Genomic DNA, 71,410 nt, shown 5'->3' with positions numbered 1-71,410 from the left:
TTAATTAAATTTTATTGAGTTTGAATTTGAACTTTCAATCATGCCCACTGATACGTCTCCGTCGTATCTACTTTTCCAAACACTTTGCCCTTGTTTTGGACTCTAACTTGTATGATTTGAATGGAACTAACCCGGACTGACGTTGTTTTCAGCAGAATTACCATGGTGTTGTTTTATGTGCAGAAAACAAATATTCTCGGAATGACCTGAAACTCCACGGAACATCTTAGAAAAAACAATAAAAAATCCTCACCAAAGATGAAGACCAGGGGGCCCACACCCTTCTCACAAGGGTGGGGGGCGCCCCCCCCCCTAGGGTGCTCCCCCCAACCTCGTGGGCCCCCTAGAAACCCTCCGACGCCAACTCCAACTCTATATATTAGCTTTCGGAGAGAAAAAAATCAGAGAGAAGAAATCATCGCATTTTACGATACGGGGCCGCCGCCAAGCCCTAAAACCTCTCGGGAGGGCTGATCTGGAGTCCGTTCGGGGCTCCAGAGAGGGGGATTCGTCGCCGTCATCATCATCAACCATCCTCCATCACCAATTTCATGATGCTCACCGCCGTGCGTGAGTAATTGCATCGTAGGCTTGCTGGACGGTGATGGGTTGGATGAGATTTATCATGTAATCGAGTTAGTTTTGTTAGGGTTTGATCCCTAGTATCCATTATGTTCTGAGATTAATGTTGCTATGACTTTGCTATGCTTAATGCTTGTCACTAGGGCCCGAGTGCCATGATTTCAGATCTGAACCTATTATGTTTTCATGAATATATGTGAGTTCTTGATCCTATATTGCAAGTCTATAGTCACCTACTATGTGTTATGATCCGGCAACCCCGAAGTGACAATAGTCGGGACCACTCCCGGTGATGACCATAGTTTGAGGAGTTCATGTATTCACTGTGTGCTAATGCTTTGTTCTAGTTCTCTATTAAAAGGAGGCATTAATATCCCTTAGTTTCCAATAGGACCCTGCTGCCACGGGAGGGTAGGACAAAAGATGTCATACAAGTTCTTTTCCATAAGCACGTATGACTATATATGGAATGCATGCCTACATTACATTGACGAATTGGAGCTAGTTCTGTGTCACCCTATGTTATGACCGTTACATGATGAACCGCATCCGGCATAATTATCCATCACTGATCCGGTGCCTACGAGTTTTCCATATATTGGTTCTCGCTTATTTACTTTCCCGCTGCTACTGTTACAATCACTACAAAATACCAAAAACATTACTTTTGCTGTCTTTACTTTTGTTGCCGCTACCACCACTATCATATTACTTTGCTACTAAACACTTTGCTGCAGATACTAAGTTTCCAGGTGTGGTTGAATTGACAACTCAGCTGCTAATACTTGAGAATATTCTTTGGCTCCCCTTGTGTCGAATCAATAAATTTGGGTTGAATACTCTACCCTCGAAAGCTGTTGCGATCCCCTATACTTGTGGGTTATCAAGACTAATTTCTGGCGCCGTTGCCGGGGAGCATAGCTCTATTCTTTGAGTCACTTGGGATTTATATCTGCTGGACACTATGAAGAATTTGAGAGATCCAAAAACCAAGATCTATCCCTCAACTACGAGGGGAGGTAAGGAACTGCCATCTAGCTCTGCACTTGATTCACCTTCTGTTATGAGTAAGTTTGCGACACCTACACCTGCTTCTGCTATTCGTTCTGATATGTCGCATGTTATTGATGATGCCACTTCTGCTATGCATGATACTTATGATGAAACTGCTTCTATGCCTAATACTACTGTGCCCCTTGGTGAATTTCTTGATGAACAAATTGCTGTTGGGGAACGTAGTAATTTCAAAAAAATTCCTACGCACATGCAAGATCATGGTGATGCATAGCAACGAGAGGGGAGAGTGTTGTCTATGTACCCTTGTAGACCGAAGCGGAAGCGCTGACGCAACGTAGAGGAAGTAGTCGTACGTCTTCCCGGTCCAACCGATCCAAGCACCGTTACTCCGGCACCTCCGAGTTCTTGGCACACTTTCAGCTCGATGACGCTCCCCGGGCTCTGATCCAGCAAAGCTTCGGGGAGGAGTTCCATCAGCACGACGGCGTGGTGACGATCTTGATGTTCAACTGTCGCAGGGCTTCGCCTAAGCACCGCTACAATATGACCGAGGTGTAATATCGTGGAGGGGGGCACCGCACACGGCTAAGGAATGATCATGAAGATCAACTTGTGTGTCCTAGGGTGCCCCCCTGCCCTCGTATATAAGGAGCAAGGGGGGAGGCCGGCCGGCCCTATGGGGCGCGCCAAAGGGAGGGGGGAGTCCTCCTCCTAGTGGGAGTAGGACTCCCCTTTCCTAGTCCAACTAGGAAGAAAGAGGGGGAAGGAAAGAGAGGGAGAGGGAGAGGGAAAGAGGGGCCGCGCCCCCCTCCCTAGTCCAATTCGGACTCCCCATGGGGGGGCGCGCCACCTCCTGGGCTGCTGCCCTCTCTCTCCCCTCAGGCCCACTAAGGCCCAATATTTCCCCGGGGGGTTCCGGTGACCCCTCCAGCACTCCGGTTTTCTTCGAAATCACCCGGAACACTTCCGGTGTCCGAATATAGTCGTCCAATATATCGATCTTTATGTATCGACCATTTTGAGACTCCTCGTCATGTCCGTGATCACATCCGGGACTCCGAACAACCTTCGGTACATCAAAATACATAAACTCATAATGAAACTGTCATCGTAACGTTAAGCGTGCGGACCCTACGATTCGAGAACAATGTAGACATGACCGAGACACGTCTCTGGTCAATAAGCAATAGCGGAACCTGGATGCTCATATTGGTTCCTACATATTCTACGAAGATCTTTATCGTTCAGACCGCATAACAACATACGTTGTTCCCTTTGTCATCGGTATGTTACTTGCCCGAGATTCGATCGTCGGTATCTCAATACCTAGTTCAATCTCGTCACCGGCAAGTATCTTTACTCGTTCCATAATACATCATCTCACAACTAACTCATTAGTTGCAATGCTTGCAAGGCTTATGTGATGTGCATTACCGAGAGGGCCCAGAGATACCTCTCCGACAATCGGAGTGACAAATCCTAATCTCGAAATACGCCAACCCAACATGTACCTTTGGAGACACCTGTAGAGCACCTTCTATAATCACCCGGTTACGTTGTGACGTTTGGTAGCACACAAAGTGTTCCTCCGGCAAACGGGAGTTGCATAATCTCATAGTCATAGGAACATGTATAAGTCATGAAGAAAGCAATAGCAACATACTAAACGATCGGGTGCTGAGCTAATGGAATGGGTCATGTCAATCAGATCATTCAACTAATGATGTGATCCTGTTAATCAAATAACAACTCTTTGTTCATGGTTAGGAAACATAACCATCTTTGATTAACGAGCTAGTCAAGTAGAGGCATACTAGTGACACTCTGTTTGTCTATGTATTCACACATGTATTATGTTTCTGGTTAATACAATTCTAGCATGAATAATAAACATTTATCATGATATAAGGAAATAAATAATAACTTCATCATTGCCTCTAGGGCATATTTCCTTCAATTGCTAGGGCTAGAGAAAAAGAAATTATTGAATCTGAATACGATGATGATAGTGATGATGAAAATATGCCTATTATTCCTGAGGGTTATCTTTTTGATATGGAATCTTCTGCCGCTATTTTAGCTTGTCGAGATAGATATGAGCTTAAGAGGTTATTAATTAAATGTAACAAATCACTTAGAGATAAAATGAAACCCGACCCTGCTTTTGCTACTTCACCTATTTGTGTCCCTGATAAGGAGTATGAATTCTCTGTTGATCCTGATATAATTACTTTGGTTGAATCTGATCCATTTTATGGCTATGAATCTGAAACTGTTGTGGCACATCTTACTAAGTTAAATGATATAACTGCCCTGTTCACTAATGATGAGAGATTGCGTTACTTTTATATACTGAAAATATTTCCGTTCTCATTAAAGGGTGATGCTAAGATATGGTTTAATTCTCTTGATCCTGGTTGTGTGTGTAGTCCCCAGGATATGATTTATTATTTCTCTGCTAAATATTTCCCTGCTCATAAGAAACAAGCTGCTTTGAGGGAAATATATAACTTTGTGCAAATTAAAGAAGAGAGTCTCCCACAAGCTTGGGGGAGGCTTCACAAGTTACTTAATGCTTTGCCTGATCATCCTTTTAAGAAACCAGAAATACTTGATATCTTTTATAATGTACTAACCGATGCTTCCATAGATTACCTGGATAGTTGTGCTGGTTCTCTTTTCAGGGAAAGAACATCGGATGAAGCTGAAATTCTATTGAATAATATGTTGACAAATGAAAATAATTGGGCACCTACTGAGCCAGCTCCTGAGCCATCTCCTGCTCCAATTACTGAGTCTATTCCTAAACCAACTCCGAAGAAGAGAGGTGTTTTATTTCTCAGTCCCGAACATATGCAAGAGGCAAAGAAATCTATGAAAGAAAAAGGTGTTAAAGCTGAAGACGTTAAGAATTTACCTCCTATTGAAGAAATACATGGTCTTAATTCATCGCCTATTGAAGAAACATATGATCTTTATTCTTTATTTACTGAAGAACCTCCTGATCCCGATATACCGACACAGGTAGTAAAGGTAAATTCTCTCTATAGATATGATAAAGCTGAAGTCCCTCCTACTAAAATTGCTAGTCAGTGCTTGGATGAGTTTGATAACTTTATGTTTAAGCAAGACGACTTCAATGCTTATTTTGGTAGACAATTAAAAGAAAATCCTTATATGATTAGACGCTTGGATGATTATATGGCTAAAGGTGAACTTAAACTTGTTAGCAAACATGCTTCTATGGTTACCACTCAAGTAGAACAAGTACTTAAGGCTCAAAAATAAATGCTTGATGAAATGAATAGTAAGAAAAATGATTATGCTGTTAGAGTGGCTACTAGAACTGGTAGAATGACTCAGGAACCTTTGTATCCTGAAGGCCACCCTAAGAGAATCGAGCAAGATTCTCAAAGAAATAATATTGATGTTCCTAGTTCTTCTAAAAAGAAGAAGAAGAAAAATGATAGAACTGTGCAAACTTCTAGTGAACCTATTGCTGAACCACCTGATAATCCAAATGATATATCTATGTCTGATGCTGAAACACAATCTGGTAATGAACATGAACCTAGTAAAAATATTAATGATGATGCTCAACCTAGGAATGACAATGATGTAGAAATTGAACCTGCTGTTGATCTTGATAACCCACAATCAAAGAATCAACGTTATGATAAAAGAGACTTTGTTGCTAGGAAACATGGTAAACAAAGGGAACCTTGGGTTCAGAAACCCATGCCTTTTCCTCCGAAACCATCCAAGAAAAAGGATGATGAGGATTTTGAGTGCTTTGCTGAAATGATTAGGCCTATCTTTTTGCGTATGAGATTAACTGATGTGCTCAAAACAAATCATTATGCTAAATATATGAAGGATATCATTACTAATAAAAGAAAGATACCGGAAGCTAAAATTTCCACCATGCTTGCTAATTATACTTTTAAGGGTGGAATACCAAAGAAACTTGGAGACCCCGGAGTACCTACTATACCTTGCTCCATTAAAAGAAATTATATTAAAACTGCTTTATGTGATCTTGGAGCCGGTGTTAGTGTTATGCCTCTCTCTTTATATCGTAGACTTGACTTGAATAAGTTGACACCTACTAAAATATCTTTGCAAATGGCTGATAAATCAACTGCTATACCTGTCGGTATTTGTGAGTATGTGCCTGTTATGGTTGCAAACATTACTATTTTAACGGACTTTGTTATACTTGATATTCCCGAGGATGACAGTATGTCTATTATTCTTGTAAGACCTTTTCTTAATACTGCAAGGGCTGTTATTGATTGCAAAAAAGGCAATGTCACTTTTCATGTTAATGGTAATGAGCATACGGTACACTTTTCGAGGAAACAACCTCAAGTTCATAGTATCAACTCTATTGGAAAAATTCCATCGATTATATTTGGAGGTTTTGAATTTCCTCTTCCTACTGTCAAAAGGAAATATGATATTCTTATTATCGGGGATGTGCATATCCCCGTAGAGGTAACTTAGTGTTATTCAAAATTTCTCCGGTTTCATGATTATCGGAACGAGTTTGTTAACAAGACTTGATCAACCTTGTTAGTGGATTCTTTTTGATGAGCATGAGATGGATGAAACTAGAAGCACAAACTTCTGTACCCTCTCTATACTTTCTGTTATTTATATTAAATAAAGTAAAAATAGTATTTTCTGTCTATTTGCTGACTTATCTGTGCAATATAAAAATATCCCGAAAATAAAAGTCCTCAGAATGCCATGCCAATTTAATATGATTTTTTCGGGAATATTTGAGGATTTACTATGCACAAATTACCGCGGGAGGAGCTGCCACCTGGCCACGAGGGTGGTGGGACCCCCCTCCCTATAAGGCGCGCCCCCCTGCCTCGTGGGCCCACGGTGGCCCTCCTCCACTTATCCCAGCACCCATCTTCTTCCTCTATCCCACACAAACCCGAAAAACCAACTCAAGCACGAGTTCCAGCCACTTTTGCCGTGATTTTCGATCTCCTTGCTCAAAGCACCTCTCGTAAAACTACTTGGGGAGATTGTTCCTTGGTATGTGACTCCTCCATTGGTCCAATTAGTTTTTGTTCTAGTGCTTTATTCTTTGCAAATTTGTGCTGCATAGGTGACCATGTTCTTGAGCTTGCATGTCAAATTTATATGGTTCCAAGTAGTTCTAATGCTTGATTTAGGCTCTAGGCACTTGTAGGAGTAGTTGCTATCAGTTTTATTGAGTTTGGTTTATTTTTATTTTGAAGTTACTAAAAATTTCAGAATTTTTCAGAATATAATGAGGAGATTTTTGAGGGGCTCATCGAGCCAAAGCTCAAAGGAGAAGGCACCGAAGCCTAAGTATAATTTGCCGCGCACCGCGGAGATTCGGGCGTGTGAATGGCCTTCTGAAGATTTCTTGAGAGCAGCCGGTATATATGAAGATTTTCATGAATTGGCACACAATGTAGGCCTCACCGCTTTCCTCCACGACCAATGCGATCAGTATCTCTTACTCACAAATACCTTTGTGCAAAACTTTCATTTTCATTCTAGGAACTCACCACCTACGGTGGAGTTTCATTTATATGATGAGCATAAGGAGATGTCACTTTATGATTTCTGTCGGATTTGTTTAGTCCCTTTTGAGGGCAAGACAGAAGAACCACATCATGATGATGTGGCTGGGTTTATTGATAATATCACTGTAGGAGAAACCAGGAAGGTTTCCGATGCACGAATCACTAGCATACATTTTCCTGTTTTGTGTTACTTTGCATTATTTGCTAGTCGTTGTTTAATTGGACGCGGAAATTTTGGAAACCTTAGTATCCCTGATTTAATTATTCTGCTCCAAGGTTTATACAGTGATAACACTTTTAGTTTGGGCGGTATTATTGCTAGACGGTTAAATATGAACCGTACTAAGGGCCCCATCTTTGGAGGCATCTATGCCACACGCCTAGCCGCATATTTTAACATACCTATTAGGCATGCTGAGAAGGAAGAAAAGGTGTTGCCCCATGTTTATCTAGATCATAAAAGTATGGTGGCACATGATTTTATTGTTAAAAATAGGGCAGGGGAGCTTAAATATCAATTGTTCTTTAATCAACATCATCCTGAGACTATTTCCTTGCCTGCTCCTTCTTTATTTGATTTGACTGCAGGCACGTACCTTGTTCCGTTGACGGCTATTCACGCCTACCGGAACCCTGCACCAGTCGAGGAGCCAGAACAGGAACCACAAGATGAGCCTCCACGATAATCTGTTTATTCTTTAGATCTAGAGATGACGGTCAGCCAGTGGCAGTCAGAGTCTTCTTCCTTGTCGCAGTACGACCCCAACAACTATTATTATGGATATCCGCTAGGCCAGCCGTGGCCATAGACCAACTTAGGCCAAAAGCCTAAGCTTGGGGGATTACGTATTTCTCACCGACATTACATTTATGTTCACACACACTCATTGCTAGATGTCGATGCTCATACTTTTTCACTGTAATATCCATGCTAGTTTATTTTCTTTTTCCTGTTTTCTTCTTGTGTGTTTGTTAAACCTTAAGAAAAACCAAAAAAAATTAGTAGTAGTTTATTTTTCTGCTGTAGTAGTAATAATTAAAAAGAAAACCCAAAAATATTTCCCGTTCTTCTTTTGCTTGTTGGGAGCTTTCCCGTGTAAATAGTTTTATTTCTTTTCTTTTCTTTGGGGGTCAGTAGGAGAAGACAATAATTAAATTGTTGAAGTAGCTCTTATATGCATTATTGTTGAATTAACCAAGAGCCCATATTGCCTTGTCTTCTCCTGTTTATTGAATGCTCGCAGATTCCAACTTAGTTCAATGCACGTGCACTCTTATTATTATTCACACCGTTCGGTCGTGCAAGTGAAAGGCAATTATGATGATATATGATGGACTGAGTGAGATGAGAAAAGCTGGTATGAACTCGACCTCTTTTGTTTTTGTAAATATGATGAGCCCGTCGTTCTTGATTCAGCTTATTATGAATAAACATGTTTTCAATGACAATTAGAGATCATAGTTGCTTGTGCCATGCTTGATTAGCTATGAGTTATAATGATTTACCTTGTATGCCAACATGCTATTGAGATGATTATGATGTGGTATGATGGGGTGGTATCCTCTGTTGAATGATTTAAGTGACTTGACTTGGCACATGTTCACGCATGTAGTTGAAACAAATCAACATAGCCTTCACGATATTTATGTTCATGGTGGATTATATCCTACTCATGCTTGCATCCAATGTTTATTAATTTTAATGCATGTACATGGCTGTTGTCGCTCTCTAGTTGGTCGCTTCCCAGTATTTTGCTAGCCTTCACCTGTACTAAGCGGGAATACTGCTTGTGCATCCAATCCCTTAAACCCCAAAGTTATTCCAGATGAGTCCATCATACCATCCTATATGCGGTATCTACCTGCCGTTCCAAGTAAATTTGTATGTGCCAAACTCTAAACCTTCAAATAAACATTCTATTTTGTATGCTCGAATAGCTCATGTATCAACCAAGGCTGTCCTTATCTTCCGTGTTAGGCGGGTTATTCTCAAGAGGAGTGGACTCCGCTCCTCACTCACGAGAAAATGGCTGGTCACCGGGATGCCCAATCCCATGCTTTATGCAAACTAAATCAAAATTAATTGCAAACAAAACTCCCCCTGGGACCTGATGTATGTTGGAGGCATTCGTTGTTTCGAGCAAGCCATGGATTGATGTTTGTTGGTGGAGGGGGAGTATAAACTTTACCATTCTATTTGGGAACCGCCTATAATGTGTTTAGCATGGAAGATATCGCCATCTCTTAGTTGTTGCGTTGACAATGAAAGTATACCGCTCAAAATACAATTTACCTCTATTGCAAAACCGAGCTCTGGCACCTCTACAAATCCCTGCTTCCCTCTGCGAAGGGCTTATCCATTTACTTTTATGTTGAGTCATCACCCTCTTATTAAAAAGCACTAGCTGGAGAGCGCAGCCGTCATTTGCATTCATCACTGTTAATTTATATTGGGTATGACTATGATTGGATCTCTTTTACCATGAATTACAATCTCTAGTCAGTTCTTGATCTTTAAAGGTGCTCTGCATTTATGTTTTGCGGTCTCAGAAAGGGCTAGCGAGATACCATCTTGTTATATCATATTATGATTGTTTTGAGAAAGTGTTGTCATCCGAGATTTATTATTATGACTTGCCAGTTGGTTATGCTATTGATATGAGTAATTGTGAGACCTGAGAATTATTGCAAATGTGGTTAGTTATGATCTATGCTGAAAACTTGAATGCTGGCTTGACATAGTTACAACAACAAGAGCAAACAGAGTTTGTAAAAGTTTTTCTTTCTTTCAGTTTGTCAACTGAATTGCTTAAGGACAAGCAAGGGTTTAAGCTTGGGGGAGTTGATACGTCTCCGTCGTATCTACTTTTCCAAACACTTTTGCCCTTGTTTTGGACTCTAACTTGTATGATTTGAATGGAACTAACCCGGACTGACGTTGTTTTCAGCAGAATTACCATGGTGTTGTTTTATGTGCAGAAAACAAATATTCTCGGAATGACCTGAAACTCCACGGAACATCTTAGAAAAACAATAAAAAATCCTTGCCAAAGATGAAGACCAGGGGGCCCACACCCTTCTCACGAGGGTGGGGGGCGCCCCCCCCCCCTAGGGCGCGCCCCTACCTCGTGGGCCCCCTGGAAACCCTCCGACGCCAACTCCAACTCTATATATTTGCTTTCGGAGAGAAAAAATCAAAGAGAAGAAATCATCACGTTTTACGATACGGAGCCGCCGCCAAGCCCTAAAACCTCTCGGGAGAGCTGATCTAGAGTCCGTTCGGGCTCCGGAGAGGGGGATTCGTCGCCGTTGTCATCATCAACCATCCTCCATCACCAATTTCATGATGCTCACCGCCGTGTGTGAGTAATTGCATCGTAGGCTTGCTGGACGGTGATGGGTTGGATGAGATTTATCATGTAATCGAGTTGGTTTTGTTAGGGTTTGATCCCTAGTATCCATTATGTTCTGAGATTGATGTTGTTATGACTTTGCTATGCTTAATGCTTGTCACTAGGGCCCGAGTGCCATGATTTCAGATCTGAACCTATTATGTTTTCATGAATATATGTGAGTTCTTGATCCTATCTTGCAAGTCTATAGTCACCTACTATGTGTTATGATCCGGCAACCCCGAAGTGACAATAATCGGGACCACTCCCGGTGATGACCATAGTTCGAGCAGTTCATGTATTCACTATGTGCTAATGCTTTGTTCCGGTTCTCTATTAAAAGGAGGCCTTAATATTCCTTAGTTTCCAATAGGACCCTGCTGCCATGGGAGGGTAGGACAAAAGATGTCATACAAGTTCTTTTCCATAAGCACGTATGACTATATACGGAATACATGCCTACATTACATTGACGAATTGGAGCTAGTTCTGTGTCACCCTATGTTATGACTGTTACATGATTAACCGCATCCGGCATAATTATCCATCACTGATCCGGTGCCTACGAGTTTTCCATATATTGGTTCTCGCTTATTTACTTTCCCGCTGCTACTGTTAAAATCACTATAAAATACCAAAAACATTACTTTTGTTGTCTTTACTTTTGTTGCCGCTACCACCACTATCATATTACTTTGCTACTAAACACTTTCCTGCAGATACTAAGTTTCCAGGTGTGGTTGAATTGACAACTCAGCTGCTAATACTTGAGAATATTCTTTGGCTCCCCTTGTGTCGAATCAATAAATTTGGGTTGAATACTCTACCCTCGAAAGTTGTTGCAATCCCCTATACTTGTGGGTTATCACCCACTCCTATTTTTCCTGGATCAAGCATTTGTCTTGGAGTACAAGAAAATATGCCACTTCCAAAAATTTACCAATCCTACCCCCTCCATTTTCCTTTCACATCCCTGTTTAAAACAAAAGGAGAAAGATGATCACCTAACCAGTGTGGCCCACCCGCCCCTTTTCACTCTACCCGGCATTCACCCAACTTTACCCCTGCGGACCCACTTGTCTTGCACTGACGGAGCCCAACCCATTTCCCACCGAGCTGGTATTTGTCTTCTTCACCAGTAAAAAGGCAGCGAGGAGGGGACCGAGTGCCCCAACACGGCCGTGCGCACGCCTCCCGCACCTGGCCTCCTCCATAAAGCCGCCCTGCTGTCGTGGCGACCCTATCCTCCCACCTCTCATTTCCCCTCTCGCAAGGAAAGTTTCACCTCAAGTCAACCCTCCATGCAAGAGATCAATGAGATCCCAAGTGGTGGCCAGAGCACCACCACTCGCCGACGCGTCTGTCGTCTTCCCCAGCGCTGAAGAGCATGTATAGGAGCATCTTCGCGTCGACTACGTCCTCTACGCCAACCTAATCTACTGAAGAGTGACTACGGGCTTTGCACGCGTCCACCTTTGTCGTGGCTTGATGCACAAGACCAGGGAGCTTAGGATGTCCCCCTAGTTTGGCTCACCAAGGGGCAAAGATATGAATGAATTCCAGCTAAGTGACATGATGCTTTTACCTAGGTTCGGGCCGTTGCGAAGCGTAAAACCCTACGTCCTGCTTGGTTGTCTTGATAGAGATGATGAGTAAAGGTTACAGGGCGTGATTTCCATTGTTGGGGATTGCCAGGGGGAGGAAATGCACTACCGTATGTGGGTGTTCTTCCTACTCTAGGGCCTCCTTTTATAGTAGTAAGGGGTTGCCACAATATCTATAATCAGTAGAAGTAAGTAATTGGTTGCATGGTAGAACTTCCATTGCAAGAAGTGACGGGATGTGGCGACGACGGTGCGTAGCTGGGAGCAAACACACGTTCCATCAAATGCCTTTGTTGACTTTGGGGCGTGCCACTGTTGCACGGGGTGGCAAGTGGCACGCATGCGAGAGAAAGCATGTAGGGCGCCAGTAGGAAGGCTACTTGGCCTCCAAGGAAGGTCGTGCATGCATGCCAGTTGAATCCTCACTGTAGTTGGAGGTCGCAGGCCTAGACTATCGCAGCCTCTGAGCAGTCCCATCATCACGCCTTCAAGTGACTAATCGTTGGCGGGGCTTAGGGAACATGTTAGGAGGCCGCCAGTGAGGCGAACATTCCCGGGAGGAAAACCGTGCCCGTGAAGATCTTGGCCTTGGCACTGCTGGTGATGATAGATTCCTCTCTCCAACGCGATAGTCTTGCCGATGAGTCTTCATAAAGATCTGCATCTTGTGGGTTCATGCTGACAAAGATCTGCATGCCACCCCAGGAAGGGCATGATCTTGAGCACACATGCTAGATGCCTATGCTTTGCCCGTTGACGGGGCTGTCGTGACCCACGTGAGATGGATTTGTGGGGCCCTGGTCTCCACATGGTCGACGGTAGCCCCTGGGCCTAGGGCCGGCGCGTGACCATTTTGTTGCCGGGGCTAGGGCCACTGCGTGTGGGTGAGCCGACACGTTGCAATCGAATCCTTGCATCGCCCGAGTCTGGTTGAGGGGAAACAGTCAATTCGGTCGTTCCTAGCAGGCCTGGCTAGGGACTACTTTAAGGTGTGTGTGTGTGTGTGTGTGCGTGCGTGCGTGCGTGCGTGCGTGTGTGCGTGTGTGTGTGATGCAGGCCAAACAATGAATTCACGCAACAAAATAGGTCATCTTTGCACCGCGCAAGCCTGATTAGGTTGTAATGTAGGCAATCAAAGATGCCCTATATGAAGCCCTTTGCTTTCATTTGTCGAGCAAACACACATAACTGGTGAGGCCAACGACTAAAGGGGCCGACCCGTTTAGTGTCGCAAAAATTCTGGTTTTAGGAACTCTCCAGAAGATTTATGACTAGTTCAGTTCTGGTCTTCTTCTTTTTCTTGTTCTTGTCGTTTCTTTTACTGATTTTTTAGTTCATTTTAATTTTAATTTCATTTATTTTTAAAATATCCTATTTTTATGAAAATGTTTGGAATTTGTAAAAAAATTGGATTTCAAAAAAATGTTTACATTTAAAAAAATTCTACGGAATTTTAAGAAAAATGCTCTTGTTTTCACAACCATTTCACCAATTCAAAAATTATTCATGTTTATGTTGTTCAGAATTTCAAAAAAAAATCTTGCTTTCAAAATTTGTTCAGAAAATAAAAAATTGTGTCCATTATCAAAATTTGTTCAGCAATTTTCAGAAAATGTTCATGTTTTTAAAATGTTTGGAATTTCAAAAACAAATCGCAGTCTCAAAAACATTCATACTTTCAAAAAAATGTTCAGAAAGTTCAAAACTTGTTCGTTTTTCAAAGATGTTCAAAATAAAAATAAAAAACCGGTTGCTACAGTGTCCTGTTTGCTACAGCGGGGCCGCTACAACGAATCGGTTTGCTCCAGTGTACCATGCGCTACAGGCATAGTAAATGAGTCGACCCATTCATGCCTCGTTGTGCTTCGGGGTCTCTATTGGATGCGGAGAGCGTCGCATGGGACTTCTCGTTGGCTACTGCATGTGTGGTTGCGTGCTACCGTGCGCCTACAGGCAGTAAAGGAATATTACGATGCTTGAATGTAGATTCAACGGCTAAAAAAATTGTCAACTTTCACACAGTTTTCGGCAACTTCAATTGCATTGCATGGCTCCATTCAAATAAGGCTATAATGAGAAGCTGGTGCTAGGATATTGATGTTCTAGCAACTAGCATGACTACAAAATCAGAGAGTTTTATATACCGTAAGCTATGCTAAGAAGGAAGTCTTATGCACAACAACACGGTCGTAAATGTTGTTTCCAGTTTCACCATAGACAAATGTTGCTCTGTTTAGTTCATAAAAAATGGATGACCTGTCTTTGAAAAGTATCCATGATGTAATGTTGCTCACACATATAGTACATGGGATCAAATAATAAAATGGGAAGGGTCTCATCCAACCTTTTCTCAATCAAGTTTTGTCCCTTTCCATTAAAATAAACAAGGAAAAACATCTCACGGATAGAAAATAAAAGACTAGCTTGATGCACTGATAGTAAACTTGCTACTCATACTCGGACTTGAGTACTAGTTGCGCAATAAAAAACTGCAAGTACCGGCCAAAATGCTTGCAACTAACACATTATATGCCGATCTCGGGCAACAGAGGGAATATCATAAGTGCTTAGGCATGCATTGAGGTGCATATAATTACCAGCTGGCAGCAGTGGGGAAGGCAGTATATGGGTACACAATCTCCATGTCCTTAACGACCTCATGCACCTTCTTGAACTCCATGGTTTTAGGACATAGAATGAATATACCGACCATGGTCCACAAAAATAGCGCGTCTCCCTCCTCGGTGCTTCCGATGATCTTCACCCGCGGCATCACCAGGAAGCTAGAGTCTACCTTAGGTAATGTGACCTTTGACAAGCATGCAATGGCCTCCCCCAGATCAACCGAGGTGCGTAGTACCCAACCACTGTAGGCTCCCCAAGCCCACATACGCAATGTGAGGTCCTCCACGGAGGCAAGGCCGAGTCGTCCACCACCATCAACCTTCATTAGACGGGCATTTCCTCCATTCGGCCGCTCGAACACAGTGAGAGTGCTCTTGTCCATGTTGTAGGCCAACACATGGTAGTCATTGAGAGGTTGGTACATAGTGTTAAAGATGATGACACATGGCTCCACACGGATGTCACACAACAACGGGAGATCCACCGGTGTGGGCGGCAGGCTCCACTGGCCAGTAAGTGAGGAGTAGACGCCGGCATGAACACGACCCTGAGAATCATTGTGGACAAGGGCCACACGAAATGGACTTGTGGGTTGTTGGCAGCAAACTTCGTGGCCATCGTTGTCATCAACCACACAGAGCAACGCAGCATTGCTATTCTTCTCGGTGTACTCCTCCCAGCGACTAGATTCGGCATTGATTAGGCGGTAGTGGCCAGTCATTGGGTGCCACACGAGGAACCAACGGCCGTTACGGAGGAGGACACGGCCGTGACGGCAATCCATAAACGTCCATGAGTAATTGCCATCATTAGGAAAACGAAAGGATAAGCTAGTGGTGTCGTTGATCTGTACGAACGGGCGGGGAAGTGTATTGGAGTTGTGGAAGAAGCCCATGACCACTGGTACAACATGGCGTGCATGGCACCGGTGGAGGAAACCAGGAGCATACACTATGCGGCGCCATGCTTTGCAAACGACGGAGGCGTGGGCGATTGTCTGCGGACTTGGCGGGATGTGCTCCAGGATCCCAGGGTGCAATTCATACGGTATGGTGGGGACCATAACTGCAAAATTATTGGATTAGCTTTGAGATTTAGATCTACAATGCATTGTAAGTAGCCAAAATTTACCTTTTAACTTCTAGTCGATTTTGCTAGTGCATGGAGATCCCACCTTCTTTTCTTCTTCGTCAACCAAATGAGTCAACTCGCTAGCGCCATCACTAAGAGGATGTGCCAAAGGTGTTACCTCCAACAAGAGAGAGACCGCCGACGAAGTGATTTTACGGCGGCGACAAATTCCCCTTGATGAAAAATTACGCGCCTCCTCATCCCCTCCTCCCGCTATTATCTTTTTGTGGGATGTGCCCTAGACATCACCACTCATTGTCTGGAGGCGACATCGACGACCACCGTGAAAGTGGATGAAGAGTGTCAACACATAGACCACTTGGAAGAGGGAGATGGGCAGCAAAAAAGATAGATGAGGGTGGATGGAGAGAACGATGTGAGGAATGCGGCGGCGGCGAGATTGGGGAGGGGGGGGGATGGTTTAGGGTTAGGTTCAAGTGGTATATTTATTGGCTCCCTGAGCGGATTGTGATGGTTGGATGTGGATCCAATGGCTACAAAATTTGTGTGTGCGTTCACACAATATTTTAGGCAACTTTTTCTTTTGGAAGGTACCATTGAGGCAGACTGTGCCAAAAAACATGTGCTAAACACTGGGCCGGTCCTGAGATTTTAGGGGCTAGGAGGAAACTAAAACTCAAGGCCCATAATATAAAAATCACAATAATATTCAATATAGATATTTTCTATCCACTTTGATATTGGAGATGCAAGTTTGGGGAATTAACCATCTAAATTCCTTCAAGATAATGCTTTTGCAGCACCATTACAGAACTAAAAAAATTGATCATTTGAGTTAAGCAAATAAGTTCACAAATAATTTGATGCAGCTTAGGGAGTAGACATCGTCTCATAATCAAGGAATGCAACTATGTACAGTATTCGTCTTCCTTCAGATTCGGTAGGTTTTGTACCACCCACCACATTTTCTTCATTTACTAATTTTTTTTAGTTTTTGATTGACAAAGTGTACATTCTAGTATAACTCAGAATCAAACATGTGCTCCGACCTACTTTGCGCTACTAACATCTCCTACACTACATAACTGCCGTGCCTTATGTAAATATATCCTATCGACAAGGGTACACACTTTGACTTGCCACTAGAGTCAACGATGCCGACAAATAACAATTCATAATCGAACAATAAGGTCGGGGCTCCTAATTTTGCAACGCTAAGTGAAAATCCTGCCAATTTTTATTAGTCGAGAGGAAGGAAGGGTACTAATCTCAAAATCCATGCAACCCCAGAAGATTCGATAAAAAAAGAGTGAAGCGATCCTTACCATAGCCTGGCGATGAGTCTACATGCATGCTCTTTCTCCATCGCCGCCGCCGCCGGCATCAGCAGCGATGATCTTGGCGTGGATAAAAGTTTGGCGTGGGAATTGGGTGTCGACGACGAAGAAAATGAGACGCGTGCATCGTGCGCTACTAGTACTCCCTTCATTCGAAATTAATTGTCTCGGATATGAATGTATTTAAAACTAAAATACATCTACATATATCAATTTCTGCGACAAGTAATTTGAACGGAGGAAGTATTTGCCAACGACGGTCATGCCGCTCGTGCACTGTGCCAAGCCCAACATCTTGGCGTGTTCTTTTAGTTTTGGCATGGTTGCTGTTTGCCACTGTGATCCCGAGGCAAAAAGTGATGGTGACTTTAGCTCCGGCGAATCCTATCGAAGCTCTCTGCTTCGATTTGTCGAGCAAACACACACACCAAGAGGCTAGTGACTAACTGGGCCGGCCTGTTTAGCACAAATCTTGGTGTTAGAAACTTTCTAGAAGGTTTCTCACCGGTTCACGTCTTATTTTTTCTTGTTGTTTCTTTTAGCATTTATTCTTTTTGTTTTCCATTTTATTTTTAAAAATGATTGCTTTCGAAAAAATGATCGATTTTTTAGAAAATTTAAGAATGACTATTTCTCAAAATTTGTGTCGAATCTTAAAAAATCTCAATTTCAAAACTTGTCCAGAAATTTTAAAGAATGGGTTTTAGAAAAATGTCCGCATTTACAAAAAATGTTATTCTCTTCATAATTTATTAAAATTTTCTAAAAATGTACCCATTTTTAAAATTTGTTTGGATTTTTTTAATGTTCTTGTTTTTAAAAATGGTTGGATTTAAAAAAAAACATAGTCTCAAATAATGTTCCATATTTCAAAAAATGACCGCAATCCCAAACCGTTCGTAAATTTCAAAATTTGTTCGCTTTTCAAAATGTTCAAAATAAGAAGTGACTAAAAACAGGTTGCTATAGTAACCCAAGGCTACCGTGTCTGGTTCGCTACATCGGGGCGCTAAAATGAACTGGATAGCTACGGACCTACAGTAGGAGTCGCTAGAACGAATCGGCCTGCTGTAGTGTACCATGCGCTAGAGGTGCAGTAAATGGGTTGGTCCAATCGTGACTTGCCGTGGATGGAGGTCCCTATTGGACGCTGAGTGCGTCACATAGGACCTCTCGTTAGCTACTTCGTGTGTGGGCTGCCTGCTGACTGAAACATAATGTTAGCCTACCTTTTCCATCCCTGATGAGCCATTGGCCCATGGACTACCTGTGAACCCTGGGTGGGGCATGTGGTTTTAGAAGCTTGGGATGGCCGCCACCTCGCGCCCTTCCCATGGGCCAGTTCTAATTCTAAACATTCACTACGCTTTCAGCGGCCTAGAAAACATAACTACTACTTTCTCTGTCCCATAATATAAAGATGTTTTTTAGATTAATGTAGTGTCAAAAAAGCTCCTGGTCCGGAGTCGGAGATGAGGAGAAAACCACCAGGTCCGGCGTTGGAACTGACACGAGGCAAGGCGTGAAGATGTACAAGGACGGAGAGGCGGCGAGTTTCAACAAAGATACCTTGCAAAAGTTAGTTTAGGGTCCGTTTATATATACAGGTTTATTTATTTAGTAAAGCAAAACCGATAATTTAGGCGTTGGGAAGGAAATAGGCTTGGATCCGCATCCCGCCCGTGCCCGTCCGTCCAAAGCTCCCGCCACCCTCCCTTGCCCACTGACAACCAGTCCTACAGGGCAGCAACCGGCCAGGCCCACACGGCAGTCGCACAGATCTGCCCCGCTGGCCCACCACATTTGGTTCTCGCTCCGTCCGTCATTTCCCTCCCCTTCTCTCTCTCCGTGCCTCTCCGATCCAAGCGAGCAACCGCCCGCGCCCTCGCGGCCCCTCCACCGCTCGTCTCCAATGCCACCGTCGCCGCCGCCGCGGCCGTCCCCGTAGGGTCTCCCGCCGATGGGGAACAGCTGCGTCGGCGCCGGCCCCAACGGCGCCGGCCGCAGCGGCTTCCTCGCCTCCGTCGCCATATGGCGCGCGAAGCCCGCCGAGCCGGCGCCGGCCCCCGACACCTCCCCGGCGTCCACCTCCGAGCAGAAGGCGCCCGAGCCCGTCACCATCCCGCCCGACGAGCACTCCTCCTCGCACGGCGGCGTGCGCTCCTCCGACCCGCCGCCCCCCAAGCGCGCCGAGACGCAGCGGCAGATGTCGATGGCCCCCACGGCGAAGAAGCCCGTGCCCAAGGTCAAGCGCGTCCAGAGCGCCGGCCTCCAGGCCGACTCCGTCCTCAAGCGCGACGTCAACACCGCCAAACTCAAGGACCTCTACACCATCGGCAAGAAGCTGGGGCAGGGCCAGTTCGGCACCACCTACCTCTGCGTCGAGAAGGCCACGGGGAAGGAGTACGCCTGCAAGTCCATCGCCAAGCGGAAGCTGCTCACCGATGAGGACGTCGAGGACGTGCGCCGCGAGATCCAGATCATGCACCACCTGGCCGGCCACAGCAGCGTCGTCTCCATCGTCGGCGCCTACGAGGACGCCGTCGCCGTGCAGCTTGTCATGGAGCTCTGCGCCGGCGGCGAGCTGTTCGACAGAATCATCCAGAGGGGGCACTACTCCGAGAAGGCCGCGGCGCAGCTCACCAGGGTGATCGTCGGCGTCATCGAGGCGTGCCACTCGCTCGGCGTCATGCACAGGGATCTCAAGCCCGAGAATTTCTTGTTCATCAATAATCAGGAGGACTCGCCGCTCAAGGCCATTGATTTCGGGCTCTCCATCTTCTTCACACCAGGTATATATGGCCGCCTTTATAATGCAAAAAATGTATTGCTGTGTATTTCTTCGTGATATGTAAGTATGTTTTAATGGTGCAATTCCCTGACCTAGTCGAATTTACAATTGATTAGCGAAATGGGGATTGTTTATTGTTTACGCGAAAATTGCCATCTGCAAGCATCGGCGCTGTATTGTAACGGAAAGGTAAATTGGATCAAATGCTTGGCCACTTGTTGTGCACGGGCTGTAATTTAGAGGTTGCTTTGGCCATGTTGCTTTGGTGTCTTTTAGAGGTTGGGAGTAATCAGGATGTAATGATCCATTACGTTATTCTGCCGGTTCCTTTAAAAAATTGACGCTTGTAACCATATTTTTATGAGTAGAATATAGTCAGTGTTCATGCCATTTATCTAAAATACTGACTCCAAAATCCAAATTCATCGGCTCTGCCACGATGCAAGTCCCTTGCTGGGTTTTCACTGCACAACTGCCATTGGACAAACTGACAGATTCACATTGGAGATTTTGGTAGTACAGTCCAATTCTATAGCATATCTTTATTTTTTTTACTACGTACTAAACATTTCACTAAACTTAAAGCATATTGAAGTGCCTGATAATAACTGTAGACCATTTTTTTAGATAATGGAAGGTTGCTCCTTTGGCCTCTTTGGCCCACCGGGTGCACATAAGACAACTTGATTAGTGAATAGGATGAAAAACAATTTCATTGCCAGTTTCCTTCTGAGGCGTGAAGTAGCAAGTTAAGTAGATTTTCACCTGTAGATCCTTACCACTTTCCTTAGAGACAGGGCTACTAGATATGAAAAATGCGGTAGCTGTTATCTGTGTTCTGTTCCTGAATTACTAGCTACAGAGAACGAACCATATCGATGTGCGATGATGCTCTTACACTCTCTACCAAATTATTTCCAAACGCTATTTTATTTTTGTTCTGACGCATAATGTAATTCATTGTGCAGGTCAGATGTTTACAGATGTAGTTGGAAGTCCATACTATGTTGCACCTGAGGTTCTTCTAAAGAACTATGGGCGTGAAGTTGACGTCTGGAGTGCTGGTGTAATAATCTATATCTTGTTGAGTGGGGTTCCTCCATTCTGGGACGGTGAGGTTATGTGTAACTGTTTTAGTAAAATGCCGCATTACGATTTTGCGTAATGTATGCAAGCTGCATCTGACTGATTTTGCTTGTGGTTTTTCGAGCAGAAAGTGAACAAGGGATATTTGAACAAGTTTTGAAAGGTGAGCTGGACTTTACAACTGATCCCTGGCCTAGTATCTCAGAGAGTGCGAAGGATTTGGTCAGGAAAATGCTTAATCGTGATCCAAAGAAGAGATTGACTGCCCACGAAGCGCTATGTGAGTAGTACTATGGTAGTGCAGCTACAAGTATAAGTCGGCACATAATGAATAAGTACTCGCCGCTACTTTATATAAATGTCCTCTAATCACCCGTCTTGTGCTAGGTCACCCTTGGGTTTGTGTTGATGGAGTTGCTCCTGATAAACCTCTTGATTCTGCTGTCCTAAGTCGGTTAAAACAATTTTCTGCAATGAATAAACTAAAGAAAATGGCCCTTAGGGTGAGTATTGGTACTAAATTTGTAATTGGTGTTATACAATCTGTATTCATGTTGATGTTCTATTTTACATACAATTGTAGGTTATTGCCGAGAGTTTGTCTGAAGAAGAGATTGCAGGATTGAAAGAAATGTTTAAAATGCTAGACAGTGATAACAGCGGTCATATCACATTGGATGAGCTAAAAACTGGCTTGCGGCGAGTTGGTGCCACTCTGATGGACTCAGAAATTGATGCTTTAATGGAAGCAGTAAGTATTTTAAGATGATCTCTGTACATCTGTTCCTCAACTACACAGAAATTATTGACCACTGTTCAAAAAAGTTGTTCCTCACCTGGACAATCTCCTTACTCTTCAATTGAGGTTAAATAAATTTCTACCATTTTCATATGTTGAAAATAAATAAATAAAATTGTGAGTAATGCCTACATACCCCCCTTTAATTTTTTGTGGTGGAGATAGGAACTTTTTGGAGTTTGGGCAAGCACCACTTGGCCAAGAATCCTGTGCTTCAATCCTACTCAGTAGGCAGTGGCTACTCCGGGTGATGCCCACGCTGCCCAAATGCCATCTTGATCTCACTTGAAAAATATATTTTTTGTTAAACCTGCTTCATTTGGAACCGTCTGTCAGCTTAAGAGTATCATTTTGCGTAGGCAGAAAACAACTGTTGTTAGGAGGCTTACTGTATTTTCAGATACGCAATAGTTGCGGAAGTTTATCAAGTAGTTACGGTTACTCTTATGATGATACTGTTTTCGTTTTTGACTCTGCTCCAAATGAAATACAAGCTCATTTCATGAAAATGTCAGGCCGATATAGATAATAGTGGTACCATTGATTATGGGGAGTTCATTGCTGCAACTATGCATATGAACAAAGTTGAGAAGGAGGATAAGCTCTTTGCAGCCTTCCAATACTTTGATAAAGATGGCAGTGGTTACATTACTCAAGATGAGCTCCAAAAGGCATGCGAGGAGTTTGGTATTGGAGACACCCGTATTGAAGATATTATCGGAGATGTCGATAAGGACAATGTAAGTAGATTCATTGTTCAGGTTTTAAATTGCCAACAACAGTTTTGTCTCATTGTCCACCACCTTTTGCAGGATGGAAAGATCGACTACAATGAGTTTGTCGAAATGATGCAGAAAGGAAATAATCCACTGGGTAGAAAAGGACAGCAAAGCAATGTGAACTTTGGTCTTGGAGATGCACTGAAGCTTCGGTAAACTAAGGTAACATATGGGTGTCTTCCCTACTGATTGATAATATTAGATATTCTTCCCAAGTCAAAATCGTATGATTTTCATTTGCCTTACCAGAGTTAGATGAGTTGTTTCAGTCTATGATCAGTTATCTGTATGATAGGATACAATCATATGACTGATAGCATAACACTCATCCAGTTATTTGGATTATATTGATGTATCATGCATCGACACTAGTACAGTTCAAATACAAACCATGGGAAGACAAAATTGCCAGTGAACTAATTGCGATGATTGTGGTACTAGACTATTTGTGTGGTGAATGTTATGCAGATCCTCCATAAGAATATGTGTTAAAATAAGCAATTCCAACTGTAGTAGCCCAAAGCCCAAAACTCTGAAGTCCATTCTGAATCCTGAACTATTGAGCTTGGTCCGGCTTGAACCCTAAACTATGAAACCATCTCTATTATATCCTGAACTTTCTAAAACCATTTAAAACCTAGATGGTTTTGAAAAGTGGTTTTGTATTTCAGCCTTTAAGAAAACGTGAAAAAAATCATGGGTGTAGGGAATGCTATTATTTATGTCTTGTTGGTTGATGATCATTTTCCTTTCTTATATTAAGCTTCTGCGCAACAGATAATTGTTTTAATATTTTTATAGAACCTCGGAATATGAAACCACCGTCGAAACACTAACATGGCTATTTAGGATAGTTTCACATTTTCTAAGTTTGGGAAATGTAAAAAGATTGTCTTTTGTACAAGTTGGGAACCTGCAAAAGTTTATTAAAAAAGTATGACAATGTGTCTTTTGTACAAAAAAAGAAGACAAGACGAATATATCTATCTTTGCTATTTTTGCACATGACACAAATAGGCACATTTTTTTTGTGAATTTCAGATTATAAACTACTAGCATTCTCTACGTCTGTTAAAAAATACATTTTTTAGAACACCTAAATACAAAACCAAGCTACGGCTGAACTTGAACAATTCTAGAAAATTTACACTTTAATAAGGATGGTTTAATTCAGGGTTCAAACTGGACTTGACACCATAGTTCAGGGTTTAAAGTGGACTTCTTTCTACACATTTGAGAAATAAGACGAGTAAAAAAGTTTTTGGACTTCTGAAAGAAAAGGGCACACATTCAGTCCATGTCCACATTCAGATAGGTTATTAATGCCTTCAAGCCATCATTACATGAAGCAACAGGCTGCAACTTCCACTATGTGGTAAAGTTACGAGCAATTCATTTCACAGGTGTTGAAGTCTACAATCATACAAAGCCACCAGATTTTTACTGGCATACATATTCGTAATGATAAATAAATTAAGGTTCATTCTTCCGTTAAACAAAGAAGAAGATTAACTCCTTGAGGAGTATGTATCCGAGAAAGCAGAGCAATAAATAAGTGGCGAGGAGTAAACTATTTTGACATAAAAAAGGTATTCCCTCCAATCCATATTAGTTGTCACTCAAGCGGACGTATCTAGCATACATCTTTGTAAAGTGTTAATATGGATCGGAGGGAGTACAGAAAATCATGATAAGCTTGGTGTCCTTGATAAGCTGGTTTGGTTTTCTTAATAAATGTGCATTTTATGTGATTTCTTCGTACTAAGTGAAATAAAGTTGCATTAATCAGAACTGTTGTTTCTGTTCAAGTAAAATGAGATTCAAGCAACCCCGCCAAAAGAAAAAAGATATTCAAGTACAACCAAAACAAATACTTGCTAAACTAAAAAAGTTTCTGAATTCTTGTCCTAGTTGGGTACTGGCTTACAGCATTTTCAGGTCGTAGATATAAGTTCCTCATACGCACAGATACCTTCAGACTTCAGTTGGTAAAATGGAGGTGGAAAAGGCTGTGTAACACTGTAACCCAGCAGCTCTGCAGATGTGCTCACTGTTTTTGTTCTGATTTCTCTACAGGTGTAGTTAACCAAATGCCATTCAGCGACCCACAAAAGATAACCCAGCAGCAGAGTAGCTCCCACAGCTTGTCGCACGCAGGCAGGTATTCAGATATCAAGATTTCATGGCACCTCGGTCCGAGTTTTGGTGGGTCGGGTCTATGAACTCTTAAGGCTGAAGTGAAACCAATTTCGGCGGGAGTACCAAAAGCCTCTCACAAGAGCTGACATTAGGGTGTTCCCAACATGACATCGTATGATATGATTCTCTTAATTAATTTACATCAACAAGAGCATCGGCCGGTAAGAAATGCTCGGCGAAACCGCCATGTACACGTGTTGTAAGTAAAGCATGAGAGTTGAGTAGGAGAGGTGTCCTTTTCTTCTTCTTCTTCAGTTTTTCCCCTCGTTTCTGAAACCAGCGGCAGGGAGACCCTAAGCTATGGGAGAAAGTGGAACCAAACTCCAGCTGCTACCTTTGATTCTCTTCATCTGTATTATTGGATAGCGGTTTAGTATGCCTTGGCTTTTTGTGAGGTTAGGTTGTTGTCTGTGTGCGCGTGTGTGTACTGTAGGCAAAAAAGAAATGTCTGACCAATGAAAACCGATTCTCCTGCTATTATTGTCCGTTTTTCGGCGTTGTAAGAACAGTGGTGGCACGGACTAATTAAAGCCTGATGATGACGATGATGAAGAAGATTTGCATCCTGTGAGCTTGTGACCTATTGGTCTGTCAATTGCTCTGCCTGAGTATCTTTTTCGCCGACCATCCTTAGTCGCTGTCGCTGCCGGCCAGGCTTCATGTTACTTGATTCTCTTGTGAAGGTGTCGTTTTAGCTGATGTAGGAAATGGTAGAGCAATGGGCAATGGTATATGCCGTATTGCAGTCCAAGACTGCCAAGGTCCAAAACTGCGGTGGGCGACGCTGGTGATCTGCACGCACAGTTTTGGTTGTGGTTAAGAGCACTGGGAGCAAAAAAAAGGACAAAAATAAAAATAAGCACAGGAAGGGCCCAACCGGGTTCGAACCGGTGACCTATTGATCTGCAGTCAATTGCTCTACCACTGAGCTATGGACCCTTTGATGCTACTAACCATGAAAGAGTATATATCTTGACACGTTAACTCGTAAAAATTGTACTTACAAAAAGTTTACTTAGTTTCAAAGAGACCACGAGGTACTTCGCCATGGTAGCACGGCGACAAGTTAATTATGATTGTGAAAAGAACATTTGGACGATCTGTATTATAATCAAACATACTTCAAAGATAAACACAATTCAAAACACATCCCAAGAAAAAAGTTTGAAGCCAATGGTGACCACTTTCTCTTGCTCTCTGCGCCAATATTTGCACTGGAACTTGTCTTTTTCGTCGTACCTCTGAATCAAATTTCGATTTGGAAATTTATGGCACCATTGATAAAACTTGTGACAATTCTGAGCGTAATGGTAATTAAACATACATTGATAAAACCTGTGACAATTCACAGGAGCTCTCACTAGAAAACTTTTGCTTCTAGACCCCGATGAAAGTCCAAATTGGCAACAGTTAGAGGATCGGTTGAAGAGTCCCTTAGCGTGAAACCCTAATCACCATAGACGATCCAACAACAAGAGCAAGTAGGCACCCCAGATTTCGTTGTCACCGCGATTCCCTCACCTTCGCCGGCTGCTCTTGCAGTGGCGAGAGGGAGGGGAAACCTGGGGCCTTTTCTTCACATGCATTAAGTACTCTAGACTAGATGTCTTAGTTTGGTCTTTGGATGTACATGGCTTCGGCTTCGACAGTGTCGATGGTGGTGGTGAATAAGTTTCCTCCAGATCTCTCATAGAACTGATGACTTTATTGACTATCGTTGTTGGGTCTGGGAGCCAGTGTCAAGTGTTCTTGGGTCCTTCATTTCTGTGCAGGCACTTCATGCGTCCTCGTGTTCGTGTCGAGGTAATGGTTTTCTTCTTCCTGCTCTTTGCAGCGTTGATGGTGCGTGCAACCAACATCATGGACGGCGGAAGGCCATCCCTTGCCATGGGGGTGATGTCCCCCTCACTCGTTTTTTTTGTGGCAACGACGAGATGATGGTCTCCTTTTCTTGCCCTTGGGGTGTCTCCCTGACGCAACAGGCCGTTCTTTGGTGGTTTGTGGTCCCTCTCCGCCACAGCGACGTTCTCTTTATCGTCATTGCAAAGCTGGCAAAAAAATGTTTGGGACATGGTTCGGCTCCAAGATTTCTGACCTACAAGGATTCTATGGTAATGGCTTCTTCTCCGGGGTGTTGGTACAACTGAATCTTAGCACGACGACTTCCCTCGCAAGATACAATGTCAGCCGGCTCCTACGATGGAGCGGCAACAGCGACGCACCTTCAACTTGTTCTAAAGATTGAGTTTGTTTGGCTCAATGAGAACCATGTTGTAATTTCCTTGTTTTGGGGATATCTTGTATTGTTGAACGCTTCTAATACAATTCCATTGCCTTATTCACACACAAAAAATAGAGGATTAGTGGATGGAAACGTTTCTTTCATCCTATTGTTGGCTTTAAATAGATTAATTTGTAGATTTATACTTGTATGCAAGTGTATCGGCTTTATCTCCATGAGATCTTTTTTTGGCACAAAGATCAATGGGATATTGTTGCACAAATTGCTAAAGAAGCATTGTTTAGAACATGGTTGGCAGGTTGGGGATACCAGCCTTTGATTATTGCATCTACGTGAGGGAGAGCACCCACTAGGGGTAGATGTAGTACATGTCACGTGTCATACATTGCCAATTGATTAGGACACCTCCCCTGTTAGATAACCCTTTGTGCATTTTTCCTTTAATAATGGCTAAAGTATCTTATTATTTAGTAGTACTTATTTAAAGGCGAGATGTATTTCTTAAACCAAAATGTCACTACAATGACCATGTTTCTCCACACCTTGGAACAACACATCACCCTCTACTTGTACAAAACTTAGCAAGTCTGGCATTCTTTTGTTCGTAGGATAGGAATATAGTAGGAATAGAAAAATCATAGGAAATAAGATGGCATGTATCTCAATTCATATGGGGAAAGAAATGTCACTTGATTCATAGGATAGAAACTTTTTCACTGGGTCTAGGCTAATATTTTTATTCCATTGAAATGTGAACGGTTTTTTTTCTTGAACACGGTACAGTCGCAAAATGCCCACATACACTCACTCATATGAATGTGTGCGCGCACACACCCACCCTACCCTTATGAGAATCTCACCCGACATCGCATCTTAAGATTGACGAAGTCACTGCAGCTGTCTCGTAGTCGATGGGAACGTCTCCTCCGACTGAACGAACATCGTCGGCAAACCTGGAACAAGTCCAGGAAAATATGAGCACTAGTGCCAATTTCAGAACTTGAACCCTGGTGGGTTGGTTCCACCACAGATAACCTAACAATCTGAGCTACATCAATTCGTATGAATGATTGGTTCCTATCCTACATAAGAAGAGGAAGCCATTCCTACAAACGAAAGAGTTTCAGAGGGTTTTTTCGTACGAAATTCATATCCTTTAGAATTAATATAAATTCCTTTAAACCAAAGGAGGTCTTTATGTGTAAAAATAATTATGTTTGAGATTACAAGATATATCTTGTTGTTATGAGTAGTGTTGGGTTGTCACAAGATCTCTGGGAATTTCGACAATGGGTTCACTCGCGGGAGTGGACACCATGGTGTTTTTATGTGGGGTACATAAGAGCACAGTTGAAAGATTGGTCATCAGGATGCTGAGCTACATGCCTAGGTTGAAAATCAACGATCTAGTCTTTGTTGGTCGAACCTGCCAACAATACACTCCCATCGTTATCTCATTAAAGGTGTTATCTTAGTCTCGTTCCATATAGGCATAGAGCCATTTAAGGTTGCATTGGATTGCTAGTTTCAAAAGGTTTATCGCTCTACTTCCACATTAAAAGTGCAATAATAGTCCCTTCCATTGTTTGGGGGGGGGGGGGAAAAAGGGTGGGGGGGGGGGTGGGGGGTCAGGTCTGTGGCAATGGTGGTCTCACCATTTGAGTTGACTAGGGCATCTCAAAAGGCATTTTTTGGGTGAGCAGTTCCATAGTTGTCCATATCCTGGAGTCATGAATCCTTTCATAAAATTTCATTCTTTGCAACATCTTTTGAGGCCCATAAATCATGGTAATGATCCAAAAATGAAACATCATGGTGCCATGTAGCATGGCATGAACATTTCAAATGCAAAACCAGAGATACAAGCATAATTCTTGAAGCTATGACACCAAATGATCTATGGATTTGGCATTCCTATTTTGGGTTGCCGGGATCTCACAGTAACCTCATTGTGTTGCAAATATCTCACTTGTTTCCAAGGCTAGCAAAAGGGGAAGCACCACAAGTGGATTTTGGGGTCAATGGTAAGGTACGACATGAGTTATTATCTTGCCGATGTCATATATCCTTCGTGTTCTACATTTGTGAAGACGATATCAAACCCTCAAGGAAACATGAAATTTTGGTAGCTATCAAGAAGTATGTAGAAAGGATGTCGAGTGAGCATTCAGAGTGTTGCAAGTTTGATTTGCTATTGTCCATGGCCCGACAAGATTCTGGTGTTAGAAAATTTTATGGCCCATTATGATATCGTGTGTGATCATGCACAATATAATCATAGAAGATGAGCGTGGTTAGCCAGATGACTTACCGTATGAGAATGGGGGAAAGAAAATTTACATAGCTCTTGTGAACCCTTTTTTGCGGGAGCTGTTGTGAACTCTATCAGGAATGAACAACCCCTCTAGAGGTTCCTTCAAGTGCATCGATAGTCTGGAGACCGTGCAGGGCATGAACAACTTCATGATGACCTTATTGAGCACTTGTGGAAGCTGCATGGGCATTGAACTTCTCCATGTTTACTTTGAATGCATTTCAACCATTTTATGTGTAATTTTTATTCAAATTCAAATTTTGTAAGTTAAGGATTTGAAATTGTGATGAATATGTGTGTTCGAGACAGAAATGTTTGAGTTATTTTGATGGTCAAATAGTTTTGTCTATGTATGTATGCACCAGCGAAGAGAGAAACACACAAAAAATAGATTATATGAGGAGGTTTATAGGGAAATTGCTAAAGCCACACACCTTTGAAAACCCAAGGGATTTGCACCATAATCGTAAAAATCTGATGAAAGTTCATGGCTGGCGGATGCTACTCTGCCGCCACAACATACAAGATGCAATTTGCGGAATTGATCAAATCCGAGATGCCTACTATGGTTTTGAAGATATGGGCACCTCCGAAGGTCAAGTTCTTCTCCTGGCTAGTACTCCAAGATAGAATCTGGATGGCGGCCAGGTTGATTCGTAGAGGTTGGCCAAACTCCAGTCCTTGCCAGCTTTGCGAGTGCCAAGCAAAAACAGCAGCCCACCTTATGTTCTAGTGTCGATGTACTATTCGGGTCTGGAACTTGATTTATGACTGGATTGGATGGTAGTCCAAGACACCCTCTTGGAGTGACCTGCACACAATTAAGCAATAGTGGAACTCGAGCGAAGGGCAACCAGGATACAACAAAAAGGCAATCAACTCTATACAAATGCTCATCTGTTGGGAGATATGGAATGAAAGGAATGCTTGGGTCTTCCGCAACAAGGCCTCCATGCCCACTCAGGTGGCGGCAACAATCATGGATGAGGCAAAGACTTGGCTAGTTGCTGAGGCTTGACTTTTGGGTAACATTTTACCAGAAAAGTGATCCCTTCTAGTCGGGTCTGCGTGGCCTTGTTCTCCCCCTTCGTATTTAATGACATGAGGCAAAGCTTTTGCCTCTGTTTAACTAAAAACCATTTAAAAACCCAATAAGTTTATCAACAGAGCCTCTAAACGTACTTATAGAGATGCTTTTTTTTCGAACCGGGCTACACCCTTTTTCATTGCAAATGAACGAAAATACAATAGTTCCAGAGACATCAGGAGGGGGGAAAGAGGGGAGCGAGTCCGGACACTGCAGAAAACCCACCACACTCGCCCGCCAACGAAACGAGTGCCGCGGAGCGAAAACCTGGTAGCACCAAATCACAGTTCAGGCTAAAATACAGCCTATTACACAAAAGTCCAGCCAGGCGAAGAGAGAGACCACTCTCCAGGCCAACTACACGGAGACCAAAACAATCAGCCATCCAGGGAGCTTCCACCAAAGAAAGGGCAGCGATCTGCTACTGTCTATTCGCTCTCGATAGGGATGCTGGAGATGCTCTAAAGAGGATCAACAGATGTGAGAAGGAGAGAAACCCATTGGATTGATAGAAATATATCACGCACGTTCCGAAACAGTAATGATTTTCTCATCAATCACCGTGATTTGGCGAACATCACAGATATATCGACCGATTCTCCTCGCACGATGTCCCACCAGCAGCCCACGCACGCCGTAAACCAAGCAAGAATGCCGTGTGTCCATGTGCACGCGCAGGCGATGCCCAGCTCAGCCCAACCAACAAACCCCACGCACACGTGCGTGCGCTCGGCTGCCCGAGCATGAAAAGGAAATGTGTATAAAGAAAAGAACACGAAAAAGAAATTTGATCAGAGAATGAGAGGCCCCGTACTTAATTGGTCAAGCCCGTCCCCGTCTCGACCGACGGAAGCCAGGCGTAGACGTGCGACCCGAATCCACCGACACCGACCGACGCCTCCGTCCGACTCTCCACCCGCCCGCGACACCGTACCGAACGCATGCCCAGGGGCCGTAACAAATCAACGCGGCAGCGCATCCGCTCGGCTGTAACAGACGAACGACCCGGCGCCTGCCATCCATCCGTCCGTCGCCGTGCCGTGCCCGCGCCGGATCGCCGGTCAGCCAGTAACAAATTCCGGCTGGCTGGTACCCACCGGCTTCCTTTTCCTCGTCTTTCTTCCCTCGCCTTGCGTAGTGTAGGTGGCACACTGCCACAGGACTTGGCTTCAGATCGGAGGGGACGTGTATACATACATTTCGTCAGAGCATGTATGTTTGTACGTACTATAATTGCACGTTGATCACACGATTCAAAGACCCGAATGGAGCACCACGATGCTTACTTATGTTCCTACGCGAGGAGAGACGGGAAGAAATGAAGTGAGTTGCGTGAAACTCTTACGTCTCAGACGTGTCTATAGAATCATACTAGGGGCCCCATCAACATAACTAACAAGTACCCGGCCAAAAGACAACACAAGAGCACATCATCAAACTCAAACAGTAGGGGGGAAGAAAAGACACGTACTGGTCGAAACCGGAGCCGGGGAAGGAACATGGCTGGCGGGCAAGCCTCTGCTTGCGTGGAGAGCAACCCACGTCAAGCAAAAGACGCCGACGCCGACGCGTCGGTCAGGCCAAGCAACAAACCATCCAAAAAGCCTTTCAAAAAAAAAACTATCCAAAAAGAGAAAAGACTACAGAAGACTATCGAAAAATGGGACGTCTCACTTTACTACCCGTCCGTCCCTTCTTTACGAGGACGACCCAATAGCAGCGAAACAACCAAGAGGAAGGAAGCCACGCCAAAGCCACGACCCGGTAACTAATCGCTCGACGTGACACCTCCTTTGGACACGGCTAAGCAACGTTTTTGCTTCATTCACACCTGAATTAGGGGCTCTTTTTCGCGCTTGTGTGGAAGCTAGCGGCTAGGGATTAAGATGGTGGCCGTACGGGTGTCCGTCCGGCTTAATTCGTGGCCTAGTATTTCTTTTTCTGGGTGCGGATTGATTACCTGTTCGTGGTTGCGGCGTCAGCGAACTGGCCGGAGCACGGCTCGGCGACGGTGACCACCCAACCAACTGTCATCACATCGTCACCGGTGCCAGTATGTAGTATGACACTACCAATACACAGCGAGATTTGTTTATTTTTCCCGGTACGGCCGATCAAGCGGCATTTTCTCACACGAACTGCGTCAAGATGCCAATAAGATATGGTTGGATTTACAAAAGCAATAAGAATTGACACAGGAGTAGACCGCTTGCCACTAGCCATTCCCCTCCCCCCTATGCATTAACTCTGACCTAGCTGTCTTCGCCATGAGCTAGCCAAGCCATTTGACTGCTCCTGATTAACCTAATCAACCCCCTTGCGCACCTGACACCAGAAGCAAAACAATTGGGAACAATTCGATCCGCGCAACACAACGATCCCCACACATTCATTGCCCCGATCCTCGTTGACCCGCCGCAACTTGCAAAGCACGAGGTGCAATGCGTGTTCCGGGAGCAGTTAGCGAGTGCTCCTGCTACTAAGTGACACGATGTATCTGTGCTTAAGAACAGTGACAGGGAAGGAAGGAAGGAAGGAAGGAAGGAAGGGAGGAAGGCACATGGCGCCTCTTGTCTGACTTGAGCAAAAAGATGCCCCAGGTCCAGCTTGATCGAACCTGGGCATTAGGTGGGTCGTTTAATTATGATGATGATGGATCCGGTTCTGGTGGTGGCACCTACCGGATGCAATATTGGCACGCACTTGACCACCTCATTACTATACTTCCTTTCGGCAATAACCTGGAGTACTATCCCCGCAAAAAAAAAAAAAAACCTGGAGTACTACCACCAGTTCTGATCTGGTTCAGATTGCCACCTCCCTACCATTTAACCAGCTTTAACCTCCCTTCCATTCAACTTGAAACTAAAACATTGAGTGTCCTCTAAAACTTACGAGTATCAAATTTAGCTAGAATTTACCAAAATATATGTGGATTATGCTTGATTTACTAGTTATCTTTTTTATATATAAGGCGTTTGAATTTTTTTCCCTTTCTGACTGCGCAAGCATCTATTTTAGACTCAATTGCTTATTTATATAACAATCTAATGTAGGAAAATAGCCATGGAACTAAGTGGCATGAATTGGTCAAAAATACAACAAAATAGGCAAAACCTGGTTGTTATCATAATCCACCGTAATGCCAAGCACAACCTTGGTTTCACTGCGCCATAAAATCGGAAAACGTTCCAGTTTATCAATTCTCAACCAGTGAACAGTTTGGTGAAAATTTAATATTTTTTGCCATATGGTTTGAGAGGTCCAGTCTGACTTTGGGTTTTAAATTCAAACTGCACAGAAAAAATGATTGTTTTCCAGTAAGCCATAAATAATCCAGTGACCAATCCAGTAAAATTTCAGCTGAAACAGATCAAAACCGGTTAATTCAGAAGATGAGTTGTATTTTAACCAGTTTTTATTTTTAAACTTTGGGTGCTAATTGAACAAAATCAGAGTCTGGGTTTGTAAGGTAAACCTAGGACAAGTTCATGGAGTAAAGTAGACATCTCTTCGCTTGGGTTTGTAAGCTTGAAAAACTCTTGAATGTGATAGTATTGCAAAACGACTATATATTGTAGGAACAATATGAGAAAATGTCTCAGTCATGCACAAATGAGTGGAACAACTAAAATTTGAGAGAACACCAAGATTTTTATGAAACTATGATCATAGAAGATCAATATATATATATAAATTTGGCAGCCTCTTCTTCCCTATGATTCAAAATCCTATACTGGAAGAAGAGGGGTACACATCAAGCCGAATTTGCCGTTGAAAAGAATTACATACTTCTAGCCCATGATCTTATATGACAAACATCTCATTTGGAGTTTGAAGAAAGAACATGCATGCATGGCAACCAGGACACCACTCTTTCCTGGCCATTCTGCTTAACCATTCGTCGTCAAGTCATTGTTCATGTCTGCTGAACTCTTGTGAGTGCACAGATCGACGGGTGTTAAATCCTTGGCAATTGTCATCGCCTCCAGGGTCGTCGATCACTTCCTTCTGTCAGCGCTGATCGACAGGCGCTCGAAGCTCCGGAATGCCGAGTGGCTGTCCCGTCGGCTTGATCTCCCTGGTGCGTTCCGGGCGACGGGTATGGGTGAAGACGAGCCGTTCTCCGCACCGCTGCCTCCGGATTGGTGGAGCCTTTGAACGGTCGACGACGACGGGCGGCTGCTGCTGCCGCCACTTCCCGAGAACAACCGACCGGTGCAGTCCCCTGAAGAGGTTGGCCGGCTGGATTGCGTGCCAGCCATCTTCGATGAGCTCCCAGTCCGGGACAAGATGTGTGTTTTCTCCGTATCAGCAGCAAGCTACCGCATATAGGGTAAAGTAAGCTATTACTTGCTTACAAAATCCACCAGATCTCAAGCAGAAATGTAGTAGTTGCTTTTGCCTCCTTTCCGTCGTTTTTTGGTGCTAAGCGAAGAGCTTTGACACTTGGTTATGAGTAATTAAAAATTCAAAATGGAGTGCAAATACTTACAGCTTCTCTAGATGAACTGAATGAATCAGCAGTGCTTTTGTGCCTCGAATGGTCTCCGTGTCCGTGGCGACCAGAGCTCGAGTTTCTTCTGGCAAATGCCTCCACAGCACCGGTGAATCTATCCCGGATCTCTTGTCCTACTGGCAGAATATACATGAATTAATCTGGGTATTGATCTCAGTGTTTCATACGATAAACAACAAGGCAAACCTGAAGGTCTTTCTGTTCTCTCAACAGATGGCCCAACTCCAGCCAATCTTCCACTCGGTTGCTGGATATGGACAAGATAAATAGTTCAACAAGAATGTAAAGAAAATAATACCAATCGATAAGGTAAGATAATACATACTCGAACAAGCTTGTTACTGGAACTCATATGAGGATACTTGAGTGCGGTCCAGTCAAATACATAATCAAATTGATATCCTACAAAGGTAGCCCATAATTAGACCACTTTTCTCAACATCAGCTTATAGAAAGTTTCCAGTGGATAAATTAATGGACAAGTGTAGAAATAACCTCCAAAGAAGAAAAATGTATACCTTCACGAACAAATACATCCCGGAATAGTTTCTTCAAGTAAGAGTAATCTGGTCTGTCTTCGAATCTCAGGGAACGGCAATAGTGGAAATATGAGATGAACTCCGATGGATAAGATTTGCACAGAACCTGGACAAATTTATATTTAAGGGAATGAATACATCTAGGCGTTACCGTAACAGAATGACAAACTTCATGATCGCAACATCAGTACCTCTGCCGGGGTAAGCATTTTCTTTTCACTAATTCTATCATACTTTTGTTTCTTAGTGCCAGCTTTAAGACCCTGCCATGGGAGACTAAGAATAACACCAAAGCATGCCAAGTCAGTGCTCACATTATTGAACAGACCATAGGCAAGATAACAAAGTACTAAATCACCAGTTCTAACCTTCCTCTCAAAAAATACAGTAGAAGATAACCAACAGACTCTAGATCATCTCTCCTGCTTTGTTCTGCAAGAAACAAGCACATGCATATGTATTTTATTGTTTTATTTTAAAATATCTATACCACATAGCTACTAATACACCATATGATATTCATTTTATAGCTAAATAATCCAGTGCCTTGATTCCAGGATAATTTGGGAAAAGATAGCAAGGTTTGATTTGCTTATTGTGCTCACCTATTCCAAGATGAGTATTCACACTAGCATAGCGTGCTGTTCCTGTCAGATTTTTATTCTCCCTGTACAGACAAAAAATAACTATAAATATATAAGAAGTACAGTTTGAATACATTAGCACAAAGAGGCATACAACTAGAGAACACATTCAAGTTTGAGCCTAACATATACACTGTCCAAGAAAAGGCATTGCAATATTTGGATGTAATGTAGCACTAGACACATTTGATAGACTAATATTTAGAGGCTAAATTAATCATATTCATGTCTTTTATATTTGAATAATAATAAATTAAGAAGCATAGACTCATGATCCTATATATACCATAATATAATATAATATAATCAATTGTGTCTAGGAAAATGACAGACCCTCTGTAGATATGTTACAATGGTATACCACTAGGAAGTATCACATAAAAAATATATGCCAATATGCTAGTACATAAAAGAAAAACATGGGGAAATTTTCCAATATATTCTGGGGACATATTTGAAATTTACCATCAGAAATACTTGAGATAAAAAAACCTATATCAAATCAAACTTCCAAATTTATCTCAAGAAAGAAACTTCATAAATGAGTACTCACCTGTAGGGGATGTGTTTATGAGTCTGGAGGTCCTTGTATTTCTTAGCAAGCCCATAGTCAATTATATAGACCTACAGATTTAAAAACATATGTTTTGATGTGTTGTTGATTTATGAATAAAGAAACTGGGTAGTTGTTAAAGTTTACAATATAAATGAACTCGCTACTCCTATTAAATTTAATTTATTTGTAAAACAAGTCAAGCAAGAACCTTTTTTGACAATGCTAACCTGATTCGCTTTCCGGCCTAAGCCCATAAGGAAGTTGTCTGGCTTGATGTCACGGTGAAGAAATCCTTTGGAATGCATGTATTCCACCCGTGTTATCTAAAAAATATATCATCAAAGATAATCCGAACTGAAGTATAAGACCTCATGCAAAGATCAAGCACAATTCAAATAATCTCAACTAAGTACCAACACTTATTTTCTCAATGAAATCTAAACTGAAATAAGTGCCCTAGTGATGTAAATCGGTTGATGCATAGCCTCATAGTAGTTGGGTTGAGACCCAGTAAAAGTTAGTCTCTGGTGGAGTTTGTGGATTTCACATGTCCACTACCCAAATTCATGAATTTATGGTTTAACAATTTGGATTTTTCTTCACCAAGTAAGATAACCATTTTTTTTCCAAATCCTTACAGAACTTTGATAAACCAGATTATAGAAAGATGACTGTGATCAGACTCAATCATATGCATTTGTTTCATAACTTCATGGATCAGCACCGGGTAACGGATGTAGAGGAACAAACTTACTAGTTGATCAGCAAGCATAAGGGTTGTTTTCATAGTAAATTTCCTGTTGCAGGAGTTAAATAAGTCCTCCAGGCTTGGGCCAAGAAGATCAATCACCATAACATTGTGATCTCCCTCGACACCATACCACTTCAGATGTGGGATACCGCCTATAATGAAAAAAAGAAGAAGCAAAGGAGTAAATTAAACATGATTGGTAAATGAAACATATGGATACAACCCACTTACTTCCACCCTGCATCAGCATGTAAACTTTGGATTCATAGTGCAGTTGTGGATGCTTCGACTTCACGGGTTCCTGATACAAATCAGATTGAGGGAAACGTGAGACTTTGAGCCGAGCATTTTAACCATCGAAGGTGGGATAAGTGTCGAAGTGCAAAAGCCGCTGATATATGTGCATTACAAATTATAGATCCTCCAAATGAAATTACAAGAAAGTTTATTAGCACTTACCAACTTTATACCCACTTCCTCTCCATTCTGTATATTAATACCTGAATCAAGAAAAGGCGCATAGAAAACATAAACATTGATATTTGCAGGTTAACTAACGCAATGACAACCATTTTGCACGTAAGCTAATATGAAACATACCAAGGTATAGCTCCCCAAACGAGCCACTGCCAATCTTCCTCCCGAGCTTAAACTTGCTCGCAATAATATGCTCCATGACCGCGGCCGCAGGAAAAAGCACCAAATCAAAGGGAAAATGCTCCTCTTCTTCAGATACAACCACCACACTGAACTATTGTTGTTATCAAATCAGCGCCTACTGCCTCAATCAATTCCTCCCCAAAGAATCAGCATTCCATCCCCTCCGCCACAGACAGCCACCCAGCATGATCAAACAGTAACGCCGAAACCCCTCCCTGAAATCCGCAGAAACCACAGAATCAGAGGCCCGCCGCGCCCCTAAAACATCAGCGCCATTGCTAAGGCCGAGCGTCCACAATGCATTATTACGAGGAAGGAAAGAAAGGAGCATCGGAGCAGAACAAGAAGGTGGAGGAAGGACCTACGGTACCCTCGACGACGGATCTTCAGGACCGGGGAGACTCCCACGCGGGACGGCGGCGCCCCAGCGACCCCGGCCGCGGAACCACCACCCCTGCGCCGCCCCAGCCGAATCGCATCGATGCGGATGGCCGGAGGTTGTTTTTTTTTTCTCTCTCTTGCGGAGGATGGGGGCAGCTAGCGGGTGGCTGGAGTTTTTTTCACGTCTAGGTCCCCGGGAATAGAAGCCCGGTCGCTGGGCTCGCCTGCGTGGCCGCGGGAGGCGGAAAGGAGGGGGCGAGCCGTGAGCGGAGGCGCGGGAAAGGCGGCAGACCTCACGTCGGGGCCCAAAAAGTTGCGTACGTCGCCGCCGCTTGGCATGGCACGGATCGCTTACGACGACGTGCCAACCGAACCGAACCTTGGGTTGTGTGCGGTGCGGTGCGGCCAGGCAACAGCGCACACCGACTGACCGACCGACACTTGCTCGGGCCGGGCCCGCCGGCCAGCCTGTGCCCGCCCACCAACTACGCCGCGTCTTCCTCCTCCTCCTCCTCTCTCTCTCTCTTCGGTTATAAGCAAGCTCACTCTCTCTTTCGCTGTCTGGCCGGCCGTCTCTCGCTCTCTCTCCTTCTCTCTCTCTAGACACTAAACAAAAAAGGGGGAAGAAAAGCTCACACCACCCAACACCATATAGTTACTCCCCTCTCCCCCCCTCCCCAGGAGCTTGCTAGCTGGAATAGCAGCAACATCAGCTCGCCACCACCGCAAATCCACCGCCGCCGACGCATCCCCGTCCTCCGCCGCCGACGCAGCAGCAGCAGCAGATAGAGCAGCTAGAGCAGAGGAGGCGCTCCGCCATGGGTGCGCCGGCGTACGGCGCCGTGCTCCTCTTCGCCCTCGCGCTGGCCGCGGGCGCCGCCGCCGCTGAGACGGCGCGGCCGGAGGAACCCACATTGCCCGCCGCTGCTGGCGGTGGTGGCGACGGGGTGGTGGTGGCGGCCGCGGCGGTCGTCAACGGGTCCGGGGCGGGGGTGAACTCCAACTCGGTGCTGGTGGCGCTGCTGGACTCGCACTACACGGAGCTGGCGGAGCTGGTGGAGAAGGCGCTGCTGCTGCAGACGCTGGAGGACGCCGTGGGCCGCCACAACGTCACCATCTTCGCGCCCCGCAACGAGGCGCTGGAGCGGGACCTCGACCCGGAGTTCAAGCGCTTCCTGCTCGAGCCCCGCAACCTCAAGTCGCTCCAGACGCTGCTCCTCTTCCACGTCCTCCCGGCGCGCCACCCGGCGGGCTCCTGGCCCGCGGCCTCCCACCCCACGCTCTCCGGCGAGGACGTCGAGCTCGCCGCCGGCGCCAACGGATCCATGCGCGTCGCCCACGCCGCCGTCACCCGCCCCGACGCCGTGCTCAGGCCCGACGGCGTCATCCACGGCATCGAGCGCCTCCTCGTCCCCCGCTCCGTGCAGGAGGACTTCAACCGCCGCCGCAGCCTCGCCGCGATCTCGGCCGTGCTCCCCACCGGCGCGCCCGAGGTAGACCCCAGGACGCACCGCCTCAAGAAGCCCGCGCCGCCGGTCCTCCCCGGCGCGCCCCCCGTGCTCCCCGTGTGGGACGCCATGGCCCCCGGCCCCTCCATCGCCCCCGCGCCCGCGCCCGGCCCGGGCAACGGGAAGCACCACTTCGACGGCCACAGCCAGGTCAAGGACTTCATCCAGACCCTGGTCCTCTACGGCGGGTACAACGAGCTGGCCGACATCCTCGTCAACCTCACCTCGCTGGCCACCGAGATGGGCCGGCTGGTGTCGGAGGGGTACGTGCTGACCGTGCTGGCGCCCAACGACGAGGCCATGGCGCGGCTGACCACGGACCAGCTGAGCGAGCCCGGGTCGCCGGAGAACATCCTGTACTACCACATGATCCCGGAGTACCAGACGGAGGAGAGCATGTACAACGCCGTCCGCCGGTTCGGCAAGGTGCGGTACGACACGCTGCGGCTGCCGCACAAGGTGGTGGCGCGGGAGGCGGACGGCTCCGTCAAGTTCGGGCAGGGCGAGGGCTCCGCCTACCTCTTCGACCCGGACATCTACACCGACGGCAGGATCTCGGTGCAGGGCATCGACGCCGTGCTGCTGCCGGAGGACGACAAGAAGCCGGCCACGCCGGTGTCCGCCCCGGACAGGAAGGCGCCCGCCGTCACCGGCTCCAGGAAGAGCAAGCTCCGGCGAGGTCAGTACCCCCAGATCTGAACCCCACTCCCCCCATTATTAAATTAGCATCATAACTAGCCTGCTTGGTACTGTACCGCCACATCATTGCCACCGAAAATTTACAGTCCACAACCTAGATTCTAGCGGTCAGTAGTAGATGAACCTGCCCCCATTGATTAACCTCAATGCTGGTTGCGCCGTTGACGGCGAGAATATTGCCGGTGAGGGTACCGGTGAGTGCGGCGCGGGTTAATCTATCGATTGGTTGGTGGTGAGCAATTAGGGTTCCGTCCTGCCGTCCTCTGCTCATGGCCCTGTCGGTGCCCTGCCCTGCCCATCATCATGTGCCATGTCATGTACCGCCCAAAACTGCAGAGGATTTCCCTTGGAGTTTTATATGCAGCCACAGATTAAATACTCCGGCGATTTTTATCACACTTGTGATGGCCAATTGGCCAGCCCATTGGAATTTTCATTGAGAAATCCATTGGCATCAACTCTGGAAACTTGGAGGGTAGTATTAGAAACCATTGGGGTAGAATAACTGAGCTGAACCTCACCACGCCTGTGGTGTGGTGTGTTGGTGGGTCACTGTCTTGTTCACCGTCTCCTGATTGATGCTGTTACTAGCTCTGCAAGCAAGCTTAGCTCAGATCTCTGGCCTGTGTCTTCTTCACGCCCTGAGCATGAGCAACAATTCATAGCTTTCCCAAAAGCAGCAGACCAAAGCCTGATGCTCAAGCCTTGGCCACTCACATCCTTGCTGTCTTAGCACAAGTTTGGTGTAATGGTAGGCCCAAATGGTCATGGAATGAGTGACCTGCAAGGGCCGAACCCGTGCGCCTTTCTGAGATTATTGACGCATGATTAAAATCCTGTACATGGAACCAATAATTTTAAGCGTGTATGTTAGGGAATAGGGATCAAAACTTAGCATAAATAATTCTTGTGTGGCATTGCTGCGAAGACCCTTAGGTACCAATGAAATGATTTGGGCCATTATTTGTAGACCCAGCCTCGGTTCATGTACATCATGCGTATTGCCTACAAATAGCATCCATTGTGAAATCAGATGACCGACTGTTTTGGACCTTTGGACACATTGGCTTGGACAAAACTTGGTGTGGAGTTTTAGTCCCACGATGATGAGTTATGGTTAAGTGAGCAAGAATATGCCATTCCTTGTGCCCACTCCTTTTCATAGACGGCCATGCTTCTTGATTTAGAAGATATCATGCACACCTCCCAATAACCTGTGAATCACGACCTCCTGTGATTTTCCCGCGATTTCGACATGAGAGGCCATTTCACCTTGCACACAAAATTATTCCTCCTCTTTCTTTCTAGTGCTAGGCTTTGAAGCTAGGTTACCTGCAGCCGTTGCCATGTCCCTAGCATAGACAAGATGTCAAAATATGCAAGTTCCTTTCGCGTGAAAATTGCATAGGCTGGCATCCGATGCTGATTTGATAGCGCGTCTGTTATATATATAAAAATAAACATAATCACTTTTGCGAATTGGCGTAATCAGACATCGATTCCCCAACTCCCGTACCCGTGCCACCGTCGGTGCAGCAGCACTGCTGTCGCTACGTGTGAACCACTCATTCCATGCTGTTAGCTCAGCAATCATATTATGCTTAACTCGTTCCAATTAAAAAACGGTGCAGGCAAGTTGTTGGAGGCAACGTGCAGAATGGCTGGCGTCTTCGGTCAGCGATCGCGATTAGCGAGCTGCCAGTAGAAGGAGAAGGATGGAAGGATTCGGAAGATTGATCTCATGATTGGTTGACACCGAAACACGGCCCGGAACGAGGTGACGGCGGGGCTCTGGCACCTGCTTTGTTTGGAGCCAGCCGTCCACGATATTGTTTGCTGTTCTTTTTTTTTGTTTATTACTATTATACTACTATGGAATAATTGGTGGGGAATGTAAAACCGGTGGTTGTTGGTGTGCCCAAGGAAGAAGAAAAAAGAATTGTTTATACTCGAAGGCTATGATCTTCTGTGTGTGTATAGGAACGTTTTTGTTTTGTTTTGTTGGTCATTCTTTGCGTCTGTTTGTTTCATTTTGTCTAACGGGGTTCTGGGGTGAAGAAGATATCGTTTGGATGGGTTAAAAGTTAAAAGTGTTGTAGGGAAAAAGGGTTTTGGTACAACTATACATATACATGCATAGCTTGATGATTCATGTTCTTCTCAAGATCCTGGTACATTCTTCCTTTGTGCTTATGATAATAAAATATAAGGTTGCGAACTGTGATTTGTCTCTTCCGTCCCGTCTTTCTCCTGGTGCGCACCATGTGCTTGCGTTGTTCATGTAGGAAGACAGCTGTGCGAATCAACCCACACAACAACGGACAAAAGGCAGGTGTATATGTGGAGTAAAAAACTATAGCTACTTGCTCCAACTAAGAGCATCCACAGTGTTTAGAGGCAAGTTTGCCTCTAAACCAAGCTGGGACCCGCTGAACTGCCTCTAAGCTTAGATGAATGCTTCGCAGTGTACTGTCTCTACTATAATTTTTAAGCTAGACCCAGAGCTGAATAAAACACAGTGTTTTTATAGCAACCAGCCCATCTATTCCTATGACTGGCAAGTACGTAGTAGGGACACCTGAATGTGTTTTTCAGCCCAAAGTGTTGGAGAGGGACGCTAAGATTAGATGCATCTCTTAAGGATTTTTGCTTAGAGACTGAGGTGCGCAGTGTATAGAGGCAGCCTCTATAGGCTTAGAGGCAAGTATAGAGGCGACAAATGCTCACAGTGTGGATGCCCTAAGGGCAACTCTAAACCGATCTCCTAAAAATGGAGGAGTAAAATGGCGGAGTAAACCTTAGTGGAGTAAATTTACTCCACTAAGTGTGGGCCGTTTCTAACTGATCCCCTAAACTTAGTGGAGTAATCTTTTTTCCCATTTTCATCACATATTCAGCCACCGAAACACATTTCTTTGCTTTTTTATTTCATTCAACGATGTTGGAGTACATAATTCACTAATTCTTCGCCACGAGATCAAGGCCAAGGAAAACAAGAACCATAATTAGACATTTGAGAAGATATCCAATTTCCCTGACTGCTTCCATTAGTTGGATTAATATCTTTTTTATGTCTTCATTGTTGATCTGTGGATTCTTGAGCTTCAACACTTCTTTCTTCTTCGACTATAAAGAAGTAGACGTTGCTTCTTTAGTAATCTCATCACTAATCTCCTCTCTGGTCTCATCTTCAGCCTTAATTCTAGCAACGAGTGCACGAACATCTATCAATTTTCGTGCTATCAATAGATCGATGTATTCTTCTTCTCAATACCAAAATTTGCATCCATCCTACACACATAGATGAGCAAACAAGCACATCGATGAGTGTCGGAGTAAATGACCACGGGTAGCCTAGCCGGCTCCCCCTGACCCTTCTGAAAAAATTACGAGCCGATCCGGCCCTCAAGAATCCAATACGTGGGTCCGCCTTCCCCTTGCCGGCTGTCTCCCAGGCCGACTATCGGAAGGCGGCCCGGCTTTAGCCCTCATGAAGAAAGCCGCGGGAGGGCCGACTCCAAGAAGCCGGCCGCAAGAAGCCGACTCCCACAAAGCGGTCAAGATCGTACCCTCGAAGTCTGCATCCACATAACGACGATGTGACGGGGCGTGGCTACAGTAAAGCCTGCCACCCCCGAATCCCGGAGCACGCCTGGCACAGTGCGCCGTACGGGGTGGCCATGACCCGTCCGGCGCGACACTGTTGCCATGTTGACCCTGATGCCACCCACGACGGGCTGTCAGCGCGGCCCACGGGCGATGGGCCCCTTCAGGCAGAGAGACACCCGAAGGCGGTCAGGCCTCCCCCAGTCGGCCCAAGACGGGGCCGGCTCCCCACAGCCGACTTGCTTCCTCCCTCGAAGGAGATGCCCCATCAAGGGGACAAGACGAGGCGTGGCTACAGCGATCGCCCGCCGGGCGGCGGCACTGTAGCCACGCTTACCTCGGCGAAGCCCTCGTCACCAGGTTTGAAGCAACAGTGACCAGCCACCGACAAGGCCCTTGACAGTGGGGCCTGCCTGTCGACCAAGGAACCGGCAGCCGGCGGGACCCACTAGCCGGCGGGCCCCAGCAGCCGGCGCAGAAGCCGGCGAGTGTAGACACAGACGGCTAGGGCCCACGCCCAGCCGGATTACCATTGTACCCCGGGGGTGGGCCTATATAAACCCCCCGGGGCACCCATGCAAAGGGTGGATCTGAGCTAATTTTAGACACCACATAGAGAGGAGAGGAGAGCTAGCCGTGCCCTTCTTGTTCTCGCCAAACAGCTCGAGGAGCATCTTGTAGCCACTCGTTGATCTAGTGATCATGCGGAGACCCCGCAGAGCAGCAGTAGGGGTGTTATCTCCTCGGAGAGCCCTGAAGCTGGGTAAGATTCGCCGGCGTGCATGTCTTCGCCTCATCCCGCTTCCAGGCACCGACGACGTCTTACTGGCTCCCACAATGATAAGCCACCCGTTAGCATATGTCGCACCTACCACCCGACATTTGGCGCCCACCGTGGGGCCAGGTGCACCGTCGTCCGGAGACCTGTTCTGGACGGGAACCCTCTTCCTCCCCAGCGAGCGTAGCCAGCCCGGCACGCCCGATGGCGCTTGCCACGACGCGCTGCAAGGCGTCGCCAACGTCTGCGCAGCGAGCGGCCTTGCCGATCTCCTTGACGAGACCCTCATCTCCGACGAGCCCGCCTCCGACGCGGGCACCGACCGCCTCGTCAACCTCCTCGGCCAGCTCCACGTCTCCGGCGAGCCTGCTGTGGACTTGGAGTCTGTTGGCTCCACCGATCCGATGCCTGTCGACTCCGACACGGCCTCGCTCGACGCTTTCCACACCGACGTCGCGATCTACAACGACCCTCTTCCCCGGGCCGATGGCTGCGACGGCGCCACCACCAAGGTGATGGTCATCGGCCACGGCGGCGCTTCTGGCGAGAACGCCCTCGAAGCCCCGCATGCAGCGGTCCACGACTTGTCCATCCCCCTCCCGGCCGATGCCGACGCCGAAGCACTGGAGGCTCCGCCTCGCCCTCCTCGCGGAGGGGCGGAAGTTGGCTTCCATGAGACGCCTCACCGAGGCCCACCAGCGCGAAGCCGACCGCGCCGCCTTTGGCACGCCGCCCCCAGGTGGGCCAAGCCGAGCCGGCGTTGTCAGACAGCGCGGCGCTGCCCTCGCCGACACGCTAGGAGTCGACCGCCCAGTCTACGCCACTCCACTCGAGAACCTGTGCGCCGCCCAGGCGGCCGTAGACGAGCTAGATGGACTGGGGGCCGAAGAACTCCCCCACATGACCAGACGCATCCAGCAACTAATCGATGCAGCCGCACGGCGGCACGAAGCCGACGCCCGAGCGGAAAGCCCTCCCTCGCGCCGAGAGCACGGCGCGACGTCCCGGACGCCGACTGCGGGTAAAACCCATGCACGACACGAGAAGGAGCCGGCCGCCAGCCGAAGCCGAACCCGGACCTCCATCGAGCGAGACGCAGAAGGCCGTCCCCGGGCCGTGGAGTGGCGGGGCGACCCGCCTCCGCCTCCACCTCGCGGGGAGAGATATCCCACCCCACCGCCTGTCGCGCATCCGACTCTCAGCGGCCGACTAGGTCACCGCGAAGGAGTCGGCGAGAACGACGCCCGCCATCGGATCGACCGCCTAGCGCGATCCCTGGCGCTAGAAGAAGAAGATGATGTCGGCCCGCCTTGCTTCGGCCCCCGCATCCGCGACGAGCCTTTCCCCAAAGGGTTCTCACTCCCAAGAGACATGCCCAAGTACAACGGCTCCGTGAAGTCGGAAGATTGGTTGATCGACTACTCCACAGCGGTTCGCATAGCAAACGGCAACAGGCGCGTTGCCGTGAAGTACGTGCCCCTCATGCTGCAAGGCACGACGCGGACCTGGCTCAATAGCCTCAGGCCGTACAGCATCAACAGCTGGCTAGACTTCACAGAAGCCTTCGTCCGCAACTTCACCAGCACCTACAAGCGGGCTCCCAAGCCCAGACAGCTCTCCTTGTGCGTACAAGGCCCCGCCGAATCCACCCGCGACTACCTCACGCGTTGGGCCGAGCTCCGCAACTCTTGCGAAGGGGTGCACGAGGTGCAAGCCATAGACTACTTCACTGCCGGGTGCCGAGAAGGCACCCTCCTCAAGCACAAGCTCCTCTGCGACGAGCCGACTATCCTCGACGAGCTTCTGGTCATAGAGGACAAGTACGCCACCGCCGACTCCTCAATGAAGACCGAACTTCGGGTAGACGCGTCCGGGAAGGTACTCAACCTGGCGCCCAAGACGCCGGTTGGGGACTCCGGCCGACGCCCGTACCAGAACGACCACAAGCGCAAGGGCCCCGCGCCGCTCTCCACCAGTCGGCAGGTGGCCACAGTCGAAGACGAGTGGCCCGAAGGGCGGCCCGCACCCAAGAAGCAGAAGGGCGGCAGGACGGCTTGGCAGCTGGCCTTCTCCTACGAGCAAACTCTCGACGCCCCGTGCAAGTTCCACAGCGGCACGAAGCCGTCCAACCACACAACCCGGAAGTGCCACTGGCTGACCCGAATCTCCAAAGGCGAAGGGCTCGCGCCGCCTCCGCCTGCTGGTCCGCCGCCTCCGGCTCCGCAGCTGCCGACCGCTCGGCCAGCAGTCGGAGCTGTGCACGATGAGTTCCCTGACGAGCATGCCGCCTATGTCGTCTTTACAAGCCAGCCCGAAGGCCGGCGTAGCAGACACCGAGAGCACCAGGAAGTCAACGTGGTCGCTACCAACCCCGCCGAGCACATGCACTGGTCAGAAAGCCTATCAGCTGGAGCCGGGCCGACCACCCAGAGGTGATGCCATCTCCCGGCTCTTATGCGTTGGTTTTGGATGCCACCCTTGCAACGGACAGATGCGCCGCCCGTTTCTCCCGCGGGCTGGTAGGCGGCGGGAGCAGCATCGACATCCTGTACCGTGACACCCTAGAGAAGCTGAACGTCAATACGAAGCAACTCATGCCTACTCGGACTGTGTTCCATGGCATTGTACCTGGCTGTCCTGCGCCCCCATTGGCAAGATCAAGATTGATGTTCTCTTCGGGGACAAGGATCATTTCCGTCGAGAAGCGATCTGGTTTGAAGTGGTGGACCTGGAGAGCCCCTACCATGCATTGCTTGGCCGTCCTGCCTTGGCCAGGTTCATGGTTGTTCCCCACTATGCTTACCTCAAGATGAAGATGCCGAGCGCCAAGGGCATCATCACCATAGCCGGCGATTACAAGAAATCTTCCGAGTGCGCTGCAGCCAGCAGCCGGCTGGCCGAGTCCCTTGTGATTGTCGAAGAAAAGAAGATGTTGGACCGAGTCATGGCCATGGCCGGCAAACACCCGGCCCTGCCCCCCTATCCCAAGGAGTGTGATGCCCAAGGATCTTTCCAGCCGGCCAAGGAGACGAAGAAGATACCTCTTGACCCCGAGCACCCAGAAAGGTTTGCCGCCATCGGGGCAAACCTAAACAGCAAATAGGAAGGCGAGCTCGCCGACTTCCTCCGTGAGAATCGGGATATCTTTGCATGGACCCCTAAGGACATGCCGGGTGTTCCGAAGGAATTCGCCGAGCACAAGCTACACGTCCGAGAAGGTGCAAAACCAGTCAAACAACCCCTCCGCCGACTGTCGGAGGAGAAAAGAAGGATTGTGGGAGAGGAGATAGCCCGGCTTCTGGCAGCCGACTTCATTATGGAGGTTTTCTTTCCAGAGTGGCTCGCCAACCCGGTCCTCGTGCTAAAGAAGAACAACAAGTGGCGCATGTGCATAGACTACACGAGCCTCAACAAGGCCTGCCCCAAAGATCCCTTTGCCCTGCCAAGGATTGATCAAGTGATAGACTCCATGGCCGGATGCGAGCTGTTGAGTTTCTTGGATGCTTACTCAGGATACCACCAAATAAAGCTAGATCCGGCTGACCGCCTGAAGACCGCCTTCATCACGCCATTCGGAGCTTTCTGCTACCTGACTATGACATTCGGCTTAAGAAATGTCGGTGCCACTTTTCAGCGTTGCATGCAGAAGTGCCTCCTCAAGCAGCTCGGCAGAAATGCCCACGTCTACGTAGACGACATTGTGGTGAAGACGGAGAAGCGCGACACCTTGCTGGAGGACCTCAAGGAAACATTTGAGAACCTGTGCCGGTTCCAGATCAAGCTCAACCCCGAGAATGCGCGTTCGGAGTGCCAGCCGGCCAGCTCCTAGGCTTCCTGGTCTCCGAACGCGGCATCGAATGCAACCCAGTAAAGATTAAGGCCATTGAGAGAATGGCGATTCCCACCAAACTTCGAGACGTCCAGAAGTTCGCCGGGTGCTTGGCCTCCCTGAACCGCTTCATCAGCCGGCTCGGAGAGAAAGCCCTCCCCCTCCTCATGAAGAAGACCACTCACTTCGAGTGGAACGACCAAGCCGACCAAGCTTTTCACGAGCTGAAGAAGATGCTGGCCACGCCGCCTGTCCTGGCGGCGCCGACTGAGAAAGAGCCCATGCTCCTCTACATTGCTGCAACCAGCTGGGTGGTCAGCACCGTCATCGTAGTCCAGCGCCCAGAAGAGGGCCGAGCCCAGCCGGTCCAGAGGCCGGTGTACTATTTGAGCGAGGTGCTGTCTACCTCGAAGCAGAACTACCCGCACTACCAGAAGATGTGCTATGGCGTGTACTTCGCCGCCAAGAAGCTGAAGCCCTACTTCCAAGAGCACCCCATCACGGTCGTATGCACCGCCCCGCTTGCCGAGATCATAGGCAGCTGGGATGCATCCGGCCGGGTGGCGAAATGGGCCATCGAGCTGCCCCCCTACACGATCTTCTACTAGCCTCGCACCGCCATCAAGTCCCAAGCATTGGCCGACTTCCTCGTCGACTGGGCCGAGACCCAGTACCTACCGCCAGCTCCCGACTCCACTCATTGGCGCATGCACTTCGATGGGTCCAAGATGCGCACCGGCTTGGGAGCCGGCGTCATCCTCACCTCTCCCAAAGGCGACAAGCTCAGATACATGTTGCAAATTCACTTTGCCGCCTCCAACAACGTGGCCGAGTACGAGGCGCTCATACACGGGCTCCGGCTTGCCAAAGAGCTCGGCATACACCGGATCCTATGTTACGGCGACTCGGACTTGGTAGTCCAGCAATCATCCGGTGAATGGGACGCCAAGGACGCAAATATGGCAAGCTACCGCTTCCTCGTTCAGCAGATCAGCGGGTACTTTCAAGGATGCGAGTTCCTCCACGTACCGCGAGCCGACAATGAGCCAGCTGATACCCTGGCTCGAATAGGCTCCACTCGGCAAGCAATACCAACCGGTGTCTCTCTGCAATGCCTCCTCAAGCCGTCTATCAAGCCGTCTCCAGAGTCCGATTCCATCTTCGTGCCGCCTGACCCCGACACGGCCAGGTCCGGCTCGAAGAACCAAGCAGGTGACCCGGGGACTTCGATAGTCGGCCCGGGGACGTCAGTAGGCGGCTCGGGGATTTCCGTAGTTACGCCCGACCCGGGGACTGCCACACCCGGCTCGGGGACTGCGGTAGTCGGCCCGGGGACTGCACCAACACAACAGGCGGTGGCTGACTCCAGCATTTCACCACCCAGCCCGCCCGCCCTGGTCGCAGTAGCCGTGTTGGCAATAGAAGAAGTCGCAGCTCCATCATGGGCTCAGTCCATCCTCAACTTCCTAATAAACCAAGATCTGCCGGCTGACGAAACAGAGGCAAGACAAATCCAACGCCGAGCCGGAGCATACACAATCGTCAACAGAGAGCTCGTCAGGCGCAGTGTCACTAGAGTCTTCCAGCGATGCGTCGAGCAAGAGAAGGGCATTGCAATCCTCAGAGACATCCACCAAGGAGAATGCGGCCACCATGCGGCCTCAAGATCACTCGTCGCCAAAGCTTTCCGCCATGGGTTCTTTTGGCCGACTGCTTTGGATGACGCCAAGGAGTTAGTTAAACATTGCAAAGGGTGCCAAGTCTTCAGCTCCAAGCAACACATGCCGGCTTCGGCACTCAAGACCATTCTCCTCACTTGGCCCTTCGCCGTTTGGGGACTGGACATGGTGGGCCCATTCAAGACGGCGCGCGGCGGCATGACACATCTACTTGTCGCCGTGGACAAATTCACCAAATGGATTGAGGAAAAGCCAATCAAGAAGCTGAATGGGCCGACTGCCGTGACATTCATCGCAGATATAACAACTCGCTATGGCGTGCCACACAGCATCATCACCGACAACGACACGAATTTCGCCAAGGGAGCATTGGCACGTTTCTGCGCGACGCAGGGCATCCGGTTGGACTTAGCGTCCGTTGCCCACCCGTAGTCAAACGGCCAAGTCGAGCGAGCCAACGACCTCATCCTTTCCGGCATCAAGCCCCGACTGGTCGTACCACTGGAACGTTCGGCCGGCTGTTGGCTCGATGAGCTGCTGGCCGTCCTCTGGAGTCTGCGCACTACCCCAAATAAGTCAACCAGCTTCACTCCTTTCTTCCTCGTGTATGGTGCCGAGGCGGTCATCCCAACTGACATCGAGTTCGACTCGCCTCGGGTAACCATGTACACAGAGGCGGAGGCCAAGGAAGCACAAGAAGACAGCGTCGACCTGCTGGAAGAAGGCCGGCTGTTAGCCCTCAGCCGGTCCGCCATCTACCAGCAGGGCTTGCGCCGCTACCACAGCCGGAAGGTCAGACCAAGATCTTTCCAAGAAGGCGACCTCGTGCTCCGGCTGATCCAGCGAACAGCCGGCCAGCACAAGCTCTCGGCCCCTTGGGAAGGCCCCTTTGTCATCAGCAGAGCGCTGGGAAATGACTCCTACTACCTGATCGACGCACAGAAGCCGAAGGCACGAAAGAGAGACGACTCCGGCAAAGAGTCGGAACGACCATGGAACGCCAACCTCCTCCGAAGATTTTACAGTTGAAATGCAGTATGTATCACGCTAACTTTTGTACTAAGTGCGAGACAATAGGCCCCCCGAGGAGAGCTCGGGGACTGCCATCTTTTATCTATAAATGAAGAATATCATGCTTATGATCATGTCATTACATTCACTTTTTTCGTCCGGCACCGGGTTCGACTAGTCGGCCCGGGGACTGGCCGCCTTGAGTTATATTAGAAGTCCTACCCGCGGTCAGACAAGTAGTGTGCCGGCACCCAAGCCTTCTCTTGCCAAAAGTCGCAGTTCGAAGAACCGGCTGTCCGGCTGGCAAGAGTTAAAGGCAGGAAAGGACGCCCACACGAAAAATGGCTAGGGACTAACGGACTAATATAACAAAAGCTGGTTTTTCTCCCACCACCGACCGACTACCAGCGTAGCCGGCCGGCCGGCTTCCATTCACCTCGCTCCAATCTAAGAAAGCTCGATTACTTGCCTTCCCCCCCCCCAAAATATAGCCGAGTTCTTCCCTAGCCACAGGCTGCAGAGCAGCTACCGGTTGGGAAGGCAGCAGCCAGGGGAAGGCGGCAAAGGAAACAGCCTAAAGATAAAAAGCATACGGGAATGGAAGCCAAACACACACACATGATCATATTTACACAAAAGGCCTTCGAAAGGCCAGCATTCAACATAGTTTGAATACACCCCCAGTGGGTGGAACTGCGCAAATTTAATAAAAATTGTTCAGAGAGTAACAAGCAGGAAAAGCAAGGACGGCAGATTAAGCCAAGGGAGAGACTGGCGAGTCGGGCAGGTCGGTAGAGACGGCAGTGCTGGCTGGAGGAGTGGCCGGCTGGCGAACCTCGGCATGATCACCACCTCCCGCAGAGGGCGCGCTAGCACGCGCCTCGTTGCTGGAGGCACGGTCAGGCTGGGGCTGGCTGGCCGCTTCACCGGCCGGCTCGACGTCTTCGCCTTCCTCTCCTTCGTCGTCTTCACCTTCATCGCTGGAAGCGATCTCCTCCGTCGAGTCCTCACCCGCTGCCGGGTCCAGCCCGAACCATTCCTCCGGCTGGGCAGCGCCGTCGTCATTTATCTCAGGAGCAAAGACGCTGATGTCAGTGCACTCGGCGATCGTCGAGGCACACTGAGCGATAGCCGGCCGCACCTCCTCCATCTTCTCGTCGGCCTCCAGCCGCCAGGTGCGCAGCTGGTCCAGATTCAGCCCGGGATACCAGGCTCGGACGAACTCTAGCGCCCGCCCAGCTCCAAGCCGGGCCGCCGATGCCTTCCGGGCCTCGAAGCGGCCAACCGCAACCTCCGGCCGATGCCTTCCAGGTGCGGGGAATCGCTTCGCCTGGCCAGAGGGTGGCCAACACCTGCGCCCCGGCGCGCTGGAGGCGGCGGAGCATGCGGTGAGCCGGCTGCAGCCGGGCTTGGACCGCCAAGAGTTGCTCCTCAAGCGTCCGGCTCGCGTCCGGCGCGATTTCAGCCCCCGCCTACCGGCGCGCCTCGCGGTGGGCCTCAATGGTCTGGGTGGCAAAGACGGAGTAGCCGGGGAAGTAGTCTGCACAAAGAACAAAAAGCAGCACAAGTCAGAACACAAATCAGGGGGCAAGGGGCAAGCAAGTAGTGAGGAAGGCGGCTTACCATCGATCAGATCCTCAACCCGGCTGAAGCCCTCGCTCAGCGCTTGTTTTGCCTCAGCCCAGCCCGCCGCTTCGGTCTCGAACTCAGCTTTGAGGGCGTCCTTGCTGTCCCGCGCCTTCTTCAGGGCCGCCTTGTGGCTCTCCTCCTGGTCGGCCAACTTCTTGGCCAGGTAGTCACGCTCCAGGACCAAGGCGTTGTACTCGGCTTCCTTGGCGCGAAGGGCGGCCTGGGCCCCGCTGAGCTGCCCCCTCAAGTCGGCATTGGCTCATGCAAGCATGAAGACAAAGGAAAAATCAATAAGGAAGAAGTCGTCAGGAAAGATCCGACCCGACTGCTCAGCAGTCGGCCCGAATCTCGGGGACTACACCCAGTGGGTGCGCTGATGCGCCCCCACAGGAGATGAACGAGACAAAGCACGCACTCCGGCTGTTGATCAGGTCCTCGGTTTTCTGGCCCAGCTCCTGAGCCTGGGAGTTGAAGGCAGCAGCGCGGAGGTTATGGTATTCCTGGAAGATAATACAAGATGCAAGAATAAGATAGCTGTCAGGACCTAGTAAGCTCCAAGCCGCCTGCTCAGCAGCCGACTCGGAACTCGGGGACTACACCCAGTGGGTGCGCTGACGCGCCCCCACGGAAGAAATCAAAAAAGCAAAACAACCAAGGCCAGAAGGCTCACCCGGATGACGGCCCGCGTCGTGAGGAACTCTTGGGTATATCGCTGCAGCGAAGCGGCCTGGGCTTGAAGCCGGTTCCGGACCTCCTGGGCCACCGTGTTTAGCTTGGCCGTCCCCCCGCTGGGCGTCCACTCGGACGTGCTGGCGCTGGCCACCTCCAGGGCCTCCGCCGTCTGGCTGGCGCCCGCAGCTCGGTGCGGCTCCGGCGCGGAGGTAGCTCCCTCTGCGCACCGGCGAAATGCCGGCTGCACCTCGAGGCCGGCCCCTGCCTCCGGCTCGCCCCCGGCCGGCTGCTCTGGCGCCGCGACTGGTTGGCCGCTTTGGCCCGCTCCAGTCGGCGCCATCTGCGGCGCCTCCTCCACGAAGACCACGTGGTCCTCCCTCCTCTCCATCACCGGCGGGTCTTGGTCGACCTCCTCCGACGGGGGCACGGGGATGTCGGGGGCCACGGCGCGGAGGGGAACGACGAGCTGCGGAGGCTGGTTGTGCGAGGCCTCTGCCTCCGTCTCCGCGACTGCCGCCTCTGCCCGGGCCTTGGCCGCCGCGTTGGCCTGCTCCTTCGCCGCCTGGGCGGTCCTTTGCTCCGCCACCTCCCGCTCCTCCCGCGCCTCCCGTGCGTTCCGCTCCGTGGCCTCCATGAGGTCGGCGCGGGGATCCACGCGGCGGGAGCCTGAGGACCCTCCAGTCGGCCCGACTACGGAGCCGCCAGGACCTCGCTCAAGGGAAAGCGGTGCCCTGCCCGGCGAGCAAAGAAAGGTTTAGAAGAGCCTCAATCGAAGAGGACAAAAAAATACAAGACGTTTGACGACTTACGCCGAGATCGCCTGCAGCTGTCTCACCGCCTTGCGGAAGCGGGCTGCCTTCACGGCCGCCTCATCCTGCTTGGTCGCCGCCGTGGAACCCTTGGATTTCTTCGGCCGGCTGCCGAAGTAGGTCGACCCGGCCCGGTGTTTCTGCGCGCCGCCACGGGCAGCCGGCGCGGCAGACGGGCCCGCGCCTTGATGATCAAGCGCCGGCTGGCGGTGCGGGGCGGCTTCGACCTCGTCATCGTCCGCCCAGTCCTCGAGGCCGGCCCCGAGCCCCGCGCCTCCTGCCTCGTCGCCTTCCCCCACGATGGCATCTTCCATGGCGGCCGCTCCCAGGTCTGGATCATCGACGTCGTCCATCTGCGGTCGGGGAGGAACTGGCGCTCTACCCCTGCGGCCCCGGCCGTCAGCGGAAGAAGAGGGTTCTGCTGAGGGCAAACCAATTGATCAGAAGTCGGCCATCATGAGGCCGACTACGAAAAGGAAGAAAAGAAGAAAAACTTACGGCAGGCGGAGGGTTGGCGCGAGAATACGGCCCCTTGCCGTAGCGCCAATCCTCGGCGAGCTTGCAGTTGGAGATGTAGTTCACCATGTAAGACACCTCGGCATGAGGCATCTCCCTGGTGCTCAGCCGGCACGGGTCGAAGCGGCCGCTCATCTGGCAAATCATGTGAGGCCGGCCTTGGAGCGGAAGTACTCGGCGCTCCACGAAGGCGGCCACCAGGTCGGCTTCGGTCAGGCCCTCCGACTGGATCATCATCCGGAGCCGGGAGACGGCCGCGTTCCCGGCCTGAGACAACGACCTGGCCCGGTAGCTCCACGAGGGTTGCCTCCCAGCCGGCGGGCCGGCTACGTAAGCCGGCAGGTTGACGAAGTCGCCTTGCTGGGCGACGTTCTTCACGTAAAAATAGGACTTCTGCCAGAGCTTCACCGACTGGATCAGTAGGATGGGCGGGAACGGATTGTTCTCGCCCGTCCGCCTCATGGCAATGAAGGCTCCGCAGGGGGCGGGCACGCCCGCGACAACGGTGCCGAGCTTGCTCTGGAAGAATTCTCCACAGAGCTCGAGAGTGGGGAGAACCCCAAGAAAGCCCTCGCACAGGGTGACGAAAGCCGACAGCAGCATCACCGCGTTGGGCGTGAGGTGATGCGGCTGGAGGTGGTAAAATTCAAGAAAAGCGCGAAGGAATCCGCTCGCTGGGAGGCCGAAGCCGCGCAGGCAGTGCGAGCGGAAGATTACCCGCTCGCCCTCCTCCGGTGCCGGCGAAATCTCCCTCGCCGGCGCACGACGAACCCGCACGTAGTTCTCGCCCGGCAGACGCCGCGTCCGGCGGAGGAACTCAACGTGGTCCTCGTGGACGTTGGAGCCATCCCACGAGCTCGACAACGCCATGGGAGCGACGCGGCGAGGAACCAGGCGACGCGACGGCGGAGACGTGCACGACCCCGCCACGGCGGGACCGAAGGAACCGAGAGGTCCGACGGCGGAGCGGCGCGGCAATGGGTCGCTGCGGCGGCGAAGGAAAGAAGAAGGAAGGTGAGAAGGGGCGGAGCGAGGGAGAGCGTGCGAGCCTCTGCCGCTCCCTCTCCTTCCCCTACTTATAGACCCGCGCGGCGGAGCCGAGGAGGCGTGGTGTGGGGGAACGTGGGATCAACTGCGCCCACTCCCCCACGTCCCGCGATTATTGACGGCGTAATAAAACCGCCGCGGGAAGGCGAGCGGTCCGTTGTGGGCCGCAGAAGATCCGCGCTCGGGCCGAGGCCTAGGAGTGGCGGGCTCGGGCCTGCGGCGGCGTCCCATCGCGCTCGTGCGTTGGCAGGTTTTCCTTGCCACGTGGCCCGCGGGATGGCGCGTGGTCAGCTCGCAGGCCGACCCACGTTCCCGCCTACAAGAAACGGAGCTTTCCGAAGATGGCGCGCATAAGCAAAGCCGGCTCCTCAAGATAGGAAGCTGACCAAGCTTCTCGTCCCTTTGTCAGCCTCGAAACTCGATCAGCTTCGGGGACTACTGTCGGAGTAAATGACCACGGGTAGCCTAGCTGGCTCCCCTTGGCCCTTCTGAAAAAATTACGAGCCGATCCGGCCCTCAAGAATCCAAGACGTGGGGCCGCCTTCCCCTTGCTGGCTTTCTCCCAGGCCGACTATCGGAAGGCGGCCCGACTTTAGCCCTCATGAAGAAAGCCGCGGGAGGGCCGGCTCCAAGAAGCCGGCCGCAAGAAGCCGACTCCCACAAAGCGGTCAATATCGTACCCTCGAAGTCTGCATCCACATAACGGCGATGTGACGGGTCGTGGCTACAGTAAAGCCTGCCACCCCCGAATCCCGGAGCACGCCTGGCACAGTGCGCCGTACGGGGTGGCCATGACCCGTCCGGCGCGGCACTGTTGCCATGTTGACCCTGACGCCACCCACGACGAGCTGTCAGCGCGGCCCACGGGCGGTGGGCCCCTTCAGGCAGAGATACACCCGAAGGCGGCCAGGCCTCCCCCAGTCGGCCCAAGACAGGGCCGGCTCCCCACAGCCGGCTTGCTTCCTCCCTCGAAGGAGACGCCCCATTAAGGGGACAAGACGAGGCGTGGCTACAGCGATCGACCGCCGGGCGGCGGCACTGTAGCCACGCTTACCTCGGCGAAGCCCTCGTCACCAGGTTTGAAGCAACAGTGACCAGCCACCGACAAGGCCCTTGACAGTGGGGCATGCCTGTCGACCAAGGAACCGGCAGCCGGCGGGACCCACTAGCCGGCGGGCCCCAGCAGCCAGCGCAGAAGCCGGCGAGTGTAGACACAGACAGCTAGGGCCCACGCCCAGCCGGATTACCATTGTACCTCCGGGGGGTGGGCCTATATAAACCCCCCGGGGCACCCATGCAAAGGGTGGATCTGAGCTAGTTTTAGACACCACATAGAGAGGAGAGGAGAGCTAGCCTTGCCCTTCTTCTTCTTCTCGCCAAACAGCTCGAGGAGCATCTTGTAGCCACTCATTGATCTAGTGATCATGCGGAGACCCCGCAGAGCAGCAGTAGGGGTGTTATCTCCTCGGAGAGCCCTGAAGCTGGGTAAGATTCGCCGGCGTGCATGTCTTCGCCTCATCCCGCTTCCAGGCACCGGCGACGTCTTATTGGCTCCCACAATGATAAGCCACCCGTTGGCATATGTCGCACCTACCACCCGACAATGAGCTACTGAAATTGTGTCGAATCCGATGAACTACCGAATCAAACCTAGCACATACCCCATCATTTGTGCACTTGAGAACACCCATCCGGGGTGTTGCGGCATGGTAGAAACCCAGCGCACCACCTTTCACGTGCAGTCGTCGCACGATATGACCGGCATCAGCAAGTCGGCGAGTCGCTGCGCCAGCGCCGAGCCCGGGAGATGGACGGGCATGTATTTGCCGGCGAATCTTCAACGAGAGAGATTTGAGTGGCTACAGGAGGAACCGGTACCTGCATGTGGCCCGGAGGCGTCGCCGTGGTTATGCGGTCTGCTTCCCGGCCAATCCATGGCTAGGCGCAGCCTCCGGCGGCCAGAGTCGCCAAATCTGGCGGCGACGGCAACAGCCGCAGATCCACCGCTTTTTCGCCGGCCATGGGACGAGGCGGCGCAAATCCGAGCGGTAGGGGACAGCGGCGGAGCCTACTGAGCGTCCCTGGCGGGCGCCGGCGAGGGGTGGGAGGGGCGGCGCGGGAGGGGAGGAGGGGGGCAGTGGAGGAGAGACGCGGCTTTTACCCAACCGCCGCGTGGCGGAGAAAATATAAGAAGATTTTAAGGGAGAGGAGTAAAATTTTACTCCCTTACGGCAGATAAGGGATTAAATAGGTGCCGGTTAGAGGAGTAAAACCATATTTTTAGTCCTCTAACCAATTATAAGGGATCGATTAGAGTTACCCTAAGTAGCATTTAAGCAAATCCAAGGAATGTGGATGTGATTTGACTTTGCTTGATGCTGCTCCTATCCTATGGTCAATGTCTCGGTGGCTGGCAGACACCTGAGATGAGGTTGCTAATGAGTCAGTTGGCGCAACAGCACAACGTAGCGTATGCTTATGACGCGCAGGGCCATCGCAATGTGTGAATCGAGGTTTGATCTCTCTCAGTAAACGAACGGAGTTGGAGCAGTAGTAGTTACTACAATAGCACAGGTAGGCCCCAAACAAAGATGGCGGTAGGAATTGCACAGCTTGAGCATCGATTGATCTGGCCGTGTGTGTTTTGGCAGAAGCATCTATCATCTATGGCTGTGATCAGTGGACGGACCACCGGTTTGTGTCCGGGACAAAGATGTCAGGGAACGCAACATATCTCGAGCAAAGCGACAGGTGCCCGAGTGAGTCCTACGCGCGCTGCACCTGGGCCGTGCTGGTGCTCGTGAGTGGGGTCGACACACGGACGGACACGACGGATGTCCCCTTCACGTGCCCGCTGTCTGGTTTCTGCGGCTCACCGCCGTTGGGTTGTCCTGGCTCCCTGAGCCCCTCCTCCTCCTGCGCCGCTGATCGAGCAGCGGTTGGCGGCGACGGCCATCTCCCCTGTAATTTTATTTTATTTGTTACCGTGGCTTGTTTGTCGGCCAGCTAGCTTGCGCAGTCGCCCGTGAAAGGCACCTGGAAGTAGTGGTACGTACGTGTAGCAATCAACACACGCAACGGCAAGCACGAATCGCTCGTCGGTGGAAGGTGAACCGAGGGCCGAACCCCGGGCTGTGGAGTGTGTTGTTGGTGGAAATGGCGTGGGCTTGAGGAGCCGAACGTGCTCCCCTCACCTGCCTCTGCCTGCCTGGATCGCGACGCGGGTACGCAACCCGGCCTACTGACGGCAGGTGCACCTGAGGATGGGTGCGCCGCCGTGATGCGGTGTGGCAGCATCAGTGCCGTGCCGTGCGCCGCGGCGGGGGCGAGATTTTTTTTTTTGAGAAATCACCGGGAAAGGAGTCCCTCCATCTGAATATATTACTCAAAGTGGCCATTATGCCAAGAGAATGATTTAATTTATTGAAAAAACCGGATCAAAAACCTGAACAAGCTGATCCACTTTATAAGGAAAACCAGACCGAAAATCGTACAAGTAATAAGGTTACAAAAGGACGAGAAGAACAGGATGCCAAGATAAGGCAGGACCTAGCTAGCAGAAGGACCAACACCACAAAAAACACAAGTAGACGTGGGGTGTCGTCGAAGGATCACAATACCAAGACTTTGCGAGCAACCTAACGCATCGCACCGACGTGCATACCGAACCTACGGCGCAACGCAGGAGCAACTACAACCAACAAATGCCAAGCACGAACCTTGACTGGGAGCTCCGCCAGTAAAATTCAGAACGATTAGCAAGTTGGGGAGGCTTCTTGTGCCGTCACCGAGCAAAAATGAACCGGGACAATACCAAAAGCACGAAGCTCGCTGCAACACAATAGTAGCCATGGGAGGGGTCTTGAGCCTGTACAACAACAGGGACGACACAAAGGCACCGCCGGTGAACCCCTACAACACACCGCCAACAACAGACAGACGGGGTAGAGATGGCCGTTCCATAGCATGGAGCAGTGACGTTGCCAGACCCCCAACACACAACACCGTCGACCCCAAGCCAGTCGCACCACCACCACCGACATCCCCACCACTAGTAGTTACGCAACAAAACAACCTAGCCAACTTCTCGATGATGCCTTCAAGAAAAGATGTGACACACGTTGCGTCGCCATCATCGGTTCCAGGTAAACCCGAAAACAGAGTTTCCTCCGAAGTTGAGCATCGGGTGGTGAAATCAACATTCCGACGACGCCTTCAAGAAGGTTAGTGGCGCCCAGGGGCATCACCGTCGTCGGCTCTGAGCAGAGCATGGCTTTCACCGAGTTGAGCACACACACTATGAACAAATTATTCGAGATAGACTGCGCACCTGCACCACCATGAAGCATTGGGCCATTGCAGCCCCGATGCCACACATAATCAAGATTTTTTTAGGCAACTTCATTATTTGGTTTTTTGGGGGTCTACATTATTTTTTTATTAGCGATCTACAGTATTTGGTTGTCTTTTTTAAGGGGTTAAACCAATCTTTATTACTCAAAAATCACATATTGTGGAATACAAAAAGAATCATGGAAACGTCAAGCCAGACATGACGCCCTTGATCAAGAGAGTGTGAAAACTTGGCTAACTTATCTGCATCTCTATTTGCTTCCCTACCTTCAAAAGTAAACTCCAGTATTTGGTTGTCTTGCTGGAATTGAACCGCACAGGGCTGTGGCACAAACCAGGCCGGCCGAAGCGGCGCTTCTCCTAACCTTTTTTTAGAGAGGCGCTGGGAGCTCCTATACGGCGCTTCAAGCGCCCATTCGGGGAACTAGCGCTCACGCCGCCATGAACATGGGCCAGCCCAGTGCGGGTGCTTGCTCGCTCGGCACGTCACTCGTTCGCTAGTGACTCGTCAATCATTGACTTTTGGAAGAAAAAACAGAAATATATGAATAAAAAAATTAAAAATCATGAATTCAAAAATATTCATGGATTTTGAAAAAGTTCACAAACTTCAAAAGGTTCATCAATTTGAGAAAAACACAGGTTTTTCAAAAAAGTTCATCGAATTTGGAAAAAAACATTCATATATAAAAAAATCTTCGGATTTGAAAAAAAACAAATTTGAATAAAATTCATCAATTTTTTTTAAAAAAGTTCATGAAAATTTGAAAAAAATCATCGGTTTCAAAAAAATTTCATCAAAAATGAAAAAATTCATCAAAAAATGAAAAAAGTTCAACAATTTGAAAATAAGTTCATCAAATTTTCAAAAAAGTTCATTAGTTTGAAAAGGTTCACGAATTTGAAATGTTTTCATATAAGGAAGAAGAAAAACAAAAAAAGGAAAACAGAAAATGAAAACGTGAAAAAGAAGAAACGATGGGGAAAATGTAATTTATTACACTGGGCTAAGTGGCAGAGTGTTTAGTGTAGTGTACCACGATGCAAGAGGTCTCTGGTTCGATTCATTGCACGGGTGCACTTTTTTGCGTTTTGAAAAAACAGATAATAAAAGGGGAGATGGGCCGACCCAGTGTGGAGGGGCTGTCTGCGCCCGTTTGCAAAAAGCATACTAACGGGCGGCTAAAGCGCCAAATAGAAACACCAGAGGCACTTCTCCTAACATTTTTTTGAGACAAAGGCGCTTCTCCTAACTAGACCACAGCGAGACCCCCTAACCAGCGCCTTTTGCACTAGTTAGGAGAAGCATCGCTCATGCAGTTGCCCCGGTTGGGCTGCCCATTAAAAGCAACTCATATCGATCGATTGCTCCATCGATGATATGTCTTCAACGTATTTGTAATTTTTAATTATTTTATAATATTATATTGTCGATCTTGTATGCTTTATAAAAAAATTTATATCATTTTTTGGAACTAATCTATTAACCTAGTGTCCAATACGAGTTCAGATTTCATTTATAGTGCATGGCGCTCCCGGGGGTAGACCCGCCCTGTTGCCTTGTGAGCAACAGGTGCACCCCCCCCCCCCCCGGGGTGTGTCCAGTGCAAAAAATTCTTAAATGTTCCATAAAAAATCATGTTAAAATTTTAGGACATTCTGAGCACTTTCATTTCTGGGTCAATTTTTATTGCATGAATAATTCAGAAAACAAGATAATCATGGCATTTTACTTTATTAAACTATACATAATAGAGTAAACTAGGATAATAGAAAGTTGTGCTTATGGAATTCATCGACCACATGCCCCTCAAAAAAGAATCCATTAATAAGTTTGATCATGTCTTATTAACAAACTATTTTCGAGTAATATGAAACCGAATAACTTTTGTATAGCACTAGGTTACCTCGACCGGGATATACATTGTCCCAACAATAAGACTTTGATAATTCTTTTCGATAACCAGAAGAGGGTATTCAAAACCTCCAATAGTAATTGTCATAACCTTTTCAATAGAATTGATACTATTCACTTTGTTTTGTTTCTTCCGAAAATATATTGTATGCTCTTTATTGTTGACATGGAAAGTTACCTTACTTTTGTTGCAATAATTACATCCCCTGCATTATTCGAAAAGGGTCTACCAAGTTTAATCGACATGTTGTCATCCTCGGGCATATCAAGAATAACAAAGTCTGTTAAGATAGTAACCTAGTGCTATAAAACTTTTAAGAGTATCTTTAAGAGTATTTCTACTACTGCTATTAGAATTATTTGATTCTCCATTATTACTAGGAAAAGGAAGTCTATGAGCATATTCATTGTTTTTCCAATTGGGATAATAGCTGTTGCGAGCAATAAAATTCACATCACTAGTTTCTTCATTAGTGACAGCATTAAAGTTTACCTCTTCTTTACCTTTCACGATGGAGATGGGTTCATCAAGCTTGGCTGTCAACTCCGCATTGTTTTCTTCAATTGCATTCACCCTCTTGGTGGTGGTTCTTTCAACATGCCATTGGGCATGGTTTTCTTGCATATCATCAAGTAGTTTCTTGACATCATCTATGGGCTTTCCCATGATTGTTCCTCCTGCAGCTTAATACGTCCATTTTGCATCATGTTTACCTACTATTATTTATAATGTTTTATGCATAATAATGCTTTTTGGAGTAATTCTAATGCCTTTTCTCCCATAATACGCAAGGTTCACACAAGGAGGGAGAATACCGGCAGCTGGAATTCCTGGAAAAGCTACGTCAGGCTACCTATTCTGCACAACTCCAAATGAGCTGAAACTTCACAGAGAATTTTTATGGAATATATAAGAATTATTGGAGCAAATAACTACCGGAGGGGGCCCACCAGGTGGACACAACCCACCTGGGTTGTGCCCTCCTCGGTGCACCTCCGGTGCCCCTCTTCTGGTATATAAGTCATTTTGACCTAGAAAAAAAAATAAGGAGAGGACTTTCAGGATGAAGCGCCGCCATCTTGAGGCGGAACTTGGGCATGAGCACTTTTGCCCTCTGGCGGAGGGATTCCGCCGGGGGAACTTCCCTCCTAGAGGGAGAAATCATCGTCATCATCATCACCAACAACTCTTCCATCTTGGGGAGAGCAATCTCCATCAACATCTTCAACAACACCATCTCCTCTCAAACCCTAGTTCATCTCTTGTGTTCAATCTTTGTACTAGAACCTTAGATTGGTACTTGTGGGTGACTAGTAGTGTTGATTACATCTTGTAGTTGATTACAATATGGTTTATTTGGTGGAAGATTATATGTTCAGATCCATTATGCCATTTAATACCCCTCTGATCTTGAGCATGATTATCATTTGTGAGTAGTTACTTTTGTTCTTGAGGTCACGGGAGAGATCTTATTGCAAGTAATCATGTGAATTTGATATGTGTTTGATATTTTGATGGTATGTATGTTGGGATTCCCTTAGTGGTGTCATGTGAACGTCGACTACATGGAACCTCACCATATTTGGGCCTAAGGGAATGCATTATGGAGTAGTTATTAGATGATGGGTTGCGAGAGTGACAGAAGCTTAAACCCTAATTTATGCGCTACTTCGCAAGGGACTGATTTGGATCCAAAAGTTTAATGCTATGGTTAGATTTGATCTTAATACTTTTCTCGTAGTTGCGGATGCTTGCGAGGGGGTTAATCATAAGTAGGAGGTTAGTTCAAGTAAGAACAACACCTAAGCACCAGTCCACCCACATATCAAATTATCAAAGTAGCGAACACAAATCAAACCAACATGATGAAAATGACTAGATGAAATTCCCGTGTACCCTCAAGAATGCTTTGCTTATCATAAGAGACCGTTTTGGACTGTCCTTTGCCTCAAAGGATTGGGCTACCTTGCTGCACATTTGTTACCCTTATCGTTACTTGCTCGTTAAAAATTATCTTGCTATCAAACTACTCGTTAGTTATAATTTCAGTGCCTGCAAAGAATACCTTTCTGAAAACTACTTGTCATTTCCTTCTGCTCCTCGTTGGGTTCGACACTCTTACTTATAGAAAGGACTATGATCACCTATACTTATGGGTCATCAAGGCTCTTTTCTGGCGCCGTTACCGAGGAGTGAAGCGCTCTTGGTAAGTAGAAATCGGTAAGGAAAAATTATTACTACGTGCAGAAATTTATTGTCACTTGTTACTATGGAGAACAATCCTTTGAGGGGTTTGTTCGGGGTATCTTCACCTCGACCGGAACCACAATTAGTTGCCACTCAACCTACTGCACCTACTGAAAATATTGGTTATGAAATTCCTTCGGGTATGATAGAACAACTGCTAGCTAATCCTTATGCAGGAGATGGAATCGAACATCCTAATATGCACTTGATATATGTGGATGAAATTTGTGGATTATTTAAGCTTGTAGGTTTACTCGGAGATGAATCTAAGAAGAAGGTTTTCCCTATATCTTTGAAGGGAAAAGCACTGGCATGGTATAGGCTATGCGATGATATTGGATCTTGGAAGTAGAATCGATTGAAATTGGAATTTCACCAAAAACATTGTCCTATGCATCTAGTTCATTATGATCGGAATTATATATATAATTTTTGGCCTCGTGAAGGAGAAAGTATCTCTATAGCTTGGGGGGCTTAAGTCAATGTTATATTCATGCCGCAATCATGAGCTCTCAAGAGAAATTATCATTCAGAATTTTTATGCTCGGCTTTCTTGTGATGATCAATCCATGCTTGATACTTTTTGTATTAGTTCCTTTATGAAGAAGACTATTGAATTAAGGTGGGATCTTTTAGAAAGAATTAAACGCAACTCTGAAGATTGGGAACTCGATGAAGGTAAAGAGTCAGGTATTAGGCTTAAGTATGATTGTGCTAAATCTTTTATGAGTACCGATGCATTTCAAAAGTTTAGCACTTAATATGGACTTGACTCTGAGATAGTAGCCTCCTTTTGTGAATCATTTTCTACTCATGTTGATCTCCCTAAGGAGAAGTGGTTTAAATACCACCCACCTATTAAAGAAGGAATTAAAGAACCAGTAATAGCTAAAGATGAAATTATCATTTATAATGTTGATCCAGTTGTTCCTACTGCTTATATTGAAAATCCACCTTTCCCTGTTAGGATAAAGGAACATGCTAAGGTTTCAACCGTGGTCAATAAAAGTAATATTAGAGCACCTAAACCTGATGAACAAACCAAAGTAGAACCTAGCGTTGCTATGGTTAAAGATCTCCTGGTAGAAAATATAGATGGGCATGTTATTTACTTCTGTGATGAAGCTGCTAGAATTGCCAAACCCGGTGAAAAAGATAAACATAGACATGTTGTTGGTATGCCTGTTGTCTCAGTTAAAATAGGAGATCACTGTTATCATGGTTTATGTGATTTAGGTGCTAGCTTGAGTGATATTCCTTTTACCTTATATCAAGAAATTATGAATGACATAGCACCCACTGAAATAGAAGACATAGATGTTACTATTAAACTTGCTAATGGAGACACCATTACACCACTTGGGATTGTTAGAGATGCTGAAGTCTTGTGTGGGCAAATAAAATACCCTACTGATTTTCTAGTACTTCTTGGTTCCCCACAAGATGGTGTTTGTCCATTATCTTTGGTAGACCATTCTTGAACACCGTTAATGCTAAAATAGATTGTGAGAAACAAACTATCGGTGTTAGTTTTGGTGATGAGTCTCATGAGTTTAATTTTTCTAAGTTTAGTAGAAAGCATCATAAGAAATAATTGTCTAGTAAGGATGAAATAATTTGTCTTGCTTCTATTGCCATGCCTCCTACTGATCCACTAGAACAATATTTGCTGGACCATGAGAATGATATGCATATGCATGAAAGAAATGAGATAGATAAATTTTCTTTGAACAATGACCTATGCTTAAACACAATTTTCCTATTGAAACTCTAGGAGATCCTCCTCCACCTAAAGGTGATCCTGTGTTCAAATTAAAACAATTGCCACACTCTTTGAAATATTCTTATCTTGATGAGAAAAAGATATATCATGTTATTATTAGCGCTAACCTTTCAGAACGTGGAGAAGAAAGATTATTAAAGGTTCCGAAGAAGCATCGAGCTGCTATTGATATACTCTTGATGATCTTAAGGGCATTAGTCCCACTCTCTGTCAGCACAACATTAATATGGAACCTGATGCTAAACCTGTTGTTGATCACCAACGACGTTTAAATCCTAAAATGAAAGAAGTGGTAAGAACTGAAATAGTGAAGCTTCTGGAAGTAGGTATAATCTATCCCATAGCTGATAGTAGATGGGTAAGTCCTGTTCATTGTGTCCCTAAGAAGGGAGGTATTACTGTTGTTCCTAATCATAAAAATGAACTCATTCCACAAAGAATTGTCACTGGTTATAGAATGGTAATTGATTTTAGAAAATTAAATTAATCTACTAGACAAGATCATTAACCGCCACCTTTTATTGATCGAATGCTAGAAAGACTATCTAAGCACACACACTTTTGTTTCCTCAATGGGTATTCTGGTTTTTCTCAAATACCTATTTCAGAACCTCATCAAGAGAAAACCACCTTCACTTGTCCTTTTGGAACCTATGCTTATAGATGTATGCCTTTTGGTTTATGTAATGCACCTGCTACTTTTCAAATATGTATGACTGCTATATCCTCTGATTTTTGTGACAAGATTGTTGAGGTTTTAATGGATGATTTTTACGTTTATAGAACTTCTTTTGATGATTGCTTAAGCAACCTTGATCGAGTTTTGCAGAGATGCAAGCAAACTAATCTTGTCTTGAATTGGGAGAAGTGTCACTTTATGGCTAATGAAGGTATTGTCTTGGGACATAAAATTTCTGAACGAGGTATTGAGGTGGATAAAGCTAAAGTTGATGCAATTGAGAAAATGCCATGTCCTAAAGATATCAAAGGTATTCGTAGTTTCCTCGGTCATGCTGGTTTCCATAGGAGATTTATTAAAGACTTCTCTAAAATTTCTAGGCCGCTCACACATCTTTTACAAAAGGATGTTCCATTTGTTTTTTATGTTGATTGTGTAGAAGCCTTTGAAAGAACTTAAGAAAGCCTTAATTTCCGCACCTATTGTTCAACCAACTGATTGGAACCTGCCTTTCGAAATTATGTGTGATGCTAGTGATTATGTTGTTGGTGCTCTTCTAGGACAAAGAGTTGATAATAAATTAAATGTTATTCATTATGCTACTAAACTCTATACAATGCCCAACGCAATTATGCTACTACTGAGAAAGAATTTTTAGCAGTGGTGTTTGCTTGTGATAAATTCAGATCTTACATTGCTGATTCTAAAGTAATTGTTCACACTGATCATGCTGCTATAAAATATCTTATGAAAAATAAAGATGCTAAACCTAGACTCATTAGGTGGGTTCTCTTGCTACAAGAATTTGACTTACATATCACTGATAGAAAAGGAGTTGAGAATCTTGTAGCTGATAACTTGTCTAGGTAAGAAAATATTCTTGATGACCCACTGATACGTCTCCAACGTATCTATAATTTTTGATTGTTCCATGCTGTTATATTATCAATATTGGATGTTTTATAATCATTTTATATCATTTTTTGGTACTAACCTATTGACATAGTGCCAAGTGCCAGTTGCTGTTTTCTGCATGTTTTTTACATCGAAGGAAATCAATACCAAATGGAGTCCAAACACAGTGAAACTTTTTGTGGATTTTTTTGGACCAGAAGACAACCAATGGGCTGAAGAAGCACCTGGGGGCTACTCTGAGGGGAGCACAACCCACCAGGGCGCGCCTGGAGGCCCAGGCGCGCCCTGGTGGGTTGTGCCCACCTCGGGTGCCCCCTGAACTGCCTCTTTACTCTATAAATACCCCAATATTCCAGAAACCCTAGGGGAGTCGACAAAAATCAATTCCAGCCGCCGCAGAGTCCAGAACCACCAGATCCAATCTAGACACCATCACGGAGGGGTTCATCACTTCCATTAGTGCCTCTCCGATGATGCGGGAGTAGTTCTTTGTAGACCTTCGGGTCCGTAGTTAGTAGCTAGATGGCTTCTTCTCTCTCGTTTGATTCTCAATACAATGGTCTCTTGGAGATCCATATGATGTAACTCTTTTGCGGTGTGTTTGTTGGGATCCGATGAACTTTGAGTTTATGATCAGATCTATCTCTTTTTATCCATGAAAGTTATTTGAGTTTCTTTGTTCTCTTATATGCATGATTGCTTATAGCCTCATATTTCTTCTCCGATATTTTGGTTTTGTTTGGCCAACTTGATCTATTTATCTTGCAATGGGAAGAGGTGCTTTGTAGTGGGTTCGATCTTACAGTGCTTGATCCTATTGACAGAAGGGGAACCGACACGTATGTATCGTTGCTACTAAGGATAAAACGATGGGGTCTATTTCTACATAAATAGATCTTGTCTACATCATCTCATCGTTCTTATTGCATTACTCCGTTTCTCCATGAACTTAATACACTAGATGCATGCTGGATAGCGGTCGATGTGTGGAGTAATAGTAGTAGATGCAGGCATGAGTTGGTCTACTAATCTTGGACGTGATGCCTATATAATGAGCATTTCCTGGATATCATCATGATTATTCGAAGTTCTATCAATTGCCCAACAGTAATTTTTTCACCCACCGTTTGCTATTTTTCTCGAGAGAAGCCACTAGTGAAACCTACGCCCCCCGTGTCTCTTTCTCATATTATTTGCCTTTGCGATCTATTTTATTTGCCTTTTATTTTCATATCTATTAAACCCCAAAATACCTTGCTGTAATTTATTCTTATTTATTTTATTTGTTGTTCGATCTATCAATCTACTACAATTTATTCACGTCCGTTTGCTAATTTCTGGCACTGTTACCCGAAAGGGACTGACAATCCTTTAATACATTGGGTTGCGAGTATTTTTTATTTGTGTGCAGGTGCCATTTACGTGTTGTTGCTTGGTTCTCATACTGGTTCGATAACCTTGGTTTCATCACTGAGGGAAATACCTACCATCATTGTGCTGCATCATCCCTTCCTCTTTGGGGAAATACCGAGGTAGCTTCAAGCCGCTGTCACCCACAACCTATTAATGATAGTTTTCCTGATGAGCAATTAGCCGCAATAAATGTTTCTCAAAACACTCCTTGGTATGCTGACTACGCTAATTATATTGTTGCTTACTATATACCACCTAGTTTCACATACCAACAAAAGAAAAAAATTCTTCTATGATTTAAGACATTTCTTTTGGGATGAGCCACATCTTTATAAAGAAGGAGTATATGGTATTATTAGATGTTGTGTACCTGAGCATGAAAAGGGACAAATCCTACGGAAATGTCACTCCGAAGCTTCTGGAGGGCATCATGCAGGAGATAGAACTGCTCACAAGGTATTGCAATCTGGTTTTTATTGGCCTACTCTCTTCAAGGATGCCCGTAAGTTTGTTTTATCTTGTGATGAATGTCAAAGAATTGGTAATATTGGTAAGCATCAAGAAATGCCTATGAATTATTCACTTGTTGTTGAACCATTTGATGTTTGGAGACTTGATTACATGTGACATTTTCCTTCCTCTAATGGGTATACACATATTTTGGTTGTTGTTGATTATGTTACTAAGTGGGTAGAGGCTATTCCAACTAGTAGTGCTAATCACAACACCTCTATTAAAATGCTTAAAGAAGTTATTTTACCAAGGTTTTGAGTCCTTGGATATTTAATGACTGATGGTGGTTCACACTTTATTCATGGTGCTTTCTGTAAAATGCTTGCTAAGTATGATGTTAACCATACTCAGTCTAGTGGTCAAGTTGAACTTAGCAATAGAGAAATAAAATTAATTTTACAAAAAAATGTCAATAGGTCCCAAAAGAGTTGGTCTAAGAAATTAGATGATGCACTTTGGGCTTACCGAACAACATATGGAAATCCTATGGGTGTGTCTCCTTATAAAATGGTTTATGGAAAAGCTTGTCATTTGCCTCTTGAGTTAGAACATAAAGCATATTGGGCAATTAAAGAACTCAACTATGACTTCAAACTTGCCAGTGAAAAGAGGTTATTTGATATTAGCTCACTAGATGAACGAAGAACCCAAGCTTATGAAAATGCCAAGTCATTTAAAGAAAAAGTCAAAAGATGGCATGATAAAAGAATCCAAAAGCATGAGTTCAAGGTTGGAGATTATGTTCTTTTGTACAACTCTCATTACAGATTCTTTGTAGGGAAGCTTCTCTCTAAATGGGAAGGACCATATGTTATCGAGGAGGTTTATCGATCTATAGCAATAAAAATAAATAATGCCGAGGGTACTAACCCGAAGGTTGTCAATGGGCAAAGAATAAAACATTATATCTTAGGTACGGCCATTAAAGAAACCTTCCGAAACACTCCAGAATCATGAAAAAAGAGGAGGTATGTGATACGGTAAGTAAATAGACTCCGAAAAATCCACAAAAAATATTTTCTGTCAGTTTTGGAATATATTAAAAATTAGGAAAATAAGAAACAACCAGGAAGGCACCCTTGGTGGGCACAAGACACCAGGGCGCCAGACACGCCCAGGTGGGTTGTGCCCACCTCGGGTACTTTCCGGAGTCCGTTTTTCTTCCGTTGCTTGCCTCCCAAGATAAAAAATCTTTATATACCCCATGAACCTATTGACCACCATATCATGGAGAAATCC

The 71,410-nt window shown here is 47.2% G+C and overlaps 3 protein-coding genes and 1 non-coding gene across 9 annotated transcripts; 2 read left to right on the top strand and 2 right to left on the bottom strand.

The window, feature by feature from the left end:
• The first annotated feature begins 19,049 nt into the window (after positions 1-19,049).
• On the top strand, positions 19,050-25,424 carry LOC125510889 (calcium-dependent protein kinase 11). The gene is made up of 8 exons (XM_048676177.1): positions 19,050-20,014; positions 20,982-21,125; positions 21,227-21,379; positions 21,487-21,602; positions 21,683-21,850; positions 22,414-22,638; positions 22,711-22,839; positions 24,754-25,424. Exons 1-7 carry the CDS (start codon positions 19,183-19,185, stop codon positions 22,831-22,833), a joined length of 1,761 nt encoding a protein of 586 aa, XP_048532134.1. The 5' UTR covers positions 19,050-19,182; the 3' UTR covers positions 22,834-22,839; positions 24,754-25,424.
• A 319-nt stretch (positions 25,425-25,743) lies between these two features.
• Positions 25,744-25,815, bottom strand: TRNAC-GCA. The gene has a single exon. It is a non-coding gene; the product is annotated as a tRNA-Cys (tRNA).
• Positions 25,816-34,171: 8,356 nt separating this feature from the next.
• LOC125510888 (casein kinase 1-like) lies at positions 34,172-38,939 on the bottom strand. 6 transcript variants are annotated; one of them, XM_048676176.1, is made up of 15 exons: positions 38,550-38,939; positions 38,129-38,403; positions 37,988-38,028; positions 37,760-37,829; positions 37,532-37,680; positions 37,005-37,100; positions 36,775-36,845; positions 36,183-36,244; positions 35,946-36,009; positions 35,769-35,853; positions 35,557-35,683; positions 35,364-35,440; positions 35,225-35,285; positions 35,015-35,151; positions 34,172-34,841 (listed from the first exon to the last, which is right to left on the bottom strand). In XM_048676176.1, exons 2-15 carry the CDS (start codon positions 38,202-38,204, stop codon positions 34,521-34,523), a joined length of 1,437 nt encoding a protein of 478 aa, XP_048532133.1. In that variant the 5' UTR covers positions 38,205-38,403; positions 38,550-38,939; the 3' UTR covers positions 34,172-34,520. The 6 variants fall into 6 exon arrangements, with proteins under 6 accessions (XP_048532133.1, XP_048532130.1, XP_048532128.1 ...); XM_048676173.1 differs by having other exon boundaries at positions 35,015-35,154; positions 38,129-38,446; positions 38,550-38,932; XM_048676171.1 differs by having other exon boundaries at positions 35,015-35,154; positions 38,550-38,932.
• Positions 38,940-39,120: 181 nt separating this feature from the next.
• Positions 39,121-42,784, top strand: LOC125510887 (fasciclin-like arabinogalactan protein 16). The gene is made up of 2 exons (XM_048676170.1): positions 39,121-40,756; positions 42,408-42,784. The coding sequence occupies exons 1-2, from the start codon at positions 39,388-39,390 to the stop codon at positions 42,479-42,481; spliced, it is 1,443 nt and encodes a 480-aa protein (XP_048532127.1). The 5' UTR covers positions 39,121-39,387; the 3' UTR covers positions 42,482-42,784.
• Positions 42,785-71,410: the final 28,626 nt, after the last annotated feature.

Source organism: Triticum urartu, chromosome 5 (assembly GCF_003073215.2).
Source record: "Triticum urartu cultivar G1812 chromosome 5, Tu2.1, whole genome shotgun sequence".
NCBI classification, from domain to species: domain Eukaryota; kingdom Viridiplantae; phylum Streptophyta; class Magnoliopsida; order Poales; family Poaceae; genus Triticum; species Triticum urartu.
The sequence above is the reverse complement of the archived record's forward strand: the minus strand, read 5'-3'. Positions and strand labels throughout refer to the sequence as shown.

Coding starts and splice junctions, on each gene's coding strand:
- LOC125510889 (XM_048676177.1), top strand. CDS start 19,183: ATGGGGAACAGCTGCGTCGGCGCCGGCCCCAACGGCGCCGGCCGCAGC. Junction 21,126..21,226: donor GGTTCCTCCATTCTGGGACG/GTGAGGTTATGT, acceptor TTTTTCGAGCAG/AAAGTGAACAAGGGATATTT. Junction 22,639..22,710: donor GAGATGTCGATAAGGACAAT/GTAAGTAGATTC, acceptor CACCTTTTGCAG/GATGGAAAGATCGACTACAA.
- LOC125510888 (XM_048676173.1), bottom strand. CDS start 38,204: ATGGAGCATATTATTGCGAGCAAGTTTAAGCTCGGGAGGAAGATTGGC. Junction 37,101..37,531: donor TTATGCTTGCTGATCAACTA/GTAAGTTTGTTC, acceptor TATATTTTTTAG/ATAACACGGGTGGAATACAT. Junction 36,245..36,774: donor CATAAACACATCCCCTACAG/GTGAGTACTCAT, acceptor TTGTCTGTACAG/GGAGAATAAAAATCTGACAG.
- LOC125510887 (XM_048676170.1), top strand. CDS start 39,388: ATGGGTGCGCCGGCGTACGGCGCCGTGCTCCTCTTCGCCCTCGCGCTG. Junction 40,757..42,407: donor GAAGAGCAAGCTCCGGCGAG/GTCAGTACCCCC, acceptor AAAACGGTGCAG/GCAAGTTGTTGGAGGCAACG.